Source organism: Cannabis sativa, chromosome 4 (genome assembly GCF_029168945.1).
Source record: "Cannabis sativa cultivar Pink pepper isolate KNU-18-1 chromosome 4, ASM2916894v1, whole genome shotgun sequence".
Lineage (NCBI taxonomy): Eukaryota > Viridiplantae > Streptophyta > Magnoliopsida > Rosales > Cannabaceae > Cannabis > Cannabis sativa.
In genome coordinates this window covers 67,626,804-67,697,316 of record NC_083604.1, presented here as the reverse complement: position 1 = coordinate 67,697,316, position 70,513 = coordinate 67,626,804, and the positions used below count along the sequence as shown (strand labels likewise).

General features: G+C 37.3%; 7 protein-coding genes and 1 long non-coding RNA gene across 10 annotated transcripts; 4 read left to right on the top strand and 4 right to left on the bottom strand.

The window, feature by feature from the left end:
* Positions 1–29,044: 29,044 nt before the first annotated feature.
* On the top strand, positions 29,045–31,129 carry LOC115712847 (probable mannitol dehydrogenase). Its single transcript, XM_030641237.2, has 5 exons — positions 29,045–29,288; positions 29,479–29,592; positions 29,768–30,281; positions 30,548–30,701; positions 30,824–31,129. Exons 1-5 carry the CDS (start codon positions 29,191–29,193, stop codon positions 31,036–31,038), a joined length of 1,095 nt encoding a protein of 364 aa, XP_030497097.2. The 5' UTR covers positions 29,045–29,190; the 3' UTR covers positions 31,039–31,129.
* Positions 31,130–32,984: 1,855 nt separating this feature from the next.
* Positions 32,985–39,730, top strand: LOC115712850 (probable mannitol dehydrogenase). Of its 2 annotated transcripts, XM_030641241.2 has the most exons (6): positions 33,049–33,310; positions 33,438–33,522; positions 34,206–34,319; positions 38,197–38,713; positions 39,103–39,256; positions 39,407–39,730. In XM_030641241.2, the coding sequence occupies exons 2-6, from the start codon at positions 33,449–33,451 to the stop codon at positions 39,610–39,612; spliced, it is 1,065 nt and encodes a 354-aa protein (XP_030497101.1). In that variant the 5' UTR covers positions 33,049–33,310; positions 33,438–33,448; the 3' UTR covers positions 39,613–39,730. The 2 variants fall into 2 exon arrangements, with proteins under 2 accessions (XP_030497100.1, XP_030497101.1); XM_030641240.2 differs by having other exon boundaries at positions 32,985–33,522.
* An 84-nt stretch (positions 39,731–39,814) lies between these two features.
* On the bottom strand, positions 39,815–43,073 carry LOC115712848 (elongator complex protein 4). The gene is made up of 8 exons (XM_030641238.2): positions 42,486–43,073; positions 42,135–42,361; positions 41,967–42,042; positions 41,665–41,821; positions 41,079–41,157; positions 40,733–40,892; positions 40,562–40,653; positions 39,815–40,188 (listed from the first exon to the last, which is right to left on the bottom strand). Exons 1-8 carry the CDS (start codon positions 42,616–42,618, stop codon positions 40,021–40,023), a joined length of 1,092 nt encoding a protein of 363 aa, XP_030497098.2. The 5' UTR covers positions 42,619–43,073; the 3' UTR covers positions 39,815–40,020.
* Positions 43,074–55,314: 12,241 nt separating this feature from the next.
* LOC115713109 (uncharacterized) lies at positions 55,315–56,127 on the top strand. Its single transcript, XM_061113918.1, has 4 exons — positions 55,315–55,344; positions 55,438–55,776; positions 55,881–55,965; positions 56,093–56,127. Exons 1-4 carry the CDS (start codon positions 55,315–55,317, stop codon positions 56,125–56,127), a joined length of 489 nt encoding a protein of 162 aa, XP_060969901.1.
* LOC133037328 (uncharacterized) lies at positions 55,357–57,824 on the top strand. Of its 2 annotated transcripts, XM_061114369.1 has the most exons (6): positions 55,357–55,776; positions 55,881–55,961; positions 56,093–56,424; positions 56,533–56,662; positions 56,804–57,291; positions 57,420–57,824. In XM_061114369.1, the coding sequence occupies exons 3-6, from the start codon at positions 56,153–56,155 to the stop codon at positions 57,607–57,609; spliced, it is 1,080 nt and encodes a 359-aa protein (XP_060970352.1). In that variant the 5' UTR covers positions 55,357–55,776; positions 55,881–55,961; positions 56,093–56,152; the 3' UTR covers positions 57,610–57,824. The 2 variants fall into 2 exon arrangements, with proteins under 2 accessions (XP_060970352.1, XP_060970351.1); XM_061114368.1 differs by having other exon boundaries at positions 55,881–56,424.
* Positions 57,790–58,728, bottom strand: LOC133037329 (uncharacterized). The gene is made up of 2 exons (XR_009687434.1): positions 58,694–58,728; positions 57,790–58,562 (listed from the first exon to the last, which is right to left on the bottom strand). It is a non-coding gene; the product is annotated as an uncharacterized LOC133037329 (long non-coding RNA).
* A 57-nt stretch (positions 58,729–58,785) lies between these two features.
* On the bottom strand, positions 58,786–59,603 carry LOC133037097 (uncharacterized). The gene is made up of 2 exons (XM_061113917.1): positions 58,951–59,603; positions 58,786–58,855 (listed from the first exon to the last, which is right to left on the bottom strand). Exons 1-2 carry the CDS (start codon positions 59,601–59,603, stop codon positions 58,786–58,788), a joined length of 723 nt encoding a protein of 240 aa, XP_060969900.1.
* Positions 59,600–61,515, bottom strand: LOC115713108 (uncharacterized). The gene is made up of 3 exons (XM_061113915.1): positions 61,232–61,515; positions 59,926–60,749; positions 59,600–59,768 (listed from the first exon to the last, which is right to left on the bottom strand). Exons 2-3 carry the CDS (start codon positions 60,492–60,494, stop codon positions 59,600–59,602), a joined length of 738 nt encoding a protein of 245 aa, XP_060969898.1. The 5' UTR covers positions 60,495–60,749; positions 61,232–61,515.
* Between the last annotated feature and the right edge of the window lie 8,998 nt (positions 61,516–70,513).

Here is a 70,513-nt window from a genome sequence, read left to right as displayed (position 1 = left end):
CTCTATAGTTGTTTGTTGTACACCCGCCACAAATCTGCATCCACAATCTCTTAGTTGTGTAGTTGTGATCAATTCCGAGTAGTCACCCTCTTAGTTGTCTCTCATTCATGTTGTACCCAAATTGTTAGCCATGCCTGGACTTTTTTTTTTTTGTCTTTCTCCTTTGAAAATGTCTCTGTCGAAACCATACACATTTTTCTCTATTGTCTCCTCCACCAAGTAGATGACCTTGAGTTTAAAGTTTACAACTTTCCTTCGGTAATCTAATATTTGTTGATGCTCTGCTTATCTCTTAGTGTTTAAGATACCTTCATAAGTTATTACCTCTAGTAATTTTATCATGTCTCTTTCTAACTTCTTATTTTGGATTCTATTCAGCACACTACACTCATTTCTATATGATGGCATCGTCCTCTCCTGACTCATTTCTATAACATACTTATCTCCAATGTCTTTGCATACAGTACTCATACTTCTTACCATCTAACTTAGGAGTGTGTAACTTATAGAATATCCAACAAGATAGTACCTTCTCCTTAAAGATCTATTATTTCATCCTTCTTAATAAGTAGGTTTCGTAAATTATACTGTCCCAGTCTGGTATAACGTCTACTATTCTAAGTCATCCCTACTTCCTATATGTTGGGCTTCCATTCATGGCTAGGTGTAGAGACCGCTTCTTCAACCATTCATAGATAGGTGAAAATATATGCGTCGGTACTTAGTTGGCTATTGGTACATTTCATTATGTGCTTCAAGTTCCACTACTAGTGTTGGTGATATTTTGCTGAGCCTGTGAAAACTCTTCAACAAATTGTCTTAGTCATGCTCGTAGTCCTTCCAATACCTCTATTAGATCGTTAGCCTTAACTATTATTGGGTTCTCTGGAACATCAACCATCTGTGGGTCAGCGGAACACACATCCTTAGCCCCCACCTCTATTGGTCGTTCCTTTCACATTGATTATAACTGATCTTCTAGTTTCATGTGTGAGCTCTTACAAGAAAGGTTGATTTAAAAGAAACAAAGAGTTCAATTATTGGAAGAGAAGAATCTATGTACATATCTAAACTTAATGTTGTCAAGCTTAACTAGTAATATTCTATTTATTAAATAAAGTCTTATGAACTCCTAATATAATTTATTCTAAATTTTCAAGAAAGGAACACGGTCCTTCCTAGTTCAATTCAAGACAATAAAGAAATATAAACCTATACATCTTCTTCCTAAAAAGTGTAATCAATCATAAGAGATAGAGGGTACTATTGATGTCTCTAAGCACCACCTAAGATGAGGCTCTAATTATATGTATCACATATAAGACTATTAATGGCAATACCAAGAAAATTAAAACTAACACTTACATAATAGTGAGAGGGATCTTTTTCAGTCTTCTGTATGTATACCGTGAGTATCCTTCGGGCTAACGGAAACCTGGCTCTGATACCAACTGTAACGCCCCGATATTTTGCCTTATTTTACAAAAATACTATTTTCATGCATAATTTGAAAAGATAAAAAAAAAATTCAAATACAACAGTGGATTTTAAAAAAAATCAAAATGCAACAGAGAAGGATCCTTCATTTGTAAAACAAGATACAGTAAGTAAATAATTTTAAATAACGCATTTCCACTGTGTTAGATTTATCAACTGCTTAAAATAAAACTAAGGCACCACCGGCGTTCTAGATCGTTTGTCCGCCCGTAGCCGCTCACAGTATACGTACCAGAACTGACCCTGCTCACTATACATACTTCCCTGTCTAATACCTGTAGGGGGAAAGTAAGGGGGGTGAGCTAAAAGCTCAGTAAGGAAATGCTTATCAAACAATACCATATAATATCACACATACCATTAATGAATTTATTAAGTTTTAGCAATATCATACATGCTCTTTTATAACTATAACCAAATAACTGTACATATGGAAACCTTTATCATACAAGTCTATACTATTTGTTCACACCGTACACATATACAGAGATCATAACTCCAGTATCATAATCATATCAATACTATAAACAATAATGTCATTATCACAACATTGGCATATCATAGCCATTACTTACATAACCCGGGCCTAGCCTGACCCTACAATATCCTGGGCCTAATCTGCCCATATAATAATATGGGCCTATGCAGCCCTACCATTGTTATAGGATAGGGTATCTCTATATTCAACAGTAACATCACTGTATCATACCCACCATAACAATCTCATACACGACTCAGTAAAATGTAGGGTAGGGTATCTCTACATTCAACGACCTTATCCCGTATCATACCCCACCATGGTCCCTCACTTTACCTGAGACGTTAGCATACAACATATAACATACAACATACACCATACACCATACACCATACAACATACAATACACATCATACAACATACAACACACATATACAAGTCATAACAACCATAATTTATATATCAATTTACGAATATTGTGTCCATACCACACATTCTCAGTACCATGTACAGACTTATAATAACAAATCATAACTCATATTTCAGTACACAAAGAATCTAAATTTATGCAGATAAACACATATAACACTATCTAATTTCCTTACCTCAAATTCCGCTGCTTAAGACTTGTTATCTCGTCACTACTACCTATAATAACACATGGGTCAAGACCCTAACATTAAAATTCGCACTCTTACAGTACAGTAGAAAGAACACTATTTTTGATCAATAACTACACGAATTCAAAGAAAGTTTTCTTCATAAAAATTATAGGAAATTAAATTATCTTTCCAACGATATATAGATCATTAAAAATGGATTACAACTGAGGGAGTTATGATAGTTTTACTGAAACTATTTCTGAGAAGGAATATGGAGTAACGAATCACAGGGGACATCGAAAATACAAAGTTTTGATACTGAAATATTCCAAATCAGAGAATACTCTCTTCATAAAAGTTTTAGAAAACCGATTTCCCTTTCTAATGACACTAAAGTCTTTAAAATCGGAGTTACAACGTAAGAGATATAGATATTATACCGAAACAGTTTTTTTAGAAATCCTGAAACAAATAGATTTCGAACTACAGCAATAAAACAATAATTTTGACTTAGAATAATCAGTAATTGGTGAATGGTTTCTTCATAAAACATTTAGAAAATTGAATTATCTCTTCAACGGTACCAAGATCGCTAGAATTGGATCATTATTCAGAGAGATATTTAAATTTTACTGAGACAACTTATATAGAAAATATGAAAAACGATTTACAACAAACAGCGTAAAAATACTAATTTTTGACATAGATAAATTTCGATTCAGTAAAAACTTTCTTCATAAGAATTATGGGAAATTCAATAAGCTTTCTATAAACACCAAGATTGCGAGAATCGGATGAGTATTTAAAGAGATATGACAGTTTTAATGAGACATGTTTCATTCTGAAAAATAAGAAAAGGAGACCTACGAAAATTCTCCTATTGTGATCAATAAATAAGTAAATGTGGAGTTTCTTACCTCAAATACATCAAGCTACTTGGATCGATAGGCATAAGATGATGGTGAGCAAAGATGAGAGTGAAGAGTGGTATAGATTTGGCTAAGGATGTAATGGAAAGATGACTTGAAAATTTTAGGGTTAGTCTTGCTCAGATGGGTGGGAAGAATAGAACGATATAATTTTAGGGTTGAAACTTATACTATCTGACCTTGTTTATTTTTATGAAAAATAATAATATTAACAATAATAATATGATAAATTATTAAATAAACAAATATCTAACTTTTAAATTTAAATTGTAACCTCTCAATCTTGTAACTTTAGGGCTTAGTTTTGACCTAGAAAAATTACGAATTCTGATATAGCTATTTCTATAAAATTTATAGATCTTTAAATTATCTTTCCAACGCCACTGGAATCACCTCAATCGGAGTTATAAAACTCCAGATATGGTCGTTTTAGTAAAACAGTTTCTAAACCTACGAATTTCTCTAAACTTACGAATTTTCTCACATTAATTAAATAATAATATTATTTAATACCACTTATACAATTATTTAAATCAAATAAATATATTATAAAAAAAACCTAATGGACTTTCATATCAGACTTTAATTAAATGATTACGTACTTATGAAAATACCATAATATTTTACTTTCGTAGTTAATACAACTTTAACTTTCTTTAGAAAATTGGTACAACTACTCTAAGCAATAATATCACTCACAAGCAACACAAATAAAAGATAATTATCCTCACACAATCAATATCCAAACAAAAAAAAAAATTAAATACTATTTTAAACTGGGTATTACAATCCAATTGATAACTTTTGCAAAACACAGAGTCCAAAATGGTATTTACCCAAATATTTATAATATTTTAAATTAAAATTTCTTTATATAAAATATTTACATAATTTTTTTTTTATTTTAATTCAAAGTTAAACTAATAAATTTAAAAATATGTATAACATTTTAAATATTATAAATTTAAATTTATATAAAATATCTACATAATTTTTATTTTTAAATATATATAATAATATTCTGTTAAAGTTAACATAGAAATTAAAAAAATATCGTTAAAATAAAATGGGCTATTTTCAAAAATATGGAAAAAATTATTAAGGTTATGATAAATATGACATAAAAAGTAAATGCCACTAAGTATGGCATTATCTAACCAATCAAGCTAAAAATATGGTTTTTTTTTCTAAAAAAAAACATATAAAACATTAAGAAGAAATCTGAATTTAAAATTCATAAAAAATAAAAACTTAATTAAATTACCATAAAAAATATGAAAACAAAACAAAAATGATATACACTGAAAATAATTGAAACCAGTTTCATCAATCAACCAAATAGAGAAAAAAATACAAAAAAAATTACCAAGAAATTGGTTTCTTGATGAAGAAAAAAAACCAGTTTCTTGGTGATTTTTCCGATAATTTTTCCTGTGACAATACCAATTCTGACGAATTTCCCAGAGTTTACTGTCGGTACTGAAAAAATCACCGGAGTAACTACCGGTGTATTAGTCGTCAGAGTTGCTACCTACGCTAGAAAATTTGTCAGAATTGCCATTGTCGTCAGAAAAATTATCGGAAAAATCACCATAAAACTGGCTTCTTCATCAAGAAACCAGAAACCAGTTTCTTGGTAATTTTTTCGGCGACTATACCAATTCTGATGACTTTTCTGAAGTTTGCTGTCGGTGCCGGAAAAGTCGCCGAAGTAGCTGCTAGCGTCAGAAAAGTTGTCAGAATTGGCATTGTGAACGGAAAAATCACAAAGAAACGAAACCGGTTTCTTGGTGATTTTTTCGGTGACAATGCCAATTCTGACGAATTTTCCGGCGCCGGCAGCAACTCCAGCGACTTCCCAGCGGCGACCACTTTTCCGGTACCGACAGTAAACTCCGGTGACTTTTCCGGCATCAATAACAAATAAAACTTCTTAAACAAATAAAACATTAAATATGGGATTTGAAAACCTAATTGGTCAAATTGGTCAAATTTAAATGTGCCATATTTAAATTGGTCAAATTTAAATGTACCATATTTATCATATGAGCTTTTGAAATCCCATAGTAAGTGTAATTTCCTCAAATAAAAATGACCTGGTCCAATAGGAAAATCCCAATTCGTTGGAGCTTTCTATTTGATTGTATCGAAATTCTATTACGTTAACACACTTTATATAAAATAGATATTAAATTAATTATTTGTGAGTTCTCTCTTTGAAGAACATCTTATCTTTTTTTTATTATTATTATTGATAATTATGTTATCTTCAATGTGTTGCTGAGAGAAAGTGCCTACAGATATGATAGCACTTGAAAGAAGTTTTTTTTTTTTTTTTGATTTAAGCGTTTATAATTTATATATTACAATTATGTTTTACCTGGGACTCGAACCTAAGACCTCTGAGACACACACACCCATTTATGGCCACTTGAACTAGCCTCAAGTGGTTAAATTTGAAAGAAGCTAATATTGGAGATGTTCGATATCAATCTAACAGTTAACATTGATGTAAAAACATGACATTGATGTCATATTCTCTCTCTTTTTTCTTTTTTTAATAAAATTAAAACAAATAATATTTAAAAAATAGGATTTGTGCTTGTGAAAATTACAGAGTAATTAAAAAAAATTAAATATTAATACTTTTTTTTTTAAATAAATTATATATTAAATACTAATACATGAAATTGTTAGAGTAAATATTTTTAGAAGTAAGTATCAAATATAATTTAAAAGAGAGAAAAATAAAATATAATATTTTTAAATTATATAAAGAGTTTTAATAATTTGAAAGAATACTACTATTAAACATGCTCTAAATAAGATTATTCTTCCAATCGAAAAAGTAATAATTTTTTTGAACAATATCATTAGCATTTTTCTAAGGAAAAATAATATTGTTAATTTTTTTGTATTTTTATTATTAATATTATTCAGTTGGTAGGCTTTTTTTCCCTTTATTACTGGTATGATATGAAATTTATGTATCGGTCTTTTTTTTTTCTCTTTTTAAAATCTATAATATTTATTTAAACAAAATTTGACTATCTTGAACAAAACAAATTGATCCATTAAAAAAACAAAACAAATTGAATGTATGCGTTTCTTCTATAATATAATAAAATTTGACTGCTTTTTATTTTTCAAATGGAAAAATTTGACTGTCTTAAACAAAACAAATTGAGCTTTCAAAAAAAAAAAAAAACAAAAACAAAAACAAAACAAAACAAATTAAACAAATTGACTGAACATGTTTTTTTAGGAAAACGATGTGTGTTTATATTTAAATATGTTGTCCCTGATTTCGCCCAATATACGTGGATCAACCGGACAGGGACACGTGGATCAGATAATTTATAAATATTTGCTAAGTCTTTGTATGCCACAAGGAAACATCCTGGACATAGGTCCCGGAGGAGGCACCCGGAGTTCAAGGTGCTCCCGGAGGCTCACGTAGCACTAAAGCATCTCCATGAGGTGTCAGGCTTCTCCTGAGCAATCAAGTCGCATTAAATGCTACATGGGAGGAAGCGTGTTGGGACTGCAACACGCAATAAAGTGTGACGGCACAACCTCCAACCAGCAGCGCCACAGTAATGATCATTTAAGTCTAGCAACGACTACACTGTGAAGAGTCACGTCAATCACAAGGCAAAACGGACATTCCTCATAAAAACCCTACAGCACCTAGGGATTTGACCATGCATTACTCATGGTATATTCATTGGGAATACCCAACTTTATGGATACTTACAGATACACTTGTAAGAACAATTCTAGGGATTACCCCACCAAAACACTATAAATACCCCCTCAAAGCTCATTAAAGGGGATCGAGAATCTTGGGCTGCATATGAGCAAGAAGAGTAAATACTCACCAAGAACATTCTCTGTAATTATAAGGGTGACATCCTCCCAAGTATAAATTCTGTATTAAATACATCCATAAATAACAAAGACTCGTGGACTAAGGCTCATTAACGCCCCAACCACGTAAAAATCCTTCTCTCACTTTCTTACAGCTCAATAGTATAATCATATTTTATTAGTTGCCGAAAACCTCGGTCAACATTTTGGTGCTTTCATTGAGAGCTGAAGAAAGCTGCTACAAAACAAGCATTTGACTTCACAAATATGGTGGAGACAAGAAGTACTCGTCAGCCTCGCCCTCTGGAAGACGCTCAAGACCCAAACGAGGAAGATGTAGCCTCAAGAGCAGCAGAGGAGTCCGAGGAAGAAGAAATAGTCCCCGATGATGACTACGAGGGAAACCTCGACGAGTATGCCTATGACGAAGGTAGTTACTCAGAACTGGTGCTTCTTAGACAAAAAGCTATCGATCACGAAGCCGAGATCGAAGCTCAGAAAGCGCAAAACCAGAAAATGCAGGAAGTGATGCTGGCCATGCAAAAAGCCATGGAAGCAGCTGGCATTCACATACACCCCAAGGCAATGACTGCTGGGCCCGACAAGGAGCCAGCGACGTCTTCACCTAATTCCCAGCAGCAGAAATCTAGGGAGCCTAGCCCTATAAGGTATCCTGCTGAAGGGAATCAAACAAAAAACCCTACTTCTACCCCTGGGCGAAAGAAAAAGGTGCAGGATCCGCGAAAGGTCCGCTCAGATTTCCCTAAAGGGAAAGGTCCGCAGAGGGGCAAGCCCCAAAAAGGGAGTCTTGGCCCTCAGGATCGAGCGGACCGAAAAAGCGTTTCTGTACACCAGGAACCCGGGGGTAGAGGGAGAAGAGGACAGAGATGTCCTCCCGTTGATCTGAGAAATCAAATCAATGGGAACCAAGGTGATCTTCGGGATCACCTTGACCAAAAAAGATACGGACCCGTGGTTTCCTCGGGTACGTTGAATGAAGAAATTATGGCGGAACTCGCCATACTCCGAAAAGACATTGCCCGAGTCTCCCGGAGGCAGAAGGGAGACGACTCCGACTCGGACAGCGAGGATCGAGAGCCATGTGCCAAGCACATCCTAGAGGCGGAGCTCCCCAAAAACTTCAAGATGCCCGAAATGGCAGCATATACCGGGAACTCTGATCCCAGCGACCACCTGTCACGGTTCAACCGTGTCATGACGGTCATGAGGGTCAGCAATGACGCCAAGTGTCTGTGCTTCCCACTCACTCTAGGTGGGTCCGCGGAGGAATGGTTCAAAAAATTGGAACCAGGATCCGTGGGCTGTTGGAACAAGCTACAGACCAACTTTCGGAGACAGTTTGTCGCCGCAAGAAAGGTCAACCTGGAGGTCAGTGCCTTGACTAATATCAAGCAACTGCCCACCAAGACCTTGAAGAATTACATCAAGAGGTTCTGAGAGGAAGCCTCAAAAACCAAGAAAGTTGATGACGGACAACAGCTTGCACTTCTCCAAGCAGGCATCCGTACTGGGACTCCTTTCTGGAATGAGTTGCAGCAAGAAGGAGCTGCTAGCCTCCAGGACTTCCAGAAGAGAGTCCAAAGATATATCAACCTCGAAGAAGCCCAAATCGTGGCTTACGGGGGCTACTATCCCACCGGAGTGGCAGGATATATGTAATATCCCGATAAGTTAAATGGTAAATAATTAGGGTTTATATTGATATTATGAATTAATCAGGTAATAAGTGGGAGTATGATCCTACTAATTTATTTCAGCATAAAATTTAAATTTTGTTATAAGTGAGTAAATAATCGTAATTTGTTAATTACGGAGATTTATATAGCATGTGTGAATGTAATATGAGCTATATGTGGAATAAAAATATTTCAGGTTCGGCGACCCTCGAGACTCAATAAGTGGATATATAAGCGTAATTTGTTAATTACGGGGATTTATTTGAAATACGTGGATATAATATGAGTTATTTGTGAAATAAAAATATTTTCAAGTTTGGCGACCCTGGAGACCCGATTGGAGGCCAAAAATGTCACAACAGTTTTAGTTAGAAATATTGATGAGATTATTGGGATAAGTTGATTTTAGAAATATCAGGGTATTTTAGGGTACTCGAAGTTGACCAAATACTCTAAAAATAGAGATTTTTTAATGGCTAAGAAATAATAAGATAATTATTAATAATAAAATTTTTATTAATATTATTATATTATTATTATTAATATATTATATTATTTTTATTAATAAATTATTATAATATTATTTATATATATATAAGTTAACGTAATACGTTAACTTTAATTATATATATATATATTAAGTTACAGTGAACAGAACGACGAACGAAACTCTCGTTCTGCCTCTTTCGATAAAACTTTCTCTTTCTATATCAATTTTTTTCGATTTTCAATCCAACACTTAGCGATCTAAGCTCCGATAGTAGCAAGATAGCAAATCCTTGAAAAGGGAAAGCTTAAGGTATGGTTTAATTTCGTTTTAAGTTTAAAAACGATTGGTTTTATATAGGGGCTTTATGATTTAAAAAGGGTATGGAGATTCTGACTTCGTAGAACTGTTCTTTGGTAACTATGGGACTAGTTTATGTATTTACTTGTTTAATTTGAAGTGATTTTGAGTTAGAAATCAAGTTTAGAACTTTTTAAAGCTTAGTCCGAACGTTAATGGCATTTTTCATTTAAGGGATCGATTTTTATTTCTGTTATGTAAGGATGGTAGTATTTATGGTATATATGCGCCCTGTGAAGTTTGGAGTGATTTGGATAAGTTTTGATAGTGTTTCGGTGAGTGCGAAAATTGGGATTTTCGAGTTTTATAATTTTTAGAAATTCTTAAGAGATCAGAAATCATATTTTTATCATAACTTTTGACTCGGGTGTCCGTTTTGGATATTCTATGTACCGTTTTGAAGCTTGAGACGAGCCCTACAATATGGTGTATGTTTTAGAGCTGAAATATAAGTTTTATTTTAGTGTATTTATACCACGGGGTTTGGTAGAAAACCCTAGATTGTCTTATGTGAATATAAGCAGTGTTTTAGGATAAACACTTATTAGTTTATCGTTGTTGTGACATAGGGCCGGGATCATCGAGGATAGTTCTCCACTTGGATTTGTTGAAATGTATGAACCTGGATTAAAGGTAAGAAAAGTATATTGTACTGCATAGTACATTGTATGTTATACAATTAGTATTGTTATGAATTGATCAATATTGAGATATAGTTAATATTGTTATATATTGAAAAGTATATTGTACTACATAGTACGTTGTATGTTATAGAATTAGTATTGTTATGAATTGATCAATATTGAGATATAGTTAATATTGTTATATATTGAAAAGATTGATTGGTTGAGTATTGATAATGTGATAATATTATGCATGTGATATATGGGCTCACCTGATTAGGTGATGCAATTTTCCTGACAACGTACTGGGCGTAAGTACGGGTGCCGGTGATATATGATGAGTACAAAGTGTAGGTACGGGCTCACCTGATTAGGTGATGCAATTTTCCTGGCGACGTACTGGGCGTAAGTACGGGCGTCAGTGACATGATAAGTACCGGGCGTAGGTACGAGCTCGTCTAATTAAACGATGCGATATATTGGTGCCAGATTGTGGCATGGGCTCACCTGATTAGGTGATGCAATTATATGATATATGGGTGCAGGTTTTTGGCATAGGCTCACCTGATTAGGTGATACAGTTATGCGACATATGGGTGCCAGGCTATGGCACGGGCTTGCTTGATTAGGCGATACAATACAAGATCATTAGATTAAAGCATCGACTTGCCTGATTAGGAGACATGATGTCATGAAGATGGTTGCTTTATGAGGTAACATATATATTATTTATATGATTAAATGAATATGAATTCCATTATTGGTATAATTATTTTGTATTACCAAATATCTATATACTAATGTTTATTCGTGGTAGATGCCAGTAGTGATTTGGATTTCATCTTATGAACAAAGTGTGATGGTTTGATTCTTATTGTGTATAAATGACAATTTTCGAATAATAAACTATATGATTGTTATTATTACTTTTCTTGCTGAGTCCTTGTGACTCACGGGTGCTATGTGGTGCAGGTAAAGGCAAAGAAAAGCTAGATCAACCATGAAGTGACAGTCTTCTCCAGCAATGTACATATTGACCTCGCCGGCCTGCGTGCCGAGTTGCCAGGAGTTTTGTTAGACTGGCTGTATCTGCTGTGTATTTTGATTTTATGTTTAAATGGTTGTCGTATATATTTCTTTAGCAAAACTTTTTATATCAGGGATTCCCGGAACACACTTTTTATGCCGTTATGATGTCCGTTTTTAGTGTTTTATTTTAGTCAAGTTTTTAATATTATCACAGTTTTTAATAACTAATTATTCTATTAGCATTAAACTAGTTTATAAAATCACACACGTGGTGTCCCTATAGATTAGGGCGTTACAACTTGGTATCAGAGCAACCATGGTTTTAAAGGTCCTGAAGACTGGTCGAATATGTACATTTGCTGCGAAGACAGGTCGACTCATGGTATATAGTAAGTATTTATATTATTTGCTATTGGATAACCTGCCTAAGCAATTATAAAGTATGTTGGGAAAAGTAACATACTGATAATTTTGATAAGAATATGTGTATGGTATATGCATATTGATATTAATATCTGTCTGAGTTTTAAATAGTTAGAAGATGTGGACTAAATATGTGATAAGTTGTACAGTAAGGGAAATCAAATAGTCTGATTAGCGAGCTATTTGGCCTCAGGGCAAACAATATGGAAGAGAATTATTTATGACCATAATGCTGGGAACATGTAAATTCTGTTATACAGAACATGGTTAGACGACAAGGAGAAAAAAATAAATCTAAGATTTGAAAAGATAGCAGGCTCATCTTGTGTCTGTTCTTATACTACCGAGACTTCCTGTTGTACCACTAGATGTGGTGGAATATATGAAGCCACCTTACTAATAGATCGAGAAGCAAAAACTAAATGAACCACAAATTATGGGATAAAACGAAAGGTTCTAGGGTGACCATGATAGCGGTCAAAGTGAGTATAAGAGATGGTGACCTTATCCTGAGTGTTCAAGATGCAAAAATGCGCCATTTGAGCCAATTTAGAGCCATATCTTATTTTTTTTTATGGGGTAGCGGGTCATCTGAAAAGAACCTACACGTGGTTAAGAAAGACTTATGTTAAAGGAGAAAAGTGTACGGGTCTTGCCCAAGTGCTGGTTATGACTCAAGGGGACAGGGATATCGGTCCTTCGGCCAACTCAAGTTAGAATTTATGGGCAATATTATAATTACTATTGATATTAAACATTGTACATTTAGTTAGAGACATCAAGGAATCTGAATGGACTGTGCATGTATGTTATTGAATAGTAATCCATTTAACAGGATAGACAGATTAGAAAGATGACAATATGAGTTAAATTGTTGATATTCCCTAGTGGAATATAGAAAATGAGTAGTTAATGGAGGCATCGATCTAATTGATTCAAATAACAAAATCTTTTGTTTAGAAGTGATCTAGCGTTACCAAAGGTGGGACAATTTATGAGTATTGTCTGTAATCCTAGATGAATTGAAGGTGATGATTGTGTAGTAATTTTGAGATTATGTAGTCGTGGGACTACCTATGTTAGCAAGAAGCATCTTGTTTTGGTAGCTCGGCATGAAGGAACTCCATGGTTGAGTGTCCTTGACTTGGGGTGGTTTCATTTAGGAAATTTTCCCATGAAGCGTGCGAGTCAGAGCAAAGCACGTTAGAAACACTTGGATTGGTTCGTGGGACCAGTCGTCAGTCCAAGAAACAACTAGAGTGATGAAGTCATGTATAAGAGCCATCATTCTATGGGCGTAAGGGCCCAATGGAGGCATAAAGTGTGTAACGTATAAAAGAACGTCAGGAAGAGTAGTGGTATCACTGAAGTAAAGAAGATTACCTAAATTACTTAAGGTGATACGGTAATGATGGAGAGTACTTTATAATTGACTGGATAGTCAATATTGTATATAAGGAGACCATTGACATTTTGGGAAAAGATTACTTTATTATGCAATTATGGAAAGGTATTCTCACCCTGAATGGGAAAAAAGCTTATGAATTGAGATGCAATTTAATAGACACGTAATTGAGTGATCCGTGGATATTGGATCACAAAGTAGGTTGTTTATTAAACAACGAGAGTTATATAATTGAGTGTAGAATAAGTTTTAAAGTGGTTAACCAAGTATGAAGATAGTGATGATTGCAAGGAAGTAATGATATCATATGAACCAGGGAGTGAAACCTTAGTGGTGATGATGGAAAAAAAAAAGAACACGAGAATCTCAGATGTTGATGAATTAGCATCATTAATGGGAGACTCACTATATGTTAGTATGGTAATTTGTACCAAGGGATTATCAATAAAACAAAGAATATACTTGAGGTATGTATTTTTCTGGATGTGCTTGAAAATATTATCAATATTTCTACCAAACACAGAAAAGAAACTTCAAGATCAAGGAATGATCTTTAATTAATTGTTATTAGTTGAGAATTCAGGAAATGGGTATTTCCAGTTTAGTTGTGGGTACCTGGTATGAGTACTGTTGCCTCTACTGTATAGGTTTAATCAAATTACTTTATAATGGTGGTTAATCGTAAATGATTGGAAAAAAAAAATTAATTAAAAGTTCTGTCAATTCAAGGGAAATTGATACAAGTTAAAATAAGTGGAGATGAACAAGATTTAAGTTGACAATAAGATGGGAATTCCTCGAGTTTAAGTGAACAAAAACCGATGAGGAATTGCAAGAGGTTTATGAAGGGAGTGATGGCAATTGAATTTTATTAATGAAAGAATGAAAGCAAGAAATACAATTAAGAACGACAAAGAAGCATCTACTTTCTGATAACCTACCATGAGTTTACTTTGGAGTTGAGCATACTTAAGTTGGGGTAATCTCAAGATGGGAAATCCTTCGGGGAGTCACCCCGGGAAGTGTATGAGTGAGGACAAAGTACGCTAGAAAGATTCATATTAGGATGCGAAATCGGTAGTCGTTCCAAAAATTATTAAGAGGAAGTGATGTGTTAATAAGCAGAAATTTACAAGGTATTGAGACAAGTGAGTGGGCGGAAATAAGAAGTGCTCTAATTGAATATCTATCAGAAATGAATACTTAACTTGTTACTAAGTTAAGTCAGTAGATCAGCTTAGGAGATCTCATAGAAGGAATAGAAAGACATAATTATGAATTATGTACTATGGGATCTTATGATTTTGACCGAGTAGTAACGGTTGGACATACAGAGTTAATATGTTGTCTATCAGTGTAGACAATTTATACTATAAATGAGAATACAGAATTCATACGAAGAAATAATCTAATCTTGTGAAATTCCAAGGTTGATATCTTTGGCTATGATGTTAAGTTCAGAAAAATTTATTATATGGGAAAAATATTTTGTCCATGTTTTGGACTAGAAAGAGGAGGTACTATAAAATGAGACAGTTCCACTACTTAAGAAATTGCTGTAAATATATATATATATATATATAGCAAGGTAGAAACAACAATTTGAGAGTTGGAATCATAAATATGGGGGTAATATCCCAAATTGTTTAAATAAATTTCGAGGACGAAATTTCTATAAGGAGGGGATGGTTGTAATATCCCGATAAGTTAAATGGTAAATAATTAGGGTTTATATTGATATTATGAATTAATCAGGTAATAAGTGGGAGTATGATCCTACTAATTTATTTCAGCATAAAATTTAAATTTTGTTATAAGTGAGTAAATAATCGTAATTTGTTAATTACGGAGATTTATATAGCATGTGTGAATGTAATATGAGCTATATGTGGAATAAAAATATTTCAGGTTCGGCGACCCTGGAGACTCAATAAGTGGATATATAAGCGTAATTTGTTAATTACGGGGATTTATTTGAAATGCGTGGATATAATATGAGTTATTTGTGAAATAAAAATATTTTCAAGTTTGGCGACCCTGGAGACCCGATTGGAGGCCAAAAATGTCACAACTGTTTTAGTTAGAAATATTGATGAGATTATTGGGATAAGTTGATTTTAGAAATATCAGGGTATTTTAGGGTACTCGAAGTTGACCAAATACTCTAAAAATAGAGATTTTTTAGTGGCTAAGAAATAATAAGATAATTATTAATAATAAAATTTTTATTAATATTATTATATTATTATTATTAATATATTATATTATATTTATTAATATATTATTATAATATTATTTATATATATAAGTTAACGTAATACGTTAACTTTAATTATATATATATATATTAAGTTACAGTGAACAGAATGACGAACGAAACTCTCGTTCTCCCTCCTTCGATAAAACTTTCTCCTTCTATATCCATTTTTTTCGATTTTCAATCCAACACTTAGCGATCTAAGCTCCGATAGTAGCAAGATAGCAAATCCTTGAAAAGGGAAAGCTTAAGGTATGGTTTAATTTCGTTTTAAGTTTAAAAACGATTGGTTTTATATAGGGGCTTTATGATTTAAAAAGGGTATGGAGATTTTGACTTCGTAGAACTGTTCTTTGGTAACTATGGGACTAGTTTATGTATTTACTTGTTGAATTTGAAGTGATTTTGAGTTAGAAATCAAGTTTAGAACTTTTTAAAGCTTAGTCCGAACGTTAATGGCATTTTTCATTTAAGGGATCGATTTTTATTTCTGTTATGTAAGGATGGTAGTATTTATGGTATATATGCGCCCTGTGAAGTTTGGAGTGATTTGGATAAGTTTTGATAGTGTTTCGGTGAGTGCGAAAATTGGGATTTTCGAGTTTTATAATTTTTAGAAATTCTTAAGAGATCAGAAATCATATTTTTATCATAACTTTTGACTCAGGTGTCCGTTTTGGATATTCTATGTACCGTTTCGAAGCTTGAGACGAGCCCTACAATATGGTGTATGTTTTAGAGCTGAAATATAAGTTTTATTTTAGTGTATTTATACCACGGGGTTTGGTAGAAAACCCTAGATTGTCTTATGTGAATATAAGCAGTGTTTTAGGATAAACACTTATTAGTTTATCGTTGTTGTGACATAGGGCCGGGATCATCGAGGATAGTTCTACACTTGGATTTGTTGAAATGTATGAACCTGGATTAAAGGTAAGAAAAGTATATTGTACTGCATAGTACATTGTATGTTATACAATTAGTATTGTTATGAATTGATCAATATTGAGATATAGTTAATATTGTTATATATTGAAAAGTATATTGTACTGCATAGTACGTTGTATGTTATAGAATTAGTATTGTTATGAATTGATCAATATTGAGATATAGTTAATATTGTTATATATTGAAAAGATTGATTGGTTGAGTATTGATAATGTGATAATATTATGCATGTGATATATGGGCTCACCTGATTAGGTGATGCAATTTTCCTGACAACGTACTGGGCGTAAGTACGGGTGCCGGTGATATATGATGAGTACAAAGTGTAGGTACGGGCTCACCTGATTAGGTGATGCAATTTTCCAGGCGACGTACTGGGCGTAAGTACGGGCGTCAGTGACATGATAAGTACCGGGCGTAGGTACGAGCTCGTCTAATTAAACGATGCGATATATTGGTGCCAGATTGTGGCACGGGCTCACCTGATTAGGTGATGCAATTATATGATATATGGGTGCAGGTTTTTGGCATAGGCTCACCTGATTAGGTGATACAGTTATGCGACATATGGGTGCCAGGCTATGGCGCGGGCTTGCTTGATTAGGCGATACAATACAAGATCATTAGATTAAAGCATCGACTTGCCTGATTAGGAGACATGATGTCATGAAGATGGTTGCTTTATGAGGTAACATATATATTATTTATATGATTAAATGAATATGAATGCCATTATTGGTATAATTATTTTGTATTACCAAATATCTATATACTAATGTTTATTCGTGGCAGATGCCAGTAGTGATTTGGATTTCATCTTATGAACAAAGTGTGATGGTTTGATTCTTATTGTGTATAAATGACAATATTCGAATAATAAACTATATGATTGTTATTATTACTTTTCTTGCTGAGTCCTTGTGACTCACGGGTGCTATGTGGTGCAGGTAAAGGCAAAGAAAAGCTAGATCAACCATGAAGTGACAGTCTTCTCCAGCAATGTACATATTGACCTCGCCGGCCTGCGTGTCGAGTTGCCAGGAGTTGTGTTAGACTGGCTGTATCTGCTGTGTATTTTGATTTTATGTTTAAATGGTTGTCGTATATATTTCTTTAGCAAAACTTTTTATATCAGGGATTCCCGGAACACACTTTTTATGCCGTTATAATGTCCGTTTTTAGTGTTTTATTTTAGTCAAGTTTTTAATATTATCACAGTTTTTAATAACTAATTATTCTATTAGCATTAAACTAGTTTATAAAATCACACACGTGGTGTCCCTATAGATTAGGGCGTTACAATATATGCCCGGAGTATCGCCCTCGGGTACTGCCCCGACTGCGACCCCACAAACAAGTGGTATACAGTTCTCTGCTACACCCGGGTATAGCCAGGGCCAAGCTTTGGCACCAGCATCTTCTCATTTTGGCAACCCGTCCGGAGTGAATGGGCAAGCTCCTTCACATTCTGCTCCGGCTGCTAGCTTAACAGGCCCTTCCCAGGGATCAAGGAGTAAAAGGTCCTCCAAAGGCAGCACCCGGACGGAAGAGAAGCGCCAGAAAAAGGGATACACCCCCCAATACACTCAATACACGGAGCTGTCGGACTCCCAAGAACGTGTGTACTTCGCTACTAGGAAAAATACACACTACCGGAGACCACAGCCGTTGTACAAAGACAGCTCCCGGAGAGATCCGAGCAAAAGATGCGAGTACCACAACGACGTTGGTCATAGCACCAATGAATGTAAGAATCTCAAGGACGAGATCGAAAATCTAATCCGATTGGGCCACCTCTATGAGTGGATCAAGAATAGGTTGCCCCACCTCAATCCAGGTCAGGTGGCCGGGGGTATGCCTCCGGGAACACCAGGGGGTACAACAAGAGTATTGGCTCCAGCTGCTCCCGCAGGTGACGCCCAGCATATCCCCGGACTGCCGCCCCGGCCTAATGGACGGGTAGCCATGATCTCCGGAGGTCCCCATATCGGAAGGAATACTCGCAAGGAGCGTAAGCGATACGCCGGGGCCGCAAAACACAATGAGATATGGGAAGTTACTCAACTCCCAACTCAAAGGCCTCGGCTGATGGACCAACCCATCACATTCACGGAAGAAGACGCCAAGACGGTGCGCTTCCCTCATCACGACCCATTGGTCATAGAGACCCCCATCGCGAATAAGGTGGTGGCCAGAGTCTTAATTGACAATGGGAGTTCCGTGAACTTGCTCTTCAAAGAAGCCTTCACCGCGATAGGCTTGACAGATCGTGACCTCTCGCCTAGTGGATCCCAGCTCACAGGGTTTAACGTGACGACACTTATCCCAATGGGAAAAGTGAGGCTCCCAGTCACCCTGTGCCCGGACACTCCCCAGAGCACATTCAAGTACTGCACCTTCGTGGTGGTGGACTGTCCGACAGCCTACAACGCGATCCTCGGTCGACCGGCCCTAGTAGACTTTGGCGCAGTCACTTCAATCCGACATCTGTGCCTAAAGTTCCCTACCCAGGAGGCCGGAGGCGGGACTGTAAGGGGAAATCAGGGGGAAGCAAGGCAATGTTATAATGTTGCAACCCACCTGCCCGTACTTATGGTCCGGGAGTCCGCTTAGCCAGAAATGGCTGAAGAGGATGAGTTGGACCCTCGTGTAGGGTCCGAAAGAATCGTGGAACCGATGGAGGACGTCGAAGAAATATCAGTGTGCGACGTCGACTCCACCAAAGTACTCCGGTTAGGGAAGAACCTGGACCCGGAGGAAAAGGACAAAGTAATAAAAACACTGAAGGGCGCCATCGACATCTTTGCATGGCGCCAAGAAGACATGACTGGCATAAGCCCTCATGTCATCACACACGTACTCAATGTCAATCCGGACATGCCTCCCATCCAGCAAAAGAGACGCCCGCTCGACTCGGTGAAAGCCGAAGCCCTAGAGAAAGAGGTGGACAAACTTTTGACTAACGGCATGATCCGCGACGTATACTATCCGGAATGGCTGGCCAATCCGGTCCTGGTGCCCAAGCCGAACGGAACTTGGCGAGTTTGTATAGACTTCACCGATCTAAACAAAGCTTGTCCAAAGGACTGCTTCCCGCTGCCCAGGATCGACCAGATGGTAGATGCCACGTCCGGATTCAAACTGTTATCCTTCATGGACGCCTATGCTGGGTACAATCAAATAAAAATGCATACGGCAGACCAGGAGTGCACTAGCTTCAGGACCGATAAGAGGGTATACTGCTACCTAGTCATGCCTTTCGGATTGAAAAACGCCGGAGCAACCTATCAAAGAATGGTTAACCGGATGTTTAAAGGACTCCTAGGGTGAAATATGGAGGTGTACGTGGACGACATGCTCGTCAAATCCAAAGCATGCAACAGCCATGCAAGCGACTTAGAAGAATGCTTCGAAGTTGTCCAGAGATACGGCATGAAACTCAACCCAAAGAAATGCACCTTCGGGGTCAAATCAAGAAAGTTCCTGGGTTTCATAGTCAGCCAAAGGGGGATTGAAGCAAATCCGGAAAAAATCCAGGCTCTCCTGAATATGCCATCCCCCAAGAAACACAAATATGTGCAGAGCTTGACCGGAAAGGTAGCTGCATTGAGCCGTTTTATCTCACGGTCCACGGACAAGTGCATACCTTTCTTCAACGTACTAAAGAAATGCCAAAAGTTCGAATGGTCGGACGAGTGCGAGGATGCATTCAGAAAGCTAAAAGACCACATGGCCAAGCCTCCTATCCTATCAAAACCCGTCCTCGGAGAAGACTTGTTTCTCTATTTGGCCGTCTCCGAACACGCGGTCAGCGCTGCCCTGGTCCGGGAAGAAGAAAAAACTCAGCATCCCGTGTACTATGTCAGTAAGCGCATGATAGGGGCCGAGACAAGATACCCGGTCATTGAAAAACTGGTGTTTTGCCTCCTGATGGCGTCAAGGAAGTTAAGGCCATACTTCCAAGCCCATCCGATCAAAATTCTGACCAATCACCCGCTCCGGCAAGTCCTCTAAAAACCTGAAGCGTCCGGAAGGCTCCTCAAGTGGGCAATGGAGCTAAGTCAGTTCGACTTGCACTACGTACCCCGGATTTCTATAAAAGGCCAAGCCTTGGCAGACTTCATTACTGAATGCAACGAAGCCGAGGCAACAGCGAATACGCCGGTACCGCCAATCCCCACGTGGAGGGTATTTGTGGACGGAGCTTCTAATGAGAACGGTTCTGGAGCCGGAGTGGCTATGATATCACCAACTGGACTGCGACTCCAGGCGGCCCTCCGATTCGACTTCGCAGCTTCAAATAATGAGGCCGAATATGAAGCCCTGATAGCAGGGCTGAAATTAGCAAAGGCTGTAGGAGCCAAAAGAGTGGAAGTCTACAGTGACTCCCAACTGGTCGTAAACCAGGTATCCGGAGAATACCAAACCCGCGGCGAGCGGATGGCTGCATACGTAACAATAGTCCGAGAACTGCTCCACGAGTTTACGGACTATAAAATAGAAAGAATCCCTCGGGAAAAGAATTCTCACGCGAACTGTCTGGCTAAGTTAGCCTCGGATAGCGAAATCGAAGAGCTGGGGGTAGTACCAGTGGAACGCTTGGCAGAGCCAAGTATCAAAATAAAAGAGACCACACTAACGGTTGGGCAAGAACCCAGCTGGATGGTCCCCATCATAAAATACATAATAACAGGTGAGTTGCCCCAAGAAAGGGCACTGTCTCGGAAGATTCAGTATCAGGCTCATCGTTATGTGATGATGGATCAAATTCTCTACCGGAGAGGACTCAGCATGCCTTATTTAAGGTGTGTATCGGACCCTGAAGTTAGACAAATCATGCTAGAGGTCCACGAAGGGTTCTGTGGAGATCATACGGGAGGACCCAGCCTCTCAAAGAAAATATTAAGGCAAGGGTACTTCTGGCCAACAATGAAAAAAGATTGTATAGACTATGTCCAAAAGTGTGACTCGTGCCAAAGGTACACGAACATACCGAGAGCCCCTCCAAATGAAATCACCCTGATGACTAGTCCCCGGCCCTTTGCGGTTTGGGGAATAGATCTTATTGGGTCCCTGCCAACAGGAAAATGAGGGGTAAAGTATGCAATAGTAGCAGTAGACTACTTCACCAAATGGACAGAGGCTGAGCCTATGAAGACAATGACTGCCAAGAAAGCATTGGACTTTGTTATCAAAAACATAGTGTGTCGATATGGCTTGCCTCACAAAATAGTCTCTGACAATGGAAAGCAATTTGATTGCGAGGAATTTACTGACTTCTGTAACCAACACAGAGTAGTGAAAAGCTTCTCCGTGGTAGCTAGGCCTCAAACAAACGGCCAGGCGGAAGCAGTCAATAAAATCCTAAAGGTCACCTTGAAGAAGAAGCTGCTGGCCTGCAAAAACTACTGGCCTGAAGAATTGCCAAGGGTATTATGGGCCTACCGGACGACCCCCAGAACCACGACCGGTCACTCGCCTTTTTCAATGGCGTATGGTTGTGAAGCGATGGTCCCGGTAGAAACATTATTCCCATCCCACGGGAGGACGACTTACGATCCTGCCACGAATCAAGCTCTACTTCAAGAGGCTTTGGATCAAGTCAAAGAACTCCGGGATGAGTCTCAAATACGGGTGGCTGCTTATCAAAAGAAGGTGACCAAGTATTTTAACTCTAAGGTTAAAAACAGAAAATTTGTTATTGGGGATATGGTCCTAAGAAGGGTCTTCCCAGCCACCCAGGAACCCGGAGTGGGGGTACTTGGGCCAAATTGGGAAGGACCATATGAGATCGAGGAAGAAATCGGCTCCGGCACTTACAAATTAAAAAGAATGGATGGAACCATTGTGCCAACAGCCTGGAATGTCGATCACCTCAGAAGATATTACCAATAGCGAAATAAAACTTAGACTTTGTTCAAAGAGCTTGTACCGTCCAAATGTATACCTCCTCTACATGTCAAATAAAACTGAGTGCCTTAAAAACAAAGTTTCTATGCCACTCAGGGGGGTACTAGGGTATACGGCACGAACAGACAGAGAAACAAACTAAGTAAAATATCCTGACCCAAAGGGCAGGTCAAAAAGTATGCACAAAAATAAAAAGCATAAGTGTAAAAATCCTGATCCAAATGACAGGTTAAAAGGAGAAATATGTGGTAAAAGAAATATCACATATAAATATCCTGACCCAAAGGGCAGGTCATATACATACAAACAGCCCGGGGATAGGCCTTAAAAAATTGTCTCCCCTTCAAATAAAAACTGCTACCTAAATGTATTGTTCCAAGGCAGCAGCAAATATGTACAAAAAAAAAAGAGATAATAATAATAAAAAAAGCGGGTGGAATCTTGATTGTACTGGGTTAATCTCGAAGCAGCTCAGTCAATGCGCGAAGGAAGGCGAGGTCCAATACGCGCCTCTACCATGGCATCAAGCTTCTTCTTCTTCTCCCGAAATTTGGCAATCATTTCCTCAGGTTTGGGGTAGAAGGTAAGCTTGATATTTTGGTCGTTGGTAGACCAAGCCATGAAGACTCCATCGTCGAAGCGCTTTGGGCAACGGCCGCAGGAAACAGGAGAAAGGAGCTCGGCTCTTTTTGCCTTCTTGGTGGTTTGTTCCTTGAAGTCCCTGAGCTCCTTCAGTTCCGCGGCTAGAGCGGCCCTGGACTCTAAGTTCGCCTGGTGAGTTTCCTCTAAGGATCTCACCTTGGCAACCATTTCGTCCAAGGTTTCTCTGGCCTCCCGGAGCTCCCGCTTGGCCTTAGCAGCAGCCTCACTTTCTGCCCTAAGCTCCTCCTGATGCTGGGCCTCCAGCCTGTCCCTCCGCCGGGCCTCGTCCCGGATCATGGCCTCCGCTTGGGCCTCCCTCCGTTTGGCCTCCTCCTCATTGACCTTGGCAGCAGCCTCCCGGCGCTCAGCAGCCTCCTGGTAGAGTTGCCTCTCCGCAGTGAGGTCCTGAAGGACCTTCTTGACGTCGTTCATGTCCCCAAAGTCAGACAGAACGAAGCCATGATTAATGATGTTCTTGGAGAGGCAGCCAGCCTCAGCAGCAAGCTGAACAATAACACAAGTGTAAGAAAGAATTCCCAAGAAGAAAAATGAAGGGAAAAGCAGAACTGTAAAGCACTTACCACGGTGAGGGAATGGCTGAGGTCCTGGACCTGGAAGATAGAGTTCAGGGAGGCGCAAGTTGCGAACCGCTTAGGTGCGCACCGGGTAAGCTGAGAAGCGAACTCGCTAATCATCTCCGCGGCGAAGGGAGCCAAGGTGGGCCCAAGGAAACGACGGAACCAGTCCGACAGGGGGTCCAAGTTAAGGTCCCACGGATCCTGGTACTCCGGGTTGTTGATGCTTTCCTGTACCTCAACCCGCAAAACCCTCCTAAGGGCCTCCACCTTGACATACCCCCGGGAGTATTCGTCCATGGCATAGTTATGCTTGGCTATCCGGAGTTCTTGCCTCACCTCATCCCCAGGAACTGGAGTCAGCACAATATTGGGAGGAGCAGGATGTTCTTCCATGGGGGAGACCCCACCGTCAAGACCATGGGCAGGAGTGTCAGCTCTCCGAGGCCGCTTGGGCTCGTCCTGGGAAACCATCTTGCCCTTGCGCTCGTGAATCAGAGCAATCTCAGGCTCTTCTTCACCTTCTTCAGCTTCTTCAGGAAGAGCCCGGAGCTCTCCCGCACCCTCTGCGACTTCCTTAGAAAAGCCCCATTGCTTTCCTTGACCTTCTCGCGGTAGCACCTCCTCGTCATCCACTAAATCAATAGTGTCAGGAGGAGCGCTGGAAGAGACCTTTAGGGCAGGGGCTATTGGGGAAGAAGTAAAGGCCGGAGGAGCCTCGGGAGTGTGAACTCCGGCAAGCTGGTCCAAGATGGCGTCCATGGAGATACCTGTTTAACAAAAATAGGCAAGTGTTAGACATCCGTGGGAAACCACTTACACAAGATATGGCAAATAAGCTACTCCTACCCGGACTTCCTAATTCCGCCCTAGCAAAGTCCTGAACTTTAATGCTGGTAGCATCATCTCCGAGATAGTTGTCCGAAGGCCGGAACCAGCTGGATGTAATGTAAGCTGAAGGACCTAAGGGAACAGGTTCCGGAGGACCAGAACCCATCCGGGACCGACCTAGGAAATCTCCTAAGTTTGAAAAATAAAATTCCTTCAAACGATCCCCCCACCGGGTCGAGGGCATCCTAAACCTATATAGACGCTCGTCGAACCCTACGGGCCTACGACTGGCATATTCGCCAACGGAAGGAACATAATGAATTATCAAAGGAGACTTACCGCCGGCACCGAAAGTGCTGGCACCAGGAGCCCCAGAGTTTGGCTCTGGAACCGAAGGCTGTGGCCTGGGAGCCCTTCTCTCCGAAGAATCCTCAATGCGAAGGGGCCTCCCAGCGGGACGATCTCCAATCTCTTCTTGAAGAATCTTGTCAAAAAATTTAGCCTCGGACTTCCCGGCAATCGCCTGGCTTCTTCTTACCACCGGGCTCCCCACACGAAGCCCCCTCCCGGAGGCCGCCTGGGCCTTAGAGTATGCCTTCTCCTGGGCCTTTCGGTAGAGATAGTCCTGATATTTCTTCTCTGCCGTGGCAATAATCTCGTCCCGGAAGGTCTTCTCCGCGACCGGCGCCCTTACATTGGGACAGATGACCCGGGAGAGGTTAGAGCCCTCCACGGATTGATGCGGAAGGATAAGTTTGGCCTTCCTGCAGTTCTCCGTAGTGACCAAACCCCCGACGTCAAGATCGGCTCGGTCATAGGAAGCAAAGGCCTGGGCCCTCCGGAGGAAGGTCTGGGTAGGGGCAGTTCGCTGATATGGAGGGATCCTCACCCACTCAGTAAGGAGCTCCGGGTGATCCATTGCCCTGAACCCGGAGGAAAAGAAAAAGCAATGGCGATACTCCTTGACGTGAGTCTGCCTATTATACGGAACCACCCCTTCGTTAGCAGGGTGGATCCGGAACCCATAAAAACCGTCCTTAAGTTTTTCCCCCTTCTTGGGGACGGATACAAGTTCATAAAAGTACAAAATTTCCGCCGGGCGGGGAGATCCCCATCCGCGGGCGGCATAAAAAATAAACAAGCCTGAGAGCAGGCGGTAAGCTTGGGGAATAAGTTGGTATGGCGCAAAGCCGACAAAAACAAGAAAATTAACAAAGTAGTCCTGAAGAGGAAGCATGGCACCGGCCATCAAGTGCGTCTGGCTCCAGGCTCCGAAGCCGCCATAATTATGGTTGGGCGTCTCCGCGTCGCGAGGTGGCCGATGGTAGGTTCCTGAGGTGGAAGGCTTGATCCCAGCAACTTCCACAATATTCTCCAGTTGATGGGGACAGGTTAAGGTGGAATGGAGCTCGCCCGCTTCCCATCCGGTTGCCCGGGACTTATACCCCTCCTGGGCAACGGGTCCCAAGGAGACCTTCTCTAGAGTAGCCATGCGCTTCCCACTCTTCTTTGAGGACTTCGAGCCAGAGGCAGACATTTTCTATTCTGTGAAAAAAAAAAAAGAGAAGAGAAAATTCCAGCAGTTAGGCCCCATACCAAACCCTAAGTCAAGAAAAAGGGAATGGGGGTCCCCTAACCGCTGGAAAGAGGCCCCCTCCGGACACGTGTCACACGGGAAACCCTAGAAAGATTCCCTGAACAAGTGTCGGGTGCAGTAAAATCGCAGAAGGTGGTTTTACACGATAAAGGAAACAAAAAGAAAAGATCCTACTCTATGCCCTAAGCAACCATTGAACGAAGAGCGTATGGTCTTCTACAATGAAAGCGCACAATAACAACAGAGGCATGACAATGGCGATCCTACAACTAAAGCAGTAAATGCAAAACAGAATACATGAAGGACTTAAACACTTGCATGCCCAAAAATCTCGAATGCGAACCCAGAAAAGAACAAACAGAACGAGTAAAAGCATGTCATTTCCAAAGGATGCAAAAAACTTACAACGAAGTGTTGAACTGGGGGTCCAGATGCGAGTCGAGTAAAGACGAGAAGGACTGGTAGCAGCAAGCAAGGAAGAACTGGGAAAATTGCAAAGTGTTCAAAGGTTTCGTGCTGGGTCTGAGAATTTTCTCTCTAGGAAATTCGAGCAAAGTTGGCAAGAAATGGGAAGTAACCGAAATAAAGGAAAGATGGTGGCTTTTATAGGCAAAAATGCATGTGGAACAGGCGTCACCACCTACCAATCGAACGGTGGGGGAAACGCATGATTCAAATACCCAAAGATCAACGGGCCAGATTGATTTACAATAAAGGCGGTGGAAACGTTTGAGTATCCGTCTGACACCATTAATGCGCCGCATCAATCAATGGGCATGAAACGAATCGACCTCTGCAAAAAGCGAATCGCTGCATTAAATGCCATCATTAAATGCCCCTTCGCGCGCCCTAAGCTCGCGCCAGGAAACCGTGGAGTCGACCGGAGACACCTCTGCAAAAAGCGAATCGCTGCATTAAATGCCATCATTAAACACACCCTCACGCGCTCTAGGCTTGTGCCAAGAAACCGAGGAGTCAACCGGAGGCACCTGAGCAAGTCTTGTTTCATTTTTTCAAATAAGCAAGGCTTGGGGGGTAAATGTTGCCCCTGATTTCGCCCAATATGCGTGGATCAACCGGACAGGGACACGTGGATCAGATAATTTATAAATATTTGCTAAGTCTTTGTATGCCACAAGGAAACATCCTGGACATAGGTCCCGGAGGAGGCACCCGGAGTTCAAGGTGCTCCCGGAGGCTCACGTAGCACTAAAGCATCTCCATGAGGTGTCAGGCTTCTCCTGAGCAATCAAGTCGCATCAAATGCTGCATGGGAGGAAGCGTGTTGGGACTGCAACACGCAATAAAGTCTGACGGCACAACCTCCAACCAGCAGCGCCACAGTAATGATCATTTAATCTAGCGACGGCTACACTGTGAAGAGTCACGTCAATCACAAGGCAAAAAGGACATTCCTCATAAAAACCCTACAGCACCTAGGGATTTGACCATGCATTACTCATGGTATATTCATTGGGAATACCCAACTATATGGATACTTACAGATACACTTGTAAGAACAATTCTAGGGATTACCCCACCAAAACACTATAAATACCCCCTCAAAGCTCATTAAAGGGGATCGAGAATCTTGGGCTGCATATGAGCAAGAAGAGTAAATACTCACCAAGAACATTCTCTGTAATTATAAGGGTGACATCCTCCCAAGTATAAATTCTGTATTAAATACATCCATAAATAACAAAGACTCGTGGACTAAGGCTCATTAACGCCCCAACCACGTAAAAATCCTTCTCTCACTTTCTTACAGCTCAATAGTATAATCATATTTTATTAGTTGCCGAAAACCTCGGTCAACAAAATAGAGTATTGTTGTTTAGTAATAGGAGTGTCTAATATATTTGATTAATTACACTAATAATAATAATAATAATAATAATAATAATAATAATAATAAATCCTAACTACTGTTTCTCATTTAAATAGTCAAAGAAATGATCACTTCTCACTTAATCTGGTAAGCCCATACCTCACTACTTGGCTTGATAAAATTTTTTTAATAAAGAAAAGGCTAGATAATCTTGATGTGCTGTTAAGTTTACCTTTTCTAAATAATTTATTGTTATTTGGTATTTTAGTATTATTTTCACTTTATAATTAATTTATATTATTTATTAAATTAAAATTTATAGAACACAAAATTAATATCCAAAGCCAAGTAAATTCTAAGACCATTGCCAATAAAGTGTCATATTTTAATACTTCTAAAATATTAGCTCTTTAAGGGTGTTTTAAATCTTGCACTAAATTTGACTCATGCTAAAAATTGAACTAAATATATAATATTATGTTAAGTTTATCACAGGATAAATACAATTTTTTAATATACATTTTTAATTATAATATTGTCATCAATTATTTTTTAAATATTTAATTTATTGAAGATTATTAATGATATTTTATTTTATTTTTTTGGTTATAATTTGCAATATAAATTGCTATTATATATTGGAGGCATTATAGGAAGGCTAATTATGATTTTTGTCCCCTGAATTTAACATGTAACAAATGATGTCTCTCGAACTTTTAAGTTAAAAAACTTTTAAACTAAAATTAGACAAAAGTCCTTAAATCCAACAATCTCAATAGTTGAGGATGCATTTTTAATGACCTTAAAAATTCAGGGGTATAATTTGGTACATGTCAAAGTTCACGGGGCGAAATTCTTAATTAGCCTTATAGGAAATATAATTTATTTTTTTGGGTTTTTTTATTTTTTTATTTTTTATATTTTCTATGTTATAATTCTTTATTTTTTGTTTTTTTGTGCTAAATTTAACATTATCTTATATTGCATTGGACATGGTTTAATCAACGGTCCTTATTCCCCTAAAAAAGGAAAAAAAAATAAATTAATCAACCTCTTTCTTTCTAATTTATTCCTCTTTTATAACGCTCCTTATTCCCCCATTTTATAACGCTAGCTCCTCCTCTATATATTTGCTCACATTGTTTTCACAACACAGAAGAAAAAAACAAAAAATCAAACAAAAGCTTTGGATCGAAACAATGACAAAGTCCTATGAAGAAGAGCACGCCAAGAAGGCCTTTGGTTGGGCTGCCAGAGATTCATCTGGAGTCCTTTCTCCCTTCCATTTCTCAAGAAGGTTTATTTCTTTTCTTTTCTATTTTGTTTACTTGGGTTGGGCTCTTTTTTCTAGATCTCTCCAGTAAAATTCATATACAACAAAAGAATATTGTTCCGTTGATTCTAAGGTTTTGCTTTGATATAATATAGTGAAACGTTTCTTGTTATAATTTTCTAAGATGTGTTGTGGTGTGTGTGTTTGGCTGCAGAGAAAACGGAGAGAAAGATGTTACATTCAAAGTGTTGTATTGTGGAATATGCCACTCTGATTTGCATATGCTCAAGAATGAATGGGGAAATTCCACCTATCCTCTTGTGCCTGGGTATGTGCATATAATTTTATATAATTACATTAACACTTATATTAAAAAAATTCCTTCAAATAATCTGATTTTTGTAGTATGGTAAGATATATAATGACTATTCTTTTTAGTGTGTTGGGTATTAATCTCTGAATGATTTGATTGAAAAATGTTTTCTTTTTCTTAATAACTGTAGGCACGAGATTGTTGGTGTAGTGACAGAGGTGGGAAGCAAAGTGGAGAAGTACAAAGTTGGTGACAAGGTTGGCGTGGGTTGCATGGTTGGCTCTTGTCGCTCATGCGACAGTTGCGCCAATGATCTTGAGAATTACTGCCCAAACATGATTCTCACTTATGCCTCCAAATACTACGACGGAACCACCACCTACGGCGGTTACTCCAACGTCATGGTGGCCGACGAGCATTTCATCGTTCGCATTCCGGATACCTTACCCCTTGATGCTGCAGCTCCTCTCCTCTGCGCTGGGATCACAGTGTACAGTCCCTTGAAATACTTTGGACTCGATAAGCCTGGTCTTCATGTGGGGATCGTTGGCTTAGGTGGGCTAGGCCACGTGGCTGTCAAATTTGCCAAGGCTCTCGGGGCTAAGGTCACTGTCATTAGTACCTCCCCAAATAAGAGGCAAGAAGCTATTGAAAGCCTTGGTGCTGACTCATTCCTGGTCAGCCGTGACCAAGAACAACTCCAGGTATAATATATATGCTCAGTTTGTTTGTTTTTGCTATTTATTAATATTGTTACACAAAATGATCATATGAGATGTTTAGACATTATAATGTATAATTTAAATGTGCTGATTAAAAATGATTATTATTAGTTAATTCCACCAAATTGATAGCTACTGCATTATGTAGTGTTTGTGGTTTCAACAGTCATAAATGAAATGTGGTAATTGAGTTTGTGCCTAAATGAACTAAATGCATTTGTGTTGTTGTTGTAATTTGGATGGAGAAGGCTGCCATAGGAAGCATGGATGGTATTATTGATACGGTTTCTGCTGTCCATCCTCTGCTGCCTTTGATTGGTCTTTTGAAGCCTCATGGAAAGCTTATTATGGTTGGTGCTCCGGAGAAACCACTTGAGCTACCAGTTTTTCCTTTGCTAATGGGTGAGTTCATCAATACAAATATATAATATATATGATGGTGATGTCTTAACTATAATATTTTGTAGCTGTTGACTTGTGTGTACTAAACATCATTATTATTGATATGTTATATGGTTGAATAGGGAGAAAGATAATCGGTGGAAGTTGCATTGGAGGGATGAAGGAAACACAAGAAATGATTGACCTTGCAGCCAAACACAACATCACAGCTGAAATTGAGGTTATTCCTATTGATTATGTGAACACAGCAATGGAGCGCCTTGCCAAAGCAGATGTTAGATACCGTTTTGTGATCGACGTTGCAAACACAATGAAGCCAGCTGATACCTCTTCATAAGCTTATTTTATATTCATGTATTTGTTTTGAATATGCGCTTATTACTCACTGGTGTATGGGACTCAATAAGAAACCAGCAATTCCGGCTTAAGTGTCTTTATTTTGGTTTTTGCAACATTTCTTGGGTTTTAGATAAACATTGTGGAAGCGATTTACACATTTTGAATAACCGTATATAAAGAAAAAAAAAATAATCAAACAGTATTTGGGGTGGGTGTGTATGACTGAACTAATGTATATTATATAGGCTTCTATCAAAAATTGAAAGAAAAAAAAAAAAAGCTGGACTGCACCAAAAAACTCTCTTTTTTCACACTATTTATTGAAAGAGGTAGCTTAAAAAATTGACGCGACAATTGGTTGGAGAGACATTAATTGTTGGGCTCGTGCCTGGTGGTTGTTATGGAAATATTACTAGATCAGATCTCTGACGGGCATAACAAAGTAAGACACAGGATAGGGTGAAGAAAAATGGGTCAGTACTCTCCACTGACTGTGACACGCACACGAAAACAGTTAAGAAACAAGTAAAGGGTGTATCTCTGTTTTAAGGTTTATATATAAACTATTCTAACATTCCGTTTCAACAAAAAAAAAAAACTATTCTAACATTAACTATATTTTAGATGTATATATCCTACTGTAAAGCAAGCTAGATATATTGATTATAGGGAAATTTGAATTTATATCCATCTTTTATACCTAAATTAATTTTTTAAACTAATAATTATAATTATTGAAAAAATATAATCACTTTTCCCGAAACCCTAAAATACCCCTCTCTTTATTTTTAACCATCTCTCTCTTCCTCCTTTCTCTCTCAAAGCAAACCCAAAACCAAACTAAGAAAGCACCACCCAAATCCAACCGAACCACCGGCGTTCCACCCAAAACGCCGATCGAGCACCACCCACGGTTAACCACCGCACCCACCCACGCTAGACCGCACCCACACTCCGCACCCACAGTATTTTTCATTTTTCATGGTATTTTTCATTTTTTTAATTGTTGATTTAGTATAAAAATGCTTTTTCTTGATAGATTTAGGTTCTGTAATTTTGTGTGTGATTTTTAGGGTGTGATTTAGTGTATTTTAATCAAAGAAGATGAAGGCCCGATGGGGCCCGATGGTAGTGGACGATGTGCCAAAACAGTGAAAATTCCATGTGGTCCGATGGGTCCGATGATCGGGCCCGATGGTGTGGTCCGATGGTGTGGCCCGATGCCCTTAATTGGGCAAAAATCTGTTCGCAGGTCCGATGGGCCCGATGGTATGGCCCGATGCCCTTAATTGAGCAAAATCTGTTCATGGGTCCGATGCCCGATTGTTGGGCCCGATGGTACGGCCTGATGTTCTTGATTGGACAAATTTGTTCGTGGGTCCGATGGGCCCGATGGTTTTCCTGGTTCGGTGGAGATCGAGATCCCTTCGTGGATCTCCGTGGTGGTCACAACGGGTTCGGTCGGTCAAGAGTGGGTGGGGGCGGTCAAGAGTGGGTGGGTGCGATCTAGGGTGGGTGGGTGCGGTCTAGCGTTGGTGGGTGGGTGCGGTCTAGTGTGGGTGCGGTCTAGCGTGGTTGGGTGCGGTGGTTAACCGTGGGTGGTGCTCGATCGGTGTTTTGGGTGGAACGCCGGTGGTTCGGTTAGATTTGGGTGGTGCTTTCTTAGTTTGGTTTTGGGTTTGCTTTGAGAGAGAAAGGAGGAAGACAGAGATGGTTGAGAATAATGAGAGGGGTATTTTAGGATTTAGGGAAAAGTGATCATATTTTTTCAATAGTTATAATTATTAATTTACAAAATTAATTTAGGTATAATGGATATAAATTCAAATTTCTCTGATTATATTGCTTAATTTTATTTGCCTAATTAATATTTTTAAAAACAAAATTATGGTTGTAGAACTAGTGTATATGTTATAAGAGTCTTATTCACGTCCAGCTTGTATCTCTTAAAATGTCCTCATTTATTTGAAACCTTTAATGTCTTTTCACCTTAACATTTCTCTATCACACCAGAAATCGACACGCATTCATTGAATCTTATCCTCCTTCAATTCCTCACCGCCTCACTCTCTGAAATGCCTAGGAAATAAAGCGCCTCAGTTCTCTGACGGGCATAATATAGTGAGACACAGGATAGGGTGAAGAAAAATGGGTCAGTACTCTCCACTCACTGTGACACGCACACGACAACACAGAAGAAAAATCTGTTGAAACCCACAACAATAAGAGTTAATGATCTTTATTGCTGTGAACTACCCAATCAGATAAATGTACATCTGTTTTCTTCCATTATGAGTAGGGACATTAATTTTGTTAATATCCCACCTCAAAAGTGAAAAGCACATGTTATGAGCACTCATATAAATTCATTCTAGTAGTCTCACCCTCTCATTTCAGAACAAACAAAAATGGCACAGAAGGCATTTGGATGGGCAGCTAGAGATACTTCTGGCATTCTCTCACCCTTCCAATTTTCCAGAAGGTTACTAGTTAGTTACTACTTATTATTACTTGATATTCCTCTGTTTCTTTTTCTTTTTTGAGTACATATATAGCTACGTTTTAGTAAGTGTATGGTTTTGATGATGAGCTGAGATGAACTGAAATCATATCGTTCTTCTTACATATAAATATTCAAATGAAACTTGTTTACATACATTTTGCTAGTTTGTTAAGTTAAGCACTCCAAAATGTCAAAATTTAATTGAAAAATGTCTTCACCAGACTTTTGTTAAACCATTCATTTAAAATTCTACATCTGAAATTAAAAGGGTTGAGTATTCTTTATTGTTAGTATTGTGTGGGTTAGTGCATCTTTTAATCTCATCCGTAGAATATTAAATGAACAGTTTACAAAAAATCCCCACTTATGGGATGTTTTCCACACTCCCACTAAAAAAATAACTTATGGGTGTGTTTGGTACATGGGACAACTATGTGGAATTGGACAATTTAGTTCATATGTAGTACATTTTTCATACTTGGGAATTAGACAAAATTATTTCATACTCTAATTTAGTCCCTTTGGTTAGGACTATTTCAACCCAACAAGAAGATAGTTTAAAATAATTTCAAAGGGACTTTTATTTTTTGTTTTTAATTTTTTTTTAACTAAATTTAAAAGAATATATATGTATACTTAGTGCCATATTTGGTGGGTTGCAGGGGAAATGGAGAGAAAGATGTAACATTTAAGGTGTTGTACTGTGGAATATGCCACACAGACTTGCACATGGTCAAGAATGACTGGGGCATCTCCGCTTATCCTGTCGTACCTGGGTACTATACATATATTCCTTTTACTATAATTTATTATAACAATCCAAAGCTTCAAAATTTTACAACATATTATCACAACTACTTCAGAATGGAACCTCACTTGTTGATGAGCATATGTACAATATGAATTTCTTTTTACTAATAGTTGACTTGACATCATTCCATCCCCACCAAAAAAAAAAAAAAAAACAATGCATCTGCAAAAGGGTTGATCAGCTAGAACCCCACTTACATATTTTGGTATTCTCAAAATAAATTTAGTTTAACACCTTTTTATAATTATGAAATAATTATTTTAGGAGAAACTTACAAAAATACTGAAATTTGGGATAAATTTTACAAAAATACTATCGTACGGAAATATTTTTAAAAATATTGTATTTTTATGGGGTAAATACCATTTTAGACCCTGTGTTTTGCAAAAGTTACAGATTGAACCCTGTGTTTTGTTAAATGACAAAATGGACCCTGTATTTTCTAAAATTGGAAAAATAGGACCCTAAGCTTAATTTTTGATAACTTTTTTTTTAATACAACCAACTTGAAGACAATGCTTAATACGAACAGATACAAAAAATGTAAACAGTTTTGTCATATAGCACTTTTAAATGGGATTATAATTAAACTTTATTTTGACAAAAAATCAATTCAGGGTCATATTTGTACTATTTTAGAAAATATAAGGTCCATTTTGTCATTTAACAAAACACAGGGTCCAATTGGTAACTTTTGTAAAATAGAGGGTCCAAAATAGTATTTACCCTATTTTTATGAAACACCAGTAGAACACAAAACAAAACAACTAAAAACAACAGTGGAACAACTAAAAAACAACAGTAGAACAACAATGAAAACTTAACACAGTATACAGTATAAAACTTACACAGTATTTTTGAAAAAAAAACACAGTATTTTTGAAAAAAATTCCGCCACACAGTATAAATGTAAAAAAAATAAAAATTTCAGTATGTGGTGTAATTATCCCTTATTTTAGATCATTTTTAATTTTTTAAAAAAATTAAAATAGTTTAAAATATAAAAAATAAAATTTAAATATTTTCTTACACATATTATTATTTTTTATATGAATAATAAATAATTATTTATATTTTATTTTAGACACTATATACTATTTAAAATATTTTAAAATTTTTTAAAAAAAAGTAATAAATAACTACAATGTTTATAAATATTATATAAAAAAAAAACAATTAAACTAAAGAGCACTCTAAATATCGAAAAATACTACAAAATATACAAGAACAATCCTTTAACATAATTTGTTACGAAGTTACATGTACATATCCATTCAAAAAAAAAAAAAGTTACATGTCCATATCGTGTTAGAGATGATTATTATTGATAGGATTTTAATAAGCATAATAGCATATGACTTAAATACCCACTAAACAAAAGATCCCATCTTGAGAAATGCTAAAGGACACTAGTGGTGCCTAACACCTTTCTATGTGTCAATATCGCTATTGGTTTAATTAAGTATCAGGTCCCACATAATTTAATATAATAGCTTTAAGAAAGTATCGTTAGCCAATCGCAACGCGACATGTCAAGAAGGTGTTAGGTACCACTGGTACCTAATAGCAATGCTCCCATCTTAATATGTTATACTACTTAATGCTTATTTTTGTAACACCATTTCTAAAGTACTTCGAACATTTTAATGTTTTCAAAATCTCTAACTCAATTTCTCTCTCTAACTCCCTCATTCTCTCTGTAACTCCCGAAAAAATTCACACCGATGTTCCAACCCCAAACCAAACCCACACCGGCGTCTAAACCCAACGACCTAGTTCGGTGTCTACCCCAAACCAAACCCACACCTGCGTCTACCCTGAACCCAGATCGGCGTCTACACCCAACAACCTAGTTCGGTGTCTACCCCAAACCAAACCCACACTTGCATCTACCTTGAACCCAAACCAGCGTCCTCACCATCTAAACTAGTGAAATCGATTTTTTCTCAGTTGCAGTAGCCCCATGAGCGAGAATTTATCGAAACCCGAATAGAAAGCCCCTGCTTGCGTCGTCAAATTTGAGAAGATTACCTAGATAACCTATCAAAAAACCATCGAGAACCTATTAAAGTATGTTAATTTCAGTGAACTATCGAGAAACTATTGAAAACATGTCAAAAACATAACAAAAAATTTCAATCAACAATCAAGTAAAAGAATTCAGAGAAACATGTAGACCATCGAAAACCTATCTAAAAACAATTGAGAAATGTCGAAAAATGGTCATTTCTGACCTTGGTACGCTACATATCGAGAAGTCATCGATAATATGAAAATGTATGGAAATTTAAATAAATACCCAGATTAGACTAAAAAACCAAATCTTGCTATTTCAAATAAAATAATAACAAAACAAAACTAATACAAACAACAAACCACACATATCTACTGGAAATGAACTATATACTTTTCTAAATATTTAAGAAATTATTTAAAACACTTGCCTATTATTGTGCGTCTTTTGGCCGTCCATGGTGGAAGAGCAGTGAGTTGGGCATTCGTGGGATGGTCGTGCGGTCCTACGATGTATGTGATTGTTGTGGTCTCTCCACGTGGGTAGTCTCTCTGGGGGCTGAGGAGAGAGATACAGAAAGAGAGGGAGAGAGAGAAGAGAGTTTGAGAGATTTCTAAGGGCAAGGGTAATTTTGGTATAGGATATATTTGTATAAAAGAATATAGTGTTATAAAAGGGAATTTATGTACGTCGTGTTCATGACCACATATCCAATATTTTTAGGTCTATTCAGATCCGATCTAGTTATGTATTTGATGTTAGATTTTACCATCCGATCTGATCCAATTGATCATTTTAGTCATCCAATCGATTCGACATCCATTGGATGTTGGATTGGATCGGTTCTATCCATTGGATGTATTTTATGTAAATTTATTGCAGTAATTTGGGTTTATCAAATATTTTAAACCTAGTATTTTTTGGATCGGATCGGATCCATCCAATATTTTAGATTCAGTATTTATTGGATTGGATCCATCCAATCCAAAAAGAAAAGTAAAATTTTAATGTTAATTTTTATATATACATATATTTTTTATGTATAACAATATAAAATTAAATTACTCATCCAAACTAAATAAAAATATTAAGAAGTTCGATTAGATGTTGAATTTATTGGATTTTTAGACACTCCATCTAACATTCGATCCGATCCAATTGGATATTTATAAATAACATCCAATCTGATCCATTGGATATCTAATTTTTGGCGGTCGATTGTAATTGGATCGATCGATTGTCATTAGATTGAATTGATTTATGGACACCCCTAATCTTAATTAAGTTATTGAAATATCTTTATTGATAACAAACTACTCATACATATTACATATCATATAATCAATATACATATATTTATATTATGTTAAATGTAACTATGTAAGTATTATTTTCATTTTTTGAATATTAGAATTCAAATTAAACTCGCACATATCTCTTTTATCTTTTGTGTTATATTAAATATGACTATAACATAATTCTTTGTTTTAACATTACAATTACAAGTTTACAACATCTAAAAAGTATTATCCAATCAACATATCCTAAAAAAAACTATTTTTTTATTATTGTTTACTTTTAACAATAAAATATATAAAAAAAATTATGTTTATTAAAGAATCATTATTGTTAAAAAAAATAAATTTCTATTATTATTTTCTTAAAAGAAAAATAGAATAAATGTATTATATTTCAAAAAAAGAAATAAAAGTATTACTTAAAGTAAAATTATAAGTTTTTTTATATAAATAATACTTAAATTAAACATGTCTTAAAATATAACTGATCAAGTAGTGTATTTGTTGTACGTATGTTATTAATTACTTAGGCATGAGATTGTTGGAGTAGTAACAGAGGTGGGAAGCAAAGTGGAAAAGTTCAAAATTGGTGACAAAGTTGGGGTGGGATGCTTGGTGGGATCTTGTCGTTCATGCGAGGATTGCACCAACGACCTAGAGAACTACTGCGCCAAGATGGTACTCACCTATGGTGGCGCCAAGTACTTCGACGGAACCACCACTTATGGCGGCTACTCCGATCTCATGGTGGCCGATGAGCATTTCATCGTTCTGGTTCCTAACAACATTGCCCTTGATGCCGCTGCTCCTCTCCTCTGTGCTGGCATTACAGTTTATAGCCCTTTGAAATATTATGGTCTTGATAAACCAGGTGTCCATGTTGGCATAGTTGGTCTAGGTGGCCTAGGACACGTGGCAGTCAAGTTTGCCAAGGCTATGGGAGCTAAGGTTACTGTGATTAGTACCTCTCCTAACAAGAAGGATGAAGCTATACAACGTCTTGGTGCTGATTCTTTTTTGGTCAGCAGTGACCAAGCTCAGATCAAGGTGCGTATCTTTCTATTTCTTCAAATTATATAGCTGTTGTGTTTAAGAAAAAAAATGTTTGGGATGAGAATTAATGTTATTTCTATGTTGAGAGTGCTTGTTGTGGTTGTCGTCTTGTACAGAAAAGGACTTAAACCATTTTAATTAGAGCGTTTTATAATTTTAACAAATGAGTTTGAATTGATTAAAGTTATGGTGGTTTGTTAATTTAAAAGTTCTAGTCAATATGAAGTGTTCTTTTCACTTGTTATTCTTTTTCTCCAGTTAAAATGATTAGTTTGATGGAGCTGACTCTTTTTTCTCATTAAATAAAGATTACTGGTTGGGACAGTGAACTGTTTTTTTTTTTCCTTTCCATTATTTGTTGCTTTAACTTTTTGTTGGTGAAGGCTGCTACGAGCACCATGGATGGCATCATTGACACTGTTTCTGCCTTCCATCCTCTGCTGCCTTTGATCGGTCTTTTAAAAACTCATGGAAAGCTGGTTATGGTTGGTGCTCCTGACAAAGCACTCGAATTGCCAATTTTACCGTTGATATTTGGTAAGTACAATATCCCATTAAAGTAATTTAGACTCTTTGGCTCGGGATTGAGATTCAAAGGAGATGCAAAAACATTTTTCATCCCATTATACTAATTGGTCAACAACAATGTTTAAGTGCCAAACTAACTCTTTGGCTGTACAATTATAGGAAGAAAGGCTGTGGTTGGAAGTTGCGTAGGAGGAATGAAGGAAACACAAGAGATGATTGATTTTGCAGCCAAGCACAATATAACACCAGACATTGAGGTTGTTCCCATGAATTATGTTAACACTGCTCTACAGCGTCTTGCTAAAGGAGATGTTAGATATCGCTTTGTTATTGATATAGGAAACACATTGAACTCTACCATGTAAGACCAAGACACCATGTTATCAAAAAATGACTAAGAGACCATGCAATTTCCTTCGTTCTTTTTCCCCCTTTATTGTAACTTCATACAATAATAATAATCAGTTGATTGGTCCTGAAAAATCCACTTTCTGAGATGTTTGAATTAGTATCATTAATCATCTTACATGACTTGTCAAGCAATTGAGTTCACATAGAAATAGACCCTTTTAAAACAACTATGTTGTGATTCTTATGAATATGTAAACGTGTATGATGTGCTTGATTTCTTTTGTTAATTTTCGTTCACCAAAAATAGTCCTAAAATTTTGAAAGCATTTATGAAAGCAAGAAAAAGAAATGAAAGAACAATGCAGCACTTGGGGATATGTTGAGGTATAAATTGATAACTATCAGTAAGTTTAAGCTAGAACCTAGAAATCAAGACTCCCCGTCTTAGAGGACCCTGAACAACTACCAGATGAGCCGTATGAAGCCCCACTCGAACCATCAATTGGGGCTTGATTAAGACATTCCAAGACCAAAAATCTTCGCTTCTGTAACTTTATTGACAGTGTAGTTGCCTCAAGAATCACTGGAACCTGCTCACAATATCGAGTAAATGGACAACAAATCAGCCCTATAGCTACAGTGAAATGAATATGTGTCCATTTGACCAGATTAATAAAACTACCATGTTGATAATCGGTTTGTAACAAGAATATTTGAAGTGAGATATTAACAACAAACTCAATGACTTTAAGGTAACAGGGTTCTTCTTGTCAATCCGAAAAGTGAACTAAATCAAGAAGGTTGAGCACCAAAAATTACAGAAAACCAAGTGAACGGATTGGTGCTTTACTACATGTATGCATGAACACATCATCATGTGCACTAGAAGCACTGAATATAAAAGAAAGGCTCAAAGTGTGACTAAAAAGACATCAATTTATGATGAAGCACATTTTACTGTACCTGTGTATTAAAACGAGCAACTTTGTGCACATTAAGCAGGCCAACCATGTCTTGGTAACCGGTGAGAAGTTTTGCCAATTCCTTGTCTTCATCTGAATCAGTTATTCATCTAAGAGTTACTATTTTAGAGCTATTAAGAGGGCAAAGCAGATGTAAAAGCTGATTATAGACCTGGAATTGCTTTGACAGATAGCAAGGTGTCTGACATGTGCTGCAACCGTTTGGATGTAGATGGTGAAAGAAGAGTCGATGGGAACGTCACAACAGCCACTGCATTTGAAGACCGCACCATCCCTTTTAAAGATCTAATAAAGGAAAGCATGTCCCATTCCTGAATGCCAACAGTACGAATAATAAGGTACCCTAAACAAGAATTGTCTTTGAATAACAATAAAAGAAGAATATATTTTGAATTCAGAAAGAACATCCATTAACTTACAAAAACTCAATAAAATTTAAGGCTAAGCAAAGAACTACTGAATCGACAACCAAAGAGAGTACTGTAATTGCCACTAACCATGGTGGAAGATACACACTGTGGAGCACAAAATGACTGAACTGCAATGCGACCAGCAACAGAAACATTGCCATCGTTTCTAGAATGGAGCAAACCAAAAGCAAAAGGAAAATGTTAATGTTCCAAACTAAAATAAGGATACCACAGTAACACTCACGTTTTGCCTATATGAATTGTTTTTCATTCAGCTCAAAATAATATTGCTCACACACTCTTTCTGGGCACAATACTAAAAGCTAATAAGAAACAGAGAATAATATTAAAAGAGCATACACACCAGCAATCATTATTTCTTAAGTAACATTAAATATTAAAAGAAAGTTTAGAAGTAGGCAGTCTCCTGGGTAACCTATAGGAAGCTACATAGTACACCATCAAAGGATTGTTACAAACACACAAAAGTGGCCTTAAGTTTCACTAAGCCTGCATCTTCAGCAAGAGTACACAACACATTTTCCCTATAATACAAATAAAACGCTAGTTCACCAATCTCACAATGCAGCTCAAATAAAAATAACTTCGAAAACAAGACTTGGGTACTACCAGATAACTTTGATTTTCTGCCAGAAAAACATAAATGACCAACCTTGAAAGTTGAGATAAGAATGCAGCACAGCGATCTTGAAGCGCAACTAGATTCGGAGCATCTTGGGTGCTGACACAATCTATCTGCTTTCCATTCAAAAATTGTCTCTCCATGGGTTTCCGTAAGTCAAATTCATTGCAAAACTCTTGTTTACTATCTAAAAACAATCCAAAACATCATCATATTGCACAAAATGATGCCTCGTTGTTGAACTATCTATTCAGCTCAAGTCACAGTTCTCATTAGACAAATAGATTTTGAAAACCAATGAAACAAGATAATTTAACTAAAATCATACTTACCCCTATTACTATCTAAGTTATGCTGATTTTCATCAAAATACTTTTTGTACTGCCAAGCTATCCTCAGTCCTTTCTCCTGAAGTTTTTCCAAGAGAACTAGCGAGCTATTAGTTTTCACACCAAATACCAACCAAATGAAATTGAATAAGAAAAGGAAAGAACCTTAACCTGTTCAGACTCACGCTTACTAGACTTGCTGTCTTTGGAAGAACCAGGGCTAGGTAAAGTACCCAGAAATCCTCTAGGGTCTTTAGAAGGACTAGCATAGAGAAGAGGTTGGTTGTGGACAAGGCCTTGAGACATGAAATTTCTCAACAAAAGCATATGATGTGGTGCTTCTGCATCTTCCATCACCATAACTAGGCTTCCTAAAGGAAACCCACCACCTAAAATCTCTGTACATTTTGAAAAAAAAAAAAAGAAAAAAAAAAGTTACAAAACAAATAAATCATAAGATTTAATAGACAAGAAGAAACTTTAATGCTTAAATTGGACATTATGCAATCAATAGAATATTACTATCAAGGTCTGGTATTCCGGACGAGATGAAGGTTGTGCCATTTGGACCATGTTTAAGACCAGGAGTTTGAGAAGATGAAGCGGCTGAAAAATTGCGAGAGAAGCTGCTTGTCCGGGTCTTGCAAGCAGCCATGGCTGCCACAAGTACTCTCAATCGCGTTTAGCAGAACAACGAAAGCCCACAGATTATTTTTCTAGCGCTGTGAAGACCAACTGTTCGATGAAATGTCCCTATGTAAAATTTTATAATAACATTTTTGACTCTATTATTTTTTACTCGAATGTATTTTCTTATAAAACTGTTTCTATAAGTTATAATTAGAACCTTTTATTTTACAAAATAAATTAAAGAAGCACTCGAAATTTAATTATCATCAATTTTAAATATGACCAAAATTAAAATAGTCATGTTTTTAATTATTGAACCAAATAAATTAGATTAAATTAATTTTTAAACAAAAATAACAAAATTAAATGAAAACTAATCAAACAAAATATACACACTAACTTGTTTAATTTTTGGGAAATTATATATATATTTAAAGATATTGAATTAAAAACAGGGAAAGGCAAAGATTTTCATTGTTAGGAATGAATGAGGATAAAAGGTGCATGGTGGTTATGGTGTGTTGGGCAATGTGGGGAGCTCGTAATGAGCTGGTTTAGAATAATAAGATTGTTTCGCTAGATAATATAGTGGCTGCTGTAAATAGAAATCTTATCAATGGAGAAACGCTCAGAGCTCTTTTCTAGAGTCATCGTGGTCTTTGTTAAAGGAAGATGATGGTGCTGAGTGTTGGTCTAAACCTCATGTTAATAATATAAAGATCAACGTGAATGCCGCTTTATTTGGGAAAGGTCAAGGTTTTGGCAAAGGAGCAGTTGCCATGGGACAGTAGAACCTCTTTTAGGAGAAGCCATAGGAGTTAAGGAAGTCCTTAGTTAAATTAAAACAAGAGAATGGTAGCAAGTCTTTGTGGAGACAGATAGCATGGCTGTTGTTCAAGCCCTTAGAAGTTTGTTAGACATGGTGTCTTTATTTAATTGTGTTATCAATGATTGTAGTGCTTTATTGGCTGAGTTGAGAAATGTCTCTGTTTTCTTTATTAAACGATCAGCAAATAAGGTTGCTTATGCTTTTGCAAAAGCTTCCATATTTTACTCTGATTGTACTTTTCACCTGGAAGATGTTCCGGTGGATTTGCTACCTTGTTTGGTAGTTGAGTTTGATGGATAATAAGATTGATTTTCCATTCAAACAAAAAATCAACAAAAGTCAAAAGTATTAAATTTTCAACTTTTTTTTAGGGTAAGATGCTCTAAGAGAAGAGAAGATTTTTGAGGTTATAGGGGTTATCTCCAATCCAGATAGAAACTTAAACTAACCCCAAAGCCAATTTTACCAATTTATGGGCAAAAGTATTAGCAGATAGTGACGTTCGGGAAATGAGATAAAGCAGATTTAATAAGACTGATGAGATCTTCGCACAGAGAAATGTCTTCCTTAGAGGCCACAAGAGCGTCAGTGATGGTCTTGCAGTCAGTTTCAACCTGGTGAATGGAAAAGTTCTTTTCAACCTTTAACAATAGACTTTTTGTGTTACAGTTTCACAAGAATTTTGGCTGACTGGGAATTTAGATCCCTTCCATTGTGGTATAATATGGCTCTATTTATGTGCAGTCATGAACTTTGAGCCAGAGTAATCTGGATCTAATAAGGATGTAATTACCGTTAGAGCAATTTGCGGCGAAACCCCCTTATGTTTTGATTTTTATACACTTAACCCCCTTATCTTTATTTTTGGTGGCAAAACCCCCTTATGTTTTAATTTTTATACACTTAACCCCCTTATCTTTTTTTTTAGTGGCAAAACCCCCTTATGTTTTAATTTTTATACCGTTAAATACTAACTGGATTACTACTGTATCGACTTCGAGGTTTTACCGTTACATATACAAAGGTGTATACAGTGGTCATCCAGTTGATATTTAACGGTAATATTTAACTGGCGTGTCAAATTTGCAAAGAAAAATAAACATAAGGGGGTTTTGCCACCAAAAAAAAGATAAGGGGGTTAAGTGTATAAAAATTAAAACATAAGGGGGTTTTGCCACAAAAAAAAAAGATAAAGGGGTTAAGTGTATAAAAATTAAAACATAAGGGGGTTTTGCCACCAAAAATAAAGATAAGGGGGTTAAGTGTATAAAAATCAAAACATAAGGGAGTTTCGCCGCAAATTGCTCTTACCGTTAACTCTTTAATGGAGTTGATTACAATTGAATGAATGATATTCTAATGTTACAATTTTAGACCTAATGAGCTGGCCCAAGGCATATTTGGTATTTTATAGCTATCTTGGGAGATTATATTTATAACCCCTAAAATTATAATCACACCACGTTATTAAATTTATCCCACTAAATATTAACTTTTATAGCCACACCCCACTTTATTTACAAGAGAAAATTTTATTTTACATGCTTAAAAAAATACCCTCTAATAAAATTTAGACCCCTAATTAATTTATACAATTAAATACTATTGTTTTCAATTTCTACCCAAAATACCCTTCCTTTCATATCTCTCTCTGTCTCTTACTCTTCCTCGCTCCACCAAGACACCCAGATCCAGGCACCGAGACCACCAACCACCACCCACCAAACCTCCTCTCCTCCACCATCGAACCTCCTCATCTACCCAAAACTCAACCCAACAATCCTCAAATCTCACCTACCCAATTCTTTTTCTCTTCCTCCTCCTTGACTTCTCTCAACCACCATCGCCATTCGCCACCGCCCACCTAATCCTCCCCCAACCAGAAGCTCATTGAGTGGTACCACCACACCACGAACTGAGACCGAGATAGACCACCAGAAGCTCTTCCTCGCCCTCTCTCTTCCTCTTTTGAATTTGTATTTGTTTGAGACATTAGATGGTGGTGGAGGGTATGGGTTTCCAGCCAAAATGTAATTATCGATGGGTTATCAATACTTTATCGATGGCTTTGTCTGTGCACTGCTATTTTTGTGCATAAACAGAAATCATCGATAAATTATCAATAACCTATCGATATATATCAAATTGACAAAACTATGTTACACAGACGTAAATCATCGATAAACTATCGATAAGCACGTTTTGGCCAAAAAATACTATAACCACAACCATCTAAGGTCTAAAACAAACACAAATCCAATAAAAACACAAATAAATACGAAGATGAAGATGAAGGCAAAATCTGGTGAGCATCTAGTCGGTCTTAGAAACGAGGTCACCTTCTCAGTATGGACGACGCTCGCAAACGGAGACAAAGACGGAGGTTCAGAGCCTTTGGATTTTTTCGACGCTTGAGTGCTATTGAGGTCCGGGTCCTGGGCCTCTGGGTTTCGTCTGGGTTTTGGGGTAGATAAGGATGTTCAGTGATGGAGGAAAGGAGGTTCGGTGGTGGTGGTTGGTGATCTTGATGCCTGGGTCTGGATGGTCTCGGTGGTGCGAGGAAGAGGAAGAGAGAGCGAGGAAGAGGAAGAGACAGAGAGAGAAGGAAAATGAAAGGGAAGGTATTTTGGGTAGAAACTGAAAATAATAGCATTTAATTGTATAAATTAATTATGAATCTAAATTTTATTAGGGGGTATCTATTTAAGCATGTAAAATAAAGAATTAATATTTATAATTTATAAAATATAGAGACCACAGAGTTTTTCTACATAATTTTGTAGTTAAATCTACATACTTCACAAGTCAATATTATTTCTGGATATTTTTTGAGAAATTACTTTGAGTACAGAAGAATAAATATAAATATTTACTCAATCTCACAAAATCTCTCCTTTTAAAAATGATCCCTCCCTTTCTCTTTGGGCTTTGTCCCTATATATAGGGGTTCTAAGAATAACATTTTTTTTTTGGATCTTATCTAGGTAACCGTGTTCATGAAACATAGACAATCTTTACGTTTCATACTGGGTAAATGGCGGCAAAATTTCCAATACTTTCGTTTTGGTTTCATTAAACCCCCATAACCCAAATATCTGCGGGTAAACCCCCAAAACCACTATTCTGTTAGCAATTTACCCTTTCCGTCCAAATTTAGCTGTTAAATGCCAGGTTGGCTTGTCCACGTGGACACAATATACACGTGGCACAATTTTATTGGTCCACGTAAATAATTATATTAAAAAAATTAAAAAATTAAAAATAAAATTAATTTAAAATTAAAAAATTTTAAGTAATTTTTTTTTTCTTTCTTTTTTTATTTTTCTTTTCTTTCTTTTTCTGTCTCTCTCTCTGTAACTCCTTCATCTCTTTCTCTATCTCACCACCACCATTACTCCTCTTTAAAAATATCATCACCAACACCACCATCATCCACCACAGATGCCCACCACCACCACTATACAGCCACCGAAACTACCACCCACCATCTCTAAAATCACCACAACCTACTGGTGCCAAAACCACCACCACTGCCTATTTTCAAATCCAAATCACAAAAAAAAAATCAAAACAAAACACCACCCCGATATACACATATATACACAAAACAAACCAATTTAAATAAATCTAAATCCAACAAATAAACAAACACACATATATACACAAAATTTCAGTCCAAAAACACAAACCTTAAAACCCTAAATTTATGACTCCACAACCATTATCTTTCTACAGATCTAAAAAATAAAAATCACAATAATACCCAAAATATTTATACACAGATCTATTGCAAAGAAAAATTATTAAAAACCCTAAATGAGAGAGAGAGGTATCGGTGATCGATACCTAGGTTGGGGTCCTCGTGGCCGGCTCGGTGGTCCTCGTCGACGGGAACTGGACTATTCTGCATCGAGAGAGAGAGAGAGAGAGAGAGAGAGAGAGAGAGAGAGAGAGAGAGAGAGAGAGAGAGAGAGAGAGAGAGAGAGAGAGAGAGAGAGAGAAGAGGGATGAGAGAGAGACAGAGAAGAGGGCTGAGAGAGAAAGAAAGAGAAGAGGGCTCGGGGAAGCTTACCTGGGTCGGGGAAGCTTCAGCACGCCGTGCGCCTGGCAGGTGGTCATCGACGCCGACCGTGGGTCTGTACCTGCATCGAGAGAGAGAGAGAGAGAGAGAGAGAGAGAGAGAGAGAGAGAGAGAGAGAGAGAGAGAGAGAGAGAGAGAGAGAGAGAGAGAGAGAGAGAGAGAGAGAGAGAGAGAGAGAGAGAGAGAGAGAGAGAGAGAGAGAGAGAGAGAGAGAGAGAGAGAGAGAGAGAGAGAGAGAGAGAGAGAGAGAGAGAGAGAGAGAGAGAGACTATATCTCCGAACGAATAGAAAACGAAAAAGAAAGAAAAAAAGAAAGAAAAAAAGAAAAAAAAGAAAGAAAAAGAAAAAAAAAGAAAAAAAAATAATTTTAAATTAATTTTATTTTAATTTTTTAATTTTTTTAATATAATTATTTACGTGGACCAGTAAAATTGTGCCACGTGTATATTGTGTCCACGTGGACAAGCCAGCTTGGCATTTAACAGCTATATTTGGACGGAAAGGGTAAATTGCTAACAGAATAGTGGTTTTGGGGGTTTACCCGCAGAAATTTGGGTTGTGGGGGTTTAATGAAACCAAAACGAAAGTATTGGGGGTTTTGCCGCCATTTACCCTTTCATATTTACAACATGTGGATAAAATGAAATAAGAGGAGTGCTAAGGGAACTCTCTATCCCACTCTCTTTTGCACTCTCTTTAATGTAATGACAAATGTCATATATTCAGCAAGAGTAAATTTTACTTAATAATTAGTTATGCTATTCTAATGTTATAATTTGCGGCAAAACCCCCCCAACTATCAATTTACTTGTAAAAAACCATCCAACCTCATATTTTGGTGGGAAAATCCTCCAAAGTACTGTTCCGTTTACACTTTTAAGGTGTCGTGTGTCCAACCTCGTTAAGTCCTAATTTTGCCCACGTGGCAATGACAGGTAACTAAAAATTATCCTATGTGGCCATATTTTACAAAATAAAAACATTAAGAGTAATTTGCGGCAAACACCCCCCCCCCCCCCAAACTATCAATTTACTTGCAAAAACCATCCAAAAAACTTTAAGGTTGGATGGTTTTTTTTAAGTAAATTGATAGTTGGGGTAGTTTTGCCGCAAATTACTCTTAAATTTTTTATTTTTATTTTTATTTTTATTTTGTAAAATATGGCAACGTAGGATATTTTCTTAGTGACATGTCATTGCCACGTGGGAAAAATTAGGACTTAATGAGGCTAGACAGACAACACCTTAAAAATATAAACAGAACAGTACTTTGGAGGGTTTTCCCACCAAAATATGAGGTTGGATGATTTTTTGTAAGTAAATTGATAGTTAAGGGGGTTTTGCCGCAAATTACTCTTATAATTGTGCCATTACTACTTTTAATATAATTATTCTACTAACTTTTTGTTTATAAAAGAATTAACTACATTAAGAATAAAAATGAGAGAAAAAAAACATTTACATATATTGTAAAATAAAAAAGTAACAATTAATATTTATATAAAAATTGTAAGTTTTTTTTTTCTTTTTAAGAAATTAATATAAAAATTAATACAACTTAAATCCTTTTTTTTTTATAAAAAGTAATAATTTTTTTTATGATTATTATAATTATATTATTTATCAATATAAATACACCAATAAACCATCCAATATATTTATATATGTAATTAAATACTTTTATTTATTTTCTTTGTGGTATTTACATGTATTTTTTTTTCATATAGAGTATTGTATATATATACTAGTAGAATAGACACATATCATGTGGTGTACTCATCCTAATATTAATATTTTCTTATTATAATTTGATATATAGTAAAAATTAGTATATATAAGCTAAATAATAGTTCAAACATTTATCTATATGTATTCTACTGTAAAAAGTATAGCAAATTAAAAAAAATTGAGCTACTATAATAATTTTTTTTTCTATCATTGACCTTTTTTTTTCTTAAAAAAAATACATCTATGACCTAGTATATTAATTTCTTTTGAACAACAGTATATTAATTTATTGAACCTCATTTTATCCTATATTAAATAAAGAAAATAATTAAAAAATATATTTGAAAAATACTGTATTAGAAGTGGAGTGAATTTTCACTTGTATAAGAAGAATAAAAAACAACTTACAAATAGAGCGTTGAATCTGAACAAAAAACTAGTACTGTATAATAAAAGAACTATTAAAATAAAAAAAAAATACAAAAAGATTAATAATAATAGATTGAAGTCATTCATTTTTTTTTTTAAATTGTATTAACTTTTGTATACATTAAACTTATTATAATTTTTACTTTATGAAAAATAAAAAATTACAATTAATTTATGTATAATTGAAATATATGTATTGTACTTTTATAATTTTTTTTAATGTGGTTATTTTTTCTTCCAAATATATATATTTTTGCTTGTAATTAAGCAAAAATAAACATTTCAACAAAATAAAAAAGTAAAAATAAAAAATTAATAAAGTAATTAGATTATACATAGATAACTAGTCATTATATAATAATTTAGTTAGAATGGCATAATTGTAATAATATTAGAATATCATAACTAAATATTAAGCAAAAACAAACTTTACTTAAAATTTGACATTTGTCATTACATCATAGAGAAAGTGCAAAAGAGAGTAGAATAGAGAGTCTCCATAGCACTCCTCATGAAATAATTATTGGTAACCGCTTTTTACTCTTATTCGAAAGCAGTTTTGCTTTTACTGAAATGATGTGCATTATAGTTATGGCTCACATTAGTTGGTGCTGCTTAAAGATAGCTAGCTGTATCTTGCAAGGTGTTAGTTTAAGTGTTTGTCCTCGCTATAGCCTTCTAAGGTAGCTTTTTAGACTTGGTCTCTCGAAATAAGTTGTATAATGCTTATTTCTCTTAGTCTTTCAACATACTTACAAGTATGTGGGTCCATGAGTTGTAAGCTTTGGAAGAACTTGTTATCTAACTTTTCTACTCAACTCATTGTTTCTTGATATTCTATTGCCTCCTTCGTTTCAGCCATGTCTCGACGACTTAACTTGTGTTCTTCTCATCCTCGTAAATCATTATATTGATAGTACTCCGTAAGGTTATCTCCTCTTTTATTTCATAGCTTATTTTCGAGGTAGAATATTTATTTATTCCTCGCATTCATTATTTCTTTATTTCGTTTAGACTTATATAACATATGCCATGTCTACATTCAGTGCTCGAAAAATGGGCATAATAATTGCCCCCTAAAATGTATTTTTTCTCTTTTTGAAAAAGACTTTTTTTTTTTAAAAAAAATCTTTGTTGTCACTTGTCCTTTGTGTGTCATGTAAGCTCCTTTAAGTTTTACTTTGGCGGTTTTCGATTTCCCGATGCCGAGTTAATCGCATGGTTTTAGTTAGGGGTGTTCATCCGATTCAATCCGCACTTTTTTTGTCAAACAACATCCAATCCGCACTAAGTGCAGATTTCATATTTTGGATCCAATCCGATCCGCATAAGAGTTTAAATCCAATCCAATCCAATCCGCAATAGTGCGGATTGGATCGGTTATTTTTTTAATAATAAATTATTTAATATTTCATAGAAAAAAATTAAAAAAAGACTATTGTTTCTTAATCTCCAATAATAATCTATTTCCATCTCTATTTATATACAAATTAAACCAATATACATATATATATATATCAATATATATACTTATCTTTAGATTTACACTAAAATATATATGTATCTAATTACTAAAATAAATAAGCTAGTACTATATATATATTTAAACTTTATGTGTATGTGTCTATGTGAATGAGAATTATTTTTCTTGTGTTTTTTATTACAAAATAAATAAAATGCAGTAACTCAATATATTACTAAAAAAGATTAAGAAATTAGAAGTTTGTGTCTTTTTTTAATTAATATATATTACATATTATAATTTTTTAAAAATATATATAATTAAGTGCGGATTGGATTGGATCGGTTACTTTTTGAGGTCAAACAACATCCAATCCGCACAAGTGCGGATTTTGGATTTTTCAATCAAATCCAATCCGCACAAGTGCGGATTTTGGATTTTTCAATCCAATCCAATCCGCACAAGTGCGGATATCCGCATTTTGCAGATTGGATTGGATTGGATCGTGCGGATTGGATTGGATCGGATACTTTGTGAACACCCCTAGTTTTAGTAATAAACTCATTTTCTTTAGATGTGCCTAATGACATACTTGGAATTTAATCTTATTTTTAATCTCTCTTACAAAAGTTATAGATAATTTCATATCTAATATATTTTGTATTTTTTTAACAGTGTTCTATATGCAACATCTTGATTTTTATTTTTATCTTTATCTTTATCTTTTATTGAAACAGGATAGCTAAGAAAGCATAATTGTCTCTTTTTTTACTTAAAAATTTATCTCATTTAGCATGAGAATTAACTTAATGTTGGTAGATATAACTGAAACATGAGCTAAAAAGAGACCAAAATAAACAAAGATTCATAAAACACAATAAGTTCAAATAATGGCAAATCTCATCTCAAGATAAACACACTATTAATATCAAGTCTTTAGATAGATATTCACTGTAAGTGGTACTCGTAGCAATCAAATATTGATAATAAATCCTGTCAAATAATTTATCAATCTTTGGACTGTACATATTGTTCACATGGAAACCTTATAATTGTCACACATTTATCACCACAGGTATGTCTACACTCAAAATAAGTATGACCTTTATTTGGGTCGATCAATACTTACATGAAAAACACACACAATCATCTAACATTCTTCATTAACAATCTACACAAGAGAGATTACTTCCTCTCCTCATTAACAATCTACACAAGAGAGATTACTTTAACGATCAACATCATGTTTCAATCAATCCATTTAGAGTGAGAGACAAACTTTAAAATTTTAGTGTGCCAAAGATGCACAAAATTGATCCATTTTTTCTTTTTTTACTTTAGACTTTAATAAATTTTTTCGGACATAAACTGTATATAATTATATGATAACCCATATATATAATTATATATGAAAACTATTAATATATATAATTTGAAACTTAAAAACTTATTAGTCCAACACTATACATCCAAAATTTGAATCTTTGACCAAATTAAAAATTGAATAATCTTTCAAGTAAACTCATTGTCCAAAAGTCTAAAGTCTAGAACAATATCAAAATATATATGAAATTATAAGAGAAAATCCACATGAGACAAAACATATAACACAAACTCTAATTCAAGAATTCGTGAATTAAATATCATTCAAATTCAGATGAAAAATTAAATATAGCAACATATTGCATTAACTTTCATAAAAAATCATTCACTAGTCTTTAATACAGATTAATGAAGTTATAAAATATCACACACACATATATATATACATGTATTTATATAATGAGGGAAATTTACACCCACTACTGTTTTTTCCCATTTTATTACATTTATACTGTTGCACGGCAAATACAACATTTATACTGTTTTTTTTTTTTGGCAGTTTACTGCCTTTTAAACTTTAGCCGTGTGTTTGATTTTCATTGCCACTTGTCACGATAGGGTTTTGCCACGTTTTTTTTTTTTTTAAAAAAAAAAATTAATTGTTTTGATTTGACGGTTATGTGTTCTGATCAAAAAGTGTTGTATTTATGTATTTTTCTTTTATTTTTTTTATATTATTTTCGAATCTAAATTTTGTAATTGGTATTCTCTCTCACCTCAACTGTTCATCTTCTTCCCCATTTTCAGTTTGCTTAGACGGTTGTAATAGTGGGTAGTTTTTTCATTTTAAAAAATTTCAAATCCCATCCCACTATCTTAAACTTCCCTCTCATTTTCCCTCCCATTTTTATTATTTTTGTCTATAAATACCTTCATAGTTCTTCATAATGGCCGTTACTCGTTCATCACCATCTCCGGCCAAAGTTACAAAACCCACAAAACAATCGCAGAAAACCAGACCCAAATCAAAAATGGGTAAAAAAAATCTGAAAGAGAACCCTCCTAGCCCCACTTCCCCTTCTGTTAAAAGAAAAACCATTGTTGGACCTTCGAAGAACACTCGAGGAAAAAGACCTCGAACTGTTGTTGAAAATTCAGACTCAGATTTTGAGTTGGATTCTGAATTTCTTAAGTCGCCTGTTTCTGTTAAGGTATTTTACTATTTATCTGTTGTTGTTTTTGAGGTTTTTTGTTTTTTTGTTAAATTCGATATTTGAGGTTCATATATCTGGGTATTTGTTTGTTTTTGTTTATGTATTTGTAATTGTTTTATATATATTGTTCGATTTATTTATGTGTTTTTGTTAATTTTTTATTTGTTGTTTTGTTGGTGTTGTTATTTTTTATTTTAGGGCAAGGGTAAATCCCCTGTGAAGGTGTTGCCATCATCAGGTGTTTCTGAAGAAATTCCTGTTAATAGGATTGTTGAGGTTTGTCATGTTATGCATTCTGTTCTATGTTTTTTTGTTGTTTTTTTGTTGTTGTTATTTTCGTAGTGTTTTTTGGTGTTTTATCAGTGTTTTCATTGTTCTGTTTTTTAGGATTGGGAATGCAAGTACACTCGATCTCAATTTTATCATTCTAGAGTAGTAACATCTGGTTATTACTCTGTACTTGGTGACATTAAGAGAATTTTAACTGAAAGCCAATTGGAAATTTTTTCAAAATCTGTGTTTGGTTATTTTCTTCGAATTCCTGAGTACATAATTCATTACCAATTGCTGCATTGTTTGCTGTTGAGGGAGGTTCAGCAGCCTAATGGGTTGGAGTTTTGGGTTTGTGTCCAAGGGAAATACCTTAGGTTTAGTATCGAAGAGTTTGCGTTGGTCACGGGGTTAGATTGTCATGTTGATTCGATTTTTATCGCTTAAGCAAGATGATAATGAATTGGTCAAATCTTGTTTTAAGGGGTACAAAAAAATTACCAAGGGTGCTATTCAGACTGCTTTTATTGCTGACAATCTTAAGGATAACGACGATCTTGCAGTCAAGTTGGCTGTATTGTATTTTGTGCAGTGTTATTTGTTAGGTGGTCCCCCTGGTAAAGTTGTTTCGTCTGAGGAAATAGATGTTGTGGATAGTGGTCGATATAATGAATTTGGGTGGGGCAAGCATTGTTTTGATATCACTATGCATTCTTTGAAGGGTAAGATAGATTCTGGTTATAAGAGGGTAGTTCGTAGTGACGAGGATGGTGGGTATTACAGGTTATTGGGTTTTCCTTTGGCTATTCAATTCGGTTTTTCGAGTGTTGCCCGTATGTTATTGGGAAACTATCCTTGTACTCAAATGTTGGCATTCCAAGGATTTTGAATTGGCCTAAATTACCCAAGGACAAGGAGGGTATGGTGAAAATGGATGTCATGAACACCCTCATTTTCGATCGGTCTTTGAAAGAGGTAATCCTGTTGTTTTTTATTATTTTTCCACTCTTGTTTTAATGTTGTTTTTGTATACATTATTTATACTTTATGTTTTTATTGTTGTTGTTATTTTATAATTTCGCTTCATGTGCATATTGTTTTTTGTTGGTTTTTGTTGTTTCAGTTAAAATTAAGAAACCTCACTCCAACTTCCGTTGAGAGATTGAGTTTGAGCCTCACTGATTTTTTCTCTGGTGAGACTACTCCCGAGGCTGTGAAATTCAAAATTAAAGGTGGTTCCAAGCCCGCTCGGTCAACCTCGGCTTCGATGGGTTCTTCTTCATCAACTGCTCATGAGAATGTCTCCCGAGTTGAGTTTGAGGAATTTAAAAAGTGTTTATCTGTTGTTGTCGCCAAGAAGGGATTCTTATGAAATCTGTTATGAGATGAACAAGAAGCCGGACATTCTTATTGAGGTTTTTTTTTTAAATTGTCATTACTTTTTCTGTTATTTTTTTAGTAGTGTTTTTATGTTGTTTTATACAGTTACTTAATTTTTTTTTTCTCAGTCATCCCAAGGTGGTCCCACTCACAATGGATCTCAGTCTGAAGATGCTCTTCGTACTTCAGAAAATGAGGATGATGAAGATTCCACTTCGGAGGAAGACGAGGATGATAAATTCGACGATGACAAAGGAGATGATCATCATGACGATGAAACTGATGATGATGATGATGATCTGGGTGGAGATGGTGTTGGTGCTGGTCAGGATGAGGCTCACACGGGCGATGTTCGTAACGATGAGGGTGTTGTTGTCCCCGCGGTTGTTTCGAGGGATGATGATACCGGCAAGGTCGATGATGCCAAGAATTCTGACCCTGTGGAACCTATTGCAGAGATCAAACAGGTGTGTTTCTTGTTTGGACATCATTTTTGGTTTGTGCTTTTTTTTGTGTGTTTCTGTGTTTTGTGTTTGTTTTAATAGTGTTTTACTGTTTTTTTTATTATCAGCCTGATCAGTCTCAAGGTGGGGAGGAGAACATTGATGTTGATGCAACAATTGCATCTGCTGTTAAAGCTGTGGAGAATTTGGTTTGTGTTTATGTTTTTTTTTTTTTTATATTTGTATTTATTTGGTATTATATTGTTGTTTTTATGGTGTTTTTATTGTACTGTTTGAAATTTAAAAATAAGTCTTTTTATTTATCCTTTCTCTTTTTTAGATTGGTTCCTCAACTCATGCCCCTGCTCCTGTTGAGACTTCTGAGAAGACTGATCTTGAAATGGTTGTTTTTCAAGAGACTCCTATTTTACGTCCTCAAAAGAGGGATCGGAAGAAAGGAGCTGTTTTGAAATCCCCATTCATTGAGCTTGCTTCTGGTGCATCTAAATCAGGTTCATCCTCGGTTTCTCCTGATGATTCTGTGTATAAGGTCGTTAAATATGTGCGTGGTTTGTGCCCGTTGGACAACAAGATTGGTGAACCTGTTGATCCGCAATTGGAAGCTGGGTTTGTCAAGTGGGTTGATTCAGGTCTTAGAAAGCATAAATCTAAGTAAGTATTTTTGTAGGTGTTTTCAGTTGTATATCTGTTATTGTTTTCTATTTATTTTTTATTTTTTCATTTCTGTTTTGATATTTTTTTATTTGTTTTTTTTTTTAGCACAACAACTAATGTGTATTGTAAGGGTAAGGACACTATATTTCCGCCATTTCGTTTTGGTGTTGAGGACATCAGCAACAAGATGTGGTTTCACAACCTTGCCTACCCTAATTGTTTCCTTACCAATTCTGTAAGTTTTTATTTTATTATTATTATTATTTTACATATTATTTTTTTTATCTATTTTTTTTAATGTTTTTAAGTGTTGTTCTGTTAGTTTTTTATAAGTTTGAATGTTTTTTCACTTACTTTTTTTTATCTGTTTGTTCAGCACATTGACATCATTTTCTATTATCTTCGTAAGAAAATAATGTACTCAGCCGAGCCGAAAATCAAAGTCACCACAACTGATTGCCTCTTTTGTTCTAGCATAACAACTTTGTATGAGAGGTTTGTTGAGAAAAACAACGATATATCTGTGTTGTCTCTTTCTCACAATGTGGCCCAGTACATTCAAGGTGGTAAGATATTATGTGCCACTCCTTGGCATTTGGTTGATATGCCTATCAATGTAAAATTACAGGATCATTGGATTTGTGGTCGTCTTAACATAGTTGACAGGCGCATATATCTGTACAATTCACTGCGTTCTGGGAGGTATATGACTGCTGCCAAAGAGGCTTGCAAGCCTTTCTCTGTTATTTTACCATATTACTTCTCTATGTTAGACTTCAAAGGCCTTCGCAACGAAACTAAGTTTAGCACTATGGAACCGTTCCCTATTGTTGCTGTTGATGGTTTACCCGAGCAGGTCACAGCGTAAGTTTTATGTTTAGTGTTCAATGTTTTTTCACTGGTTGTTTGTATTTTTATTTTTTTGTTGTTGACTTTGTTTTTTATCAGTGTTCTCATAGTGTCTTTTTTGTGTTTTATTGTTTTTTTTCCAGTGATTGTGGTGTTTTTGTTGCATCATTTGCTGAGTATTTCATTGATGGCAAACCCATCCCATCCTCTGATTTTGATGTGGAAATTCACCGCGATCGTTTGGCTGCGTTATTTTATCATTATGGGATGAAGAAGCAAACTGAGAACATTGAAAGTGAATCCGAGGCCCCTCCCAGCCTTCCCAAGAAGTGATTTGCTTTTTCAATCAGACTGTCATTGTTCTTATAGTTTTTTAATGTTGTTTTAATGTTTTTCATGTTGTTTTTCGTAAACAAACATTGGTGTTCTGTTGTTTTTCCTTACGCTTTGTGTGGACAATATGTAATCTTTTATTTTTGTATGTTTTTTCTTATTATTTTTATGTACAAACAAGTTGGTATGTTAAAGTTGTTTGTTTTTTCATTTCACATCCATTCTTTTTTTGTTTTTTTTTTCTTATAGTTTCTCTGTTTTTTTGAATCCAAATATTCATTTCAGTATTAAAAACACAAACTGTTTCAATAACAAACTTCATATATATATATATTCAATTTAGTATCCAACATCTTTTAATATCCAATCTAGAGTATCAACAATTCCCAATGTAATCAATGTTTTTCAAATAAAAAACTGTATTCCCTGTGTATTTCAGAAATTTAAATTCCTCAATATCTAATTCTCATAACGTATGTGTAGTTTTCTTTTGTTTTTCCACTGTTGTTCTGTTGTTGTTTTTATTCCCTTCTACGTCTTCTGCTGCATGTTCTTTTGTTATGCCCCAGTTCACCACATTTGCTGCACTTGTTGTGTTGATCCCTTTCCCATCCAGCCTTCCTTCTTAATGTTTTTGGTCTTCCTGATTTTACTCTTTCATGTGGAGGCAAGACTGTAATATTTTTCACTTCTTCCGGTACCTCCCATTCACTTTGGTGTCCTATTAGGTAAACTGTCCCTGAATAAGTTGCCAGCCAATTTTTTTTTGTGTAGTAATCTGAACAGTAGGTGTACGGGTCCATGTTCATCTCCCTCATCACGGCCACTGCGTGCCCGCATGGCATTTCATCTATTTGGAACCTGTTGCACGTGCATGTTCTTTTTTCTAGGTCTACTTCCCACGATTCTTTCATTCTTGTTACCTCAAACAAGTAATCTGTTGTTGCTTTAACCTGTTTTAAATTTTATTGAAAAAAAAAAAATCAAACATAGGTGTAATTCCTACAACAACAATACAAAACTATTGAAACAACACTACAACAACACTACAACACTACAAAAAAAAACATAATTAATATTTTACCTCCAGATTCAATGAGTATGTGTAATTTTTCAACACAGATGTCTTCTCCAGTTGGTGATAGCTTAGTGAAGGTGTTTTGTGCTTTTGTCCTATTAGTATGCGTCCATTGTTGCACCAATGCTCTCAAGCATTCTAGCAGCGTTGTAATTGGTAGCTCCCTTGCTGCCAAATTTGCAGCGTTCAAAGGATTCGATATGTTTGAGGTCATTGTGGAATACCTCTTGTTTTGGCTATGAATTCTTGACCACTTTTCATACCCGATTTTTTTGAGGTAAGGTCTTATGCGTTTGTCCAATCCATCCAATTCAGCCATGTGGAACTCGAATTGCTTTTCTGTGTAGGCTTTCACTGCTCCAAAGAATGGCATATTGTATTTGGCAGCATGTTGTTTGAAGCTTGTTTTAAGGTTGCTCAAAATGTGGTAACCGCAGTAACTGTGTGCAATTTCTGGATAGATTTCTCTCGCTGCTTTGATGAGGCTTTCATTTCTGTCTGAAATTAGGCATTGGTGTTCCCGTACACCATACGCTTCTTTAAATTTTTTGAAGAACCATTTCCAAGATTGGTCATTCTCAGAATCTGCAACACAAAACGCTAGTGGAAAAATATGACCTGCTGCATCTTGTGTGCATGCGCACAACAAAGTTCCCCCATAAGCTGCTTTGAGGAACGTTCCGTCCACAACAACTATCGGTCTGCATGCTCCCCACCCTTTTATGGATGCATCCAACGCCATGAAAACAAAGAGCAAGCTGTTGTCTTCTGCCGTTTTCAGATCCACAAATGATCCAGGGTTTGTTTTTTCCACCATGTGTAAGAAACTCGGTATTAGGCTGTACGAGTCACTAGCATTACCTCTCAAGTCGTTTACTGCATGTTCCTTACTTCTCCAAGCTTTCATATAGTTCATTTTGATGCCAAATCAGATTTCAACTCCCCTTTTATGTCCATCGCTGTTGCCTTGGTCTTTATGTTCAAGAACTTCGGTTTTATGCATTCCCCTATCAGTTTCGATGTTGCTTGCCTTTGGTCTTCATGCCTTATATTTATGGGGCATGTGTGCATATTTGAGAACCTATTGAAAAAAAAAAACAACAAAAACAACATTAAAAAACTATTAAAACAAACCTGTTGCAGATACCAATCATGTGTATTTCAGTACAAATTGTGAAAACAGGTCATTTGTTAAGGCTGACAACAAAAACAACATTAAAAAACTATTAAAAACCAACCTCCTGATTATGAATGTGTTTGTTGGCCCATTTCTCGATGCTCTTAGTGACCAATTGCAGCTTTCGTAAACACATTTCAGACTGTATTCTTGAGAGCAGGACTTCCACACTTTGTACTGAAAGTTGTTTTTGATTGCGTAGTAGCTGAGGACATTTTTTAGAGTTTCTTTGTCTTTGTATGCCTGTCCTTTTTCCACTTCGGGGTGTTGCTTGTCTGTTATTAACTTTGCATTGTTGATGTCAATTTTTGGATCCAGTTTTTTACTGGTGTTTTCAAGTTGTTCTACCATTTCTTCAGCAACCAGATTTGCATAGTTAATTATGTCGAATTTGTCCTCCTCATCTTCTATTGTTTCTGACTTTTCCCCTTCTTCCGTTTGCTGTCCCGTTGTGTATGATTCTGTTGTTGTTATGTTGTTTTCAAGCGTTGTTGTGTTGTTTTCGATCATTGCCACATTATATTCATTCGGTGTTGTTGTGGATATCGAATTTGGTGTTGCAGCACGTGTTGTGTTGTTGTTTTGCTGGTTCACACATAGTGGATATGTCGTGAAATCTGTTTCCTTCATTTTCAATTCCAAGTAAAAGTAGAGGCTTCGATCGTTGCATATTTTGATCGGTGGTATTCATTCTTTAGCTTGGTACTGTATTTGTAGTGTTGTGCTGGTGTTTTCGCACCCCAATGAAGTAACCAGTATTTGCAGTAGCTCTTCGTACTTGCATTTTGTTGGTATGAATTCTCCACTAGCCACATAGTTCTCATAATTGTGATCTTCATTCCATTGTCCATTGCTCTTGATGAGTACTGGTAGACGTTCCATTACCTGTCATTCCAGGGTCTTATTTAATGTTAAAACAATTGTACAACAACAATAAAACAATAGCAAAACAACAAAAAAAAAATCAACAAAAAAAAATAACAACAATAAAACAACACAAAAACAACCAAACAGAAATACCCATTATTTTTTTTTTAAGTTTTTATTATTATATTTGTCTGATACATATATGTATGAATGTTGTTGTAGTACTGACCGCAAAACAACATTTGAACAACCCTGATGTTGTGTTTGAATAATTGTACCAATTTATCGATTTTTTTTTTTCGAAATCATTTTGTGTTGCAAACGTCAAATTAACAATAGAACAACCCTCATTTATGTTTTTGCATCATAAATTAAAGAATATCACAGTTGTGTTTTCGTTTTTTTGTTTAAAACTTCAGATCTAAATCTTGTTTTTTTTTATTTTTAATTTTTTTTGGTTTCTTAAGAATTAAATTATTTTTTGGGTTTGTTGTGTTTACCTCTGTTATTTTGTTGGGACAGTTTTCTGTACGTCTTGTTCTTCAATTCTGATTCCTTTTCAAAAAACTCTTCGCCGGATTTAATGGTTTTTTCTTGGTGATTTCCGTCTCCGGCGTCTCCTCACACACGAACAAGGTTGTTTCCCGTGTGTTTTACTGTTCACAGTAGAAATGAAATGATGTTGGGCTTGGGCAGTACAAAAGTAATGAAATTGGGCTGGGGCAGTATAAATGTTGTTTTTGCCGTGTCCCAGTATAAATGTAAAGTTTTGGTCCAAAAGCAGTATTTTTGTAAAATTCCCTATAATGATACCTGTCAAATATTATCTCTCTGTTTAATCATGCACATATAATTTATATAACAAATATATGCACTAGTGCTTGTCACCGAAAACAAAATTAGGCTATAAACTTTAGGTTAATTAGGATTTTTGTCCCTTGAACTTTGACATGTATTAAATTATGCTCTCTGAACTTTTAAGGTCGTTAAAAATGCCCCCCGAACTAATAAGTTTGTTGAATTTAAGGACTTTTGTCTATAATTTTAGTAAAAAAATCTAACATGGATGAAATTTCAGGGGACATGATTTAGTACATGTCAAAGTTCGAGGGACATGATTTGATAGATATCAAAGTCTGGGAAGCATGATTTAGTACATAAACAATCACTTAAATAGTAAAATTGAATGAAATTAGACAAAAGTCCTTAAATCCAACAATCTCAATAGTTCAGGGGCATTTTTAACGATCTTAAAAATTCAGAGGACATGATTTAATACATGTCAAAATTTAAGAGACAAAAATCTTAATTAGCCTAAACTTTATATTACTTAATGAATCAATAAATTGAAGAATACCTCATCATTCCTTAAAAGCAAAAGCACATATATTCCATTAAAAAAAATAATAAATATATATAATACATCTCGAAATAAAATTTAAATTATCAAAATCATGAAATCACAACTCCAAATTATAAATGAAAGATCAAAATCCCAGTTTAGAATCAAACAAAATTCCCAAATTTCTTCAACATAAACCTTAATTCTCAAATAATGAATCAAATGTGACTCTTTATACTACTTGTTAAAATTCTTTAATTATCACTCATAAAATATGAAATAACAAGATTCAATTTCATTAATAAATATATTACATAAAATTGCATAAATATAAATTTAAAAAATACTTTTGTTGATTTAAAGAAAAGAACTAAAATAGCAGAAGCGGGCCTTAATCTATAGATAGTATTGATTAGTATTGATCTTAATCTAGGGAAATTATAATAAATGGCCCCAAATCATAAGACTATATTAGTTTATGTCCTCATTTCAAAAAAATATAGCAAATGACCCTAAATCGTAAGATTATGTTAGTAAATGTCCTCATTTCAAAATTATTAATTTTGTTTTTTTTTTTAGAATTAGAAGCAAATTATTTAAACATTATGGTATATCTATATTAGTTTTGTTAAAATCTTTTTTATTTAAAAGTTATGTCAATTTTTTTAATTTTTTATGAGTTGTTTTGGGTTGTTGGTATATAGATTTTGTTATACGGTATATTTCTATTTTATTGTATGGTATATTATTATTCTTAAATGATATTTATTTTTTATTATGAAATGTATAATAGTGGTATATAATTTTATTGTTGTTGCCCCTGATTTTGCCTAATATACGTGGACTAACCAGACAAGGACACGTGGATCAAGCAACTTATAATTCAAAGAGCAATTTGCGGCGAAACCCCCTTATGTTTTGATTTTTATACACTTAACCCCCTTATCTTTATTTTTGGTGGCAAAACCCCCTTATGTTTTAATTTTTATACACTTAACCCCCTTATCTTTTTTTTTGTGGCAAAACCCCCTTATGTTTTAATTTTTATACACTTAACCCCCTTATCATTTTTTTGGTGGCAAAACCCCCTTATGTTTATTTTTCTTTGCAAATTTGACACGCCAGTTAAATATTACCGTTAAATATCAACTGCATGACCACTGTATACACCTTTGTATATGTAACGGTAAAACCTCGAAGTCGATACAGTAGTAATCCGGTTAGTATTTAACGGTAATATTTAACTAAAACTTTAAATTTGCAAAGAAAAGTAAACTGAAGGGTTTTGCTACCAAAACAAAAGATAGAGGGGTTAAGTGTATAAAAATTAAAACATAAGGGGTTTTCGCCACAAAAAAAAAAGATAAGGGGGTTAAGTGTATAAAAATTAAAACATAAGGGGGTTTTGCCACCAAAAAAAAAGATAAGGGGGTTAAGTGTATAAAAATTAAAACATAAGGGGGTTTTACCACCAAAAAAAAAAAAGGGGGTTAAGTGTATAAAAATTAAAACATAAGGGGGTTTTGCCGCAAATTGCTCTAATTCAAAATATTTGCTAAGTCTTTATGCTATAAGGCAGCGTCCGGGACGTAGCTCCCGGAGAAGGCATATGAAACCCCATATGCTCCCGGAAGCTCGAGTAACGCTAAAGCATCTCCGCGGGGTGTCAGGTTTCTCCTGTGCAGTCAAGTCGCATTTAATGCCGCATGGGAGGAAGCGTGTTGGGATTACTACACGCAATAAAGTCTGACGGCACAACCTCCAACCAGCAGCTACAAAGTAATGATCTTTTAAGTCTAACGACGGCTACACTGTGAAGAGTCACATCAGTCAAAAAACAATAAAGACATTCCACATAAAAGCCCTACAACACCTAGGGATTTGACCATGCATTACTCATGGTATATTCATTGGGAATGCCCAACTTTATGGATACTTGCAGATACACTTGTAAGATAGTTCTGGGGATCACCCCACCAAAAACACTATAAATACCCCCTCAAAACTCATTAAATGGGGTCGAGAATCTTGGGCTGCATAAGAGCAAGAAGAGTAAATACTCACCAAGAACATTCTCTGTATTTATAAGGGTGAAACACTCACCAAATACATTCTCTGTATTAAATACATCAATAAATAACAAAGACTCGTGGACTAAGGCTCATTAACGCCACAACCACGTAAAAATCCTTCTCTAATTTTCTTACAGCTCTATAATCTTATAACATTTTATTAGTTGCCGAAAACCTCGGTCAACATTTTGGTGCTTTCATTGAGAGCTGAAGAAAGCTACTGCAAACGAACACTTGGCTTCACAAAAATGGTGGAGACTAGAAGTACTCGTCAGCCTCGCCCACTAGAAGATGCTCAAGATCCAAATGAGGAAGATGTAGCCTCAAGAGCAGCTGAGGGTTCTGAGGAAGAAGAAGGAATTCCCTACAATGACTACGAGGGAAACCTCGATGAGTATGCCTACGACGAAGGTAGCTACTCAGAGTTGGTGCTTCTCAGACAAAAAGCTATCGATCACGAAGCCGAGATCGAAGTCCAAAAAGCACAAAACCAAAAAATACAAGAAGTAATGCTGGCCATGCAAAAGGCCATGGAGGCGGCTGGCATTCACGTGCATCCCAAGGCAGTGGCTGCTGGACTTGGCAAGGAACCAGAGGAATCCTCGCCTAGCACCGGACATCAGAAGTCTAAGGAGCCTAGCCCCATAAGGTACCCTGCTGAAGGGAACCAGACGAAAAACCCTACCTCTACTCCAGGGCAAAAGAAAAAAGCGCAGGATCCGCGAAAGGTCCGCTCAGATTTCCCTAAAGGGAAAGGTCCGCAGAGGGGCAAGCTCCAAAAAGGGAGTCTTGGCCCTCAGGATTGAGAGGACCGAAAAAGCGTTTCCGTGCACCAAGAGCCTGGAGGTAGAGGAAGAAGAGGACAGAGATGTCCTCCCGTTGATCTGAGAAATCAAATCAATAGGAACTAAGGTGACCTCCGGGATCACCTTGACCAAAAAAGATACGGGCCTGCGGTCTCCACGGGTACGTTGAATGAAGGAATTATGGTCGAACTCGCCATACTTCGAAAAGACATTGCCCGAGTCTCCCGAAGGCAAAAAAGGGATGACTCCGACTCAGATTGCGAGGACCGGGAGCCATGTGCTAAGCACATCCTCGAGGCGGAGCTCCCCAAGAACTTTAAGATGCCCGAAATGGCAGCTTATACCGGGAACTCTGACCCAAGCGACCACTTGTCACGGTTCAACCGTGTCATGACGGTCATGAGAGTCAGCAATGACGCAAATTGTCTGTGCTTCCCACTTACTCTAAGTGGGTCCGCGGAGGAATGGTTCAAGAAACTGGAACCAGGATCTGTGGGCTATTGGAACAAGTTACAGACCAATTTCCAGAGACAGTTTGTCGCTGCAAGAAAGGTCAACCTGGAGGCCAGTGCCTTGACTAACATCAAGCAACTGCCCAGCGAGACCTTGAAAAACTATGTAAAGAGGTTCCAAGAGGAGGCCTCAAAAACTAAGAAAGTTGATGACGGACAGCAGCTTGCGCTTCTCCAAGCAGGCATCCGTACAAGGACTCCCTTCTAGAATGAGCTACAACAAGAGGGGGCTGCTAGCCTTCAGGACTTCCAGAAGAGAGTCCAAAAATATATCAACCTCGAAGAAGCCCAAATAGTGGCCTATGGAGGATACTATCCCACCGGGATAGCAGGGTACATGCCCGGAGTACCGCCCTCGGGTACTGCCCCGACCGCGGCCCCACCGATAAGCGGCATACAGTTCTCTGCCACCCCCGGGTATAGTCAGGGCCAGGCCTTGGCGCCAGCATCATCCCATTTTGGAAACCCCTCGGGGATGAATGGACAAGCTCCTTCACACTCTGCTCTGACCGCTAGCCTGGCAGGCCCTTCCCAAGGTTCGAGGAGTAAAAGATCCTCCAAAGGCAGCACCCGGACGGGGGAGAAGCGCCAGAAAAGGGGGTACACTCCCCAATACACCCAGTACACGGAGCTGACAGACTCCCAAGAATGTGTGTACTTTGCTACTAGACAAAATACGCACTACCGGAGACCGCACCTGATGTATAAAGATAGCTCCCGGAGGGATCCGAGCAAAAGATGCGAGTACCACAACGACATTTGTCATAGCACCAATGAATGCAAAAATCTCAAGGACGAGATTGAAAACCTGATCCGATTGGGCCATCTCTATGAGTGGATCAAGAATAGGCTGCCTCACCTCGATCCGGGCCACGCGACAGGGGGTGTGCCCCAGGGAACACCGGGGGGTACAGCAGGAGCGTTGGTTCCAGCTGCTCCCGCGGGCGATGCCCAGCACATCCCCGGTTTGCTGCCCAAACCTAACGGGAGGGTAGCCATGATCTCCGGAGGTCCCCATATCGGAGGAACTACTCGCAAGGAGCTAAAACGGTACGCGGGGGCCGTGAAACACAATGAGGTTTGGGAGGTCACTCAACTCCCAACTCAAAGGCCCCAGCTGATGGATCAACCCATCACATTCACGGAAGAAGATGCCAAGACGGTGCGCTTCCCTCATCATGACCCATTGGTCATAGAGACCCCCATCGCAAATAAAGTGTTGGCCAGAGTCTTAATTGACAATGGAAGTTCCGTGAACCTACTCTTCAAAGAGGCCTTCACTGCAATAGGCTTGACGGACCGAGACCTCTCACCCTGCGGGTCCCAACTCACAGGGTTCAATGGAACGACGCTTATCCCGATGGGAAAAGTAAGACTTCCAGTCACCTTGTGTCCGGACACCCCCCAGAGCACATTCAAATACTGCACTTTTGTGGTGGTGGACTGTCCGACCGCTTATAACGCGATCCTCGGCCGACCGACCTTGGTAGATTTTGGCCCAGTCACATCCATTCGGCACCTGTGCCTAAAATTCCCTACGCAAGAAGCTGGGATCGGGACGGTGAGAGGAAACTAGGGGGAAGCAAGGAAATGTTACAATGTTGCGACCCACCTGCCCGTACTGATGGTCCGGGAAACCATTGAGCCAGAAATGGCTGAGGAAGATGAGTTGGACCCCCGGGTGGGGTCCGAAAAATTATGGAACCAATGGAGGATGTCGAGGAATTATCAGTGTGCGGCCTTGACTCCACCAAAGTACTCTGGCTGGGAAAGAACTTAGATCCGGAGGAAAAAGAAAAAATAATAAAAACACTGAAGGGCGCCATCGATATCTTTGCATGGCGCCAAGAGGACATGACTGGCATAAGTCCCCACGTCATCACCCACGTCCTCAACGTCAATCTGGACATGCCGCCAGTCCAGCAAAAGCGACGCCCACTCGACTCGGTGAAAGCCGAGGCTCTGGAAAAAGAGGTGGATAAGCTTTTGACCAACGGCATGATCCGCGACGTATACTATCCGGAATGGCTGGCCAATCCGGTCCTGGTGCCCAAGCCAAACGAAACTTGGCAGGTCTGTATAGATTTTACTGACCTAAATAAAGCTTGTCCGAAGGACTGCTTCCCGCTGCCCAGGATCGACCAGATGGTAGACGCCAATTCTGGATTCAAATTACTATCCTTCATGGACGCCTATGCCGGGTATAATCAAATAAAGATGCATACGGCAGACCAAGAGTGCACTAGCTTCAGGACCGATAAGGGGGTATACTGTTACCTAGTCATGCCCTTCGGACTGAAGAACGCTGGAGCAACCTACCAAAGAATGGTCAACCGGATGTTCAAAGGCCTCCTGGGACGAAACATGGAGGTTTATGTAGATGATATGCTCGTCAAGTCCAAAGCATGCAGTAGCCATGCAGACGACTTAGAGGAGTGTTTCGAGGTAGTCCAGAGATACGGCATGAAGCTCAACCCAAAGAAATGCACCTTTGGGGTCAAATCAGGGAAGTCCCTGGGCTTCATCGTTAGCCAGAGGGGAATTGAAGCAAACCCGGAAAAAATCCAAGCTCTCCTGAGCATGGCGTCCCCCAAGAAGCATAAAGACGTGCAGAGCCTAACCGGAAAGGTTGCTGCCCTGAGCCGTTTTATCTCCCGGTCTACAGACAAGTGCATCCCCTTCTTCAACATATTGAAGAAGTGCCAAAAGTTCGAATGGTCGGACGAGTGCGAGGAGGCATTCAAAAAGTTGAAAGAACACATGGCCAAGCCTCCGATCCTATCAAAACCCGTTCTCGGAGAGGTCCTATTTCTATACTTGGCTGTCTCCGAGCACGCGGTCAGCGCTGCCCTAGTCTGGGAAGAAGAGAAAACTCAACATCCCGTGTACTATGTTAGCAAGCGCATGATAGGAGCAAAAACGAGGTACCCCATCATCGAAAAATTGGTTTTTTGCCTCTTAATGGCCTCGAGAAAATTGAGGCCATACTTCCAAGCACATCCGATCAAGGTGCTAACCAACCACCCGCTCCGGCAAGTCCTCCGAAAACCTGAAGCATCTGGAAGGCTCCTCAAGTGGGCAATGGAGTTGAGTCAATTCGACTTGCACTGCATTCCCCGAATCTCCATAAAAGGCCAAGCCTTAGCAGACTTCATTACCGAATGCAACGAAGTCGAGGCAACCGCAAATATGCCAGTACCATCGGTCCCCACATGGAGAGTGTTTGTGGACGGAGCCTCCAATGAAAATGGGTCCGGAGCAGGAGTGGCAATGATATCCCCGACCGGACTACGACTCCAGGCAGCCCTACGGTTCGACTTCCCAGCTTCGAACAATGAGGCCAAATATGAAGCCTTAATAGCAGGGCTGCAATTAGCAAAAGTCGTAGAAGCCAAAAGAGTGGAAGTCTACAGTGATTCCCAGTTGGTCGTAAATCAGATATCGGGAGAGTACCAAACACGGGGCGAGCGAATGGCCGCGTATGTAACAATAGTCCGGGAGCTGCTCCACGAGTTCACGGACTACAAAATAGAAAGAATCCCCCGGGAAAAAGAACGCTCACGCGGACTGTCTGGCTAAGTTAGCTTCAGATAGTGAAATCGAAGGGCTGGGGGTAGTACCAGTGCAACGCTTGGCAGAGCCAAGCATCAAAATAAAAGAGGCCACAATAACGGTTGGGCAAGAACCCAGTTGGATGGTCCCGATCATAGAATACATAACAAAAGGTGAGTTGCCCCACGAAAGGGCACTGTCTCGAAAGATTCAGTATCAGGCTCATCGTTATGTAATGATGGATCGAATTCTCTACCGAAGAGGACTCAGCATGCCTTATTTAAGGTGTGTATCGGACCCTGAAGCTAGACAAATCATGCTAGAGGTCCACGAAAGGTTCTGTGGAGATCATACGGGAGGATCCAGTCTCTCAAAGAAAATATTGAGACAGGGATACTTCTGGCCAACAATGAAAAAAGATTGTACAGACTACGTCCAAAAGTGTGATTCGTGCCAAAGGTTCGCGAACATACCGAGAGCTCCTCCAAATGAAATCACCCTGATGACTAGTCCCTGGCCCTTCGCGGTCTGGGGAATAGATCTTATTGGGTCCCTGCCAACAGGAAAGGGAGGAGTAAAGTATGCAATAGTAGCAGTAGACTACTTCACCAAATGGACGGAGGCTGAACCCATGAAGACTATAACTGCTAAAAAAGCACTAGACTTTGTTATTAAAAACATAGTGTGTCGATATGGCCTGCCTCACAAAATAGTCTCTGCCAATGGAAAGCAATTTGATTGCGAAGAATTTACTAACTTCTGCAACCAACACGGAGTAGTGAAAAGCTTCTCCGCGGTGGCCAGACCGCAAACAAACGGTCAAGCGGAAGCAGTCAATAAAATCCTAAAGGTCACCCTGAAGAAAAAGCTGCTGGCCTGCAAAAACAACTGGCCCGAAGAGTTGCCAAGAGTGTTATGGGCCTACCGGACGACCCCCAGAACCACGACCGGCCACTCGCCTTTTTTAATGGCGTACGGTTGCGAAGCGATGGTCCCGGTAGAAACGTTATTTCCGTCCCACAGGAGAACGACTTACGATCCAGCCACGAATCAGGCTTTGCTTCAAGAAGCTCTGGATCAAGTTGAAGAACTCCGGGATGAGTCTCAAATACGGATGGAAGCTTATCAAAAGAAGGTGACCAAGTATTTTAACTCCAAAGTTAAAAATAGAAAGTTTGCTATTGGGGATATGGTCTTAAGAAGAGTCTTCCCAGCCACCCAAGAACCCGGAGTGGGGGTACTTGGACCAAATTGGGAAGGACCATAAGAAATCGAGGACGAAATCGACTCAGGCACTTACAAGCTAAAAAGGATGGACGGAACCATTGTGCCAAGAGCCTGGCCGATCACCTCAGAAAATATTACCAATAGCCGAAAATGTAACTTAGATTTTGCTTAAAGAGTTTGTACCGTCTAAATGTATACAGCCTCTGCATGATAAATAAAACTGAGTGCCTTAAAAACAGAGTTTCTATGCCACTCAGGGGGGTACTAAGGT

Bases quoted from the DNA above. Each gene is read 5' to 3' on its own strand.
- LOC115712847 (XM_030641237.2), top strand. From the start codon at position 29,191: ATGACAAAGTCCTATGAAGAAGAGCACGCCAAGAAGGCCTTTGGTTGG. The intron at 29,289-29,478 runs GTTTATTTCTTT...GTTTGGCTGCAG, and splicing joins CCCTTCCATTTCTCAAGAAG to AGAAAACGGAGAGAAAGATG. The intron at 30,282-30,547 runs GTATAATATATA...TGGATGGAGAAG, and splicing joins GTGACCAAGAACAACTCCAG to GCTGCCATAGGAAGCATGGA.
- LOC115712848 (XM_030641238.2), bottom strand. From the start codon at position 42,618: ATGGCTGCTTGCAAGACCCGGACAAGCAGCTTCTCTCGCAATTTTTCA. The intron at 42,362-42,485 runs GTAATATTCTAT...CAAAATGTACAG, and splicing joins CGGAATACCAGACCTTGATA to AGATTTTAGGTGGTGGGTTT. The intron at 40,654-40,732 runs GTCTATAATCAG...TAACTGATTCAG, and splicing joins ATCTGTCAAAGCAATTCCAG to ATGAAGACAAGGAATTGGCA.
- LOC133037328 (XM_061114369.1), top strand. From the start codon at position 56,153: ATGGTTGTTTTTCAAGAGACTCCTATTTTACGTCCTCAAAAGAGGGAT. The intron at 56,425-56,532 runs GTAAGTATTTTT...TTTTTTTTTTAG, and splicing joins CTTAGAAAGCATAAATCTAA to CACAACAACTAATGTGTATT. The intron at 57,292-57,419 runs GTAAGTTTTATG...TTTTTTTTCCAG, and splicing joins TTACCCGAGCAGGTCACAGC to TGATTGTGGTGTTTTTGTTG.
- LOC133037097 (XM_061113917.1), bottom strand. From the start codon at position 59,603: ATGAACTATATGAAAGCTTGGAGAAGTAAGGAACATGCAGTAAACGAC. The intron at 58,856-58,950 runs GTATGAAAAGTG...CAAATTTGGCAG, and splicing joins CCTTACCTCAAAAAAATCGG to CAAGGGAGCTACCAATTACA.
- LOC115713109 (XM_061113918.1), top strand. From the start codon at position 55,315: ATGAACAAGAAGCCGGACATTCTTATTGAG. The intron at 55,777-55,880 runs GTGTGTTTCTTG...TTTTATTATCAG, and splicing joins CTATTGCAGAGATCAAACAG to CCTGATCAGTCTCAAGGTGG. The intron at 55,966-56,092 runs GTGTTTATGTTT...TCTCTTTTTTAG, and splicing joins AGCTGTGGAGAATTTGGTTT to ATTGGTTCCTCAACTCATGC.
- LOC115713108 (XM_061113915.1), bottom strand. From the start codon at position 60,494: ATGAAGGAAACAGATTTCACGACATATCCACTATGTGTGAACCAGCAA. The intron at 59,769-59,925 runs GTTGGTTTTTAA...TTTTTTCAATAG, and splicing joins AACACATTCATAATCAGGAG to GTTCTCAAATATGCACACAT.
- LOC115712850 (XM_030641240.2), top strand. From the start codon at position 33,449: ATGGCACAGAAGGCATTTGGATGGGCAGCTAGAGATACTTCTGGCATT. The intron at 33,523-34,205 runs GTTACTAGTTAG...GGTGGGTTGCAG, and splicing joins CCCTTCCAATTTTCCAGAAG to GGGAAATGGAGAGAAAGATG. The intron at 38,714-39,102 runs GTGCGTATCTTT...TTGTTGGTGAAG, and splicing joins GTGACCAAGCTCAGATCAAG to GCTGCTACGAGCACCATGGA.